The sequence below is a fragment of the Triticum urartu genome, chromosome 1 (assembly GCF_003073215.2).
Source record: "Triticum urartu cultivar G1812 chromosome 1, Tu2.1, whole genome shotgun sequence".
In the NCBI taxonomy this organism is placed as follows: domain Eukaryota; kingdom Viridiplantae; phylum Streptophyta; class Magnoliopsida; order Poales; family Poaceae; genus Triticum; species Triticum urartu.
The window spans coordinates 460,081,785-460,153,696 of NC_053022.1; the positions used below are offsets into that span (position 1 = coordinate 460,081,785).

The following is a 71,912-nucleotide window of genomic DNA, read 5'->3' on the forward strand; positions in this document are numbered from 1 at the left end:
ATATATGCATAACGTGTACAATATGTAGTATCGTAAAATATTAGCAAACGAAAAAGAATTAAATGGAAAACAAAAAATTAAATAAAAAAGAAATCATAAACCCAACCCCCCCAACCTTTTAATACCGGTTGGTGACACCAACCGGTACTAAAGGGCTCCCTGCCACCGAAGCTGGCTCGTGCCACGTGGTTGCCCTTTAGCACCGGTTCATGCTGAATCGGTACTAAAGGGGAGGGGGCCTTTAGTGCCTACACTTTAGCGCCGGTTACCAAACCGGCACTAAAGGGTCTTACGAACCGGTGCTATTGCCCGGTTCTGCACTAGTGAATGTAGACTGCACACTAATGCAATTTGTACTTTCTTGCAGAGAGATTGGGATTGAAGATTAGCCTACCTTCTTCTCTATTCATTTGATGTAGCAAACAACTTCTGGCAGTTATATGGTGATTTCCTGCCTAGTGGAGAAGAATGCACCAGCTTGCTTCTGGCACCGAAGGTACTCTATAGCTAACTAAAACATAATTCCTGCTTTGCCTTTCTTTTTAGATGAAAGCTTCTAACAACTAATTCTAAGTCTGAAAGAATTTGCATATTTACCTGTCTGGCTTGTAGGGGAGTCTAATGGGACTAGAAGATGAAGATATGTCCTCAGACATGTTAAAACACCAACATGGAGCAGTTGATTTTTGGCAGAAACATCGGGTACAATTTTGTGTTAGTTTATCCACTTTGCTGGCTTGGATACCTGTAACACTAGCTTGATGGGTAATGTCCCAGCACAAAGCAATCCCTCAAAAACTAAAGCGGTTTGCCCCCTGATCACGAGATATTTCTCTCAGGATTGAGCATTGTTCAGTCTTGCTCTTTCAACAATATGAGAACAGGAGCTTTCATTCAAGATGCAAATGTCCTAGCTCCTTACGCCGGTACTTGTTTTCATGTTTGTTCTTATTTTTAGTCGGAAAAACAACAGAATGAACTGTTTTTGTAAATACTTAGACTATTTTGTTTGTATCAGTGATACTATATGTTTGTTCAGTATTTTAGAATTCTAGTATATGAGTTGGTATGAGATCATGATCGCAAAATTCTAAACTACAAGCCCCTTCCGATTTCTCTTTTTGCTCTAGATATGTTGAATCACTCACCTGATGCTAATTGTTTCCTGCATTGGCGTTTCAAAGATCGAATGCTTGAATTTACGATCAAGGCGGGGCATGCTATCAGAAAAGGAGATGAGGTATTGTTTAAAGAGTAGATTGTACACAAGCTGTAGATGCACCTTGGTTGCAGAACCTTATTTTTCTTTCCAGAGAGCCAATCCTTATGCCTTGATAGAAAAGAAAATGTTTTATAGCACTTGATAGGGGCAATCCTTGTACTTCAAGGTCAATCGTTGGTACATTCACTTGATAGGTTGTAAGCGTGTGTCATTGCCAGAAAGATCAAGGGGCTTTTCGCAGCGGGAATTTTTTGTTTTTGCCACTTTAGATTTTGCCAATTTTCCTTATGCCACTCTAGATTTTGACATTTCACTTTTGTCACCCTTAGTTTTTGACAATTATCACAATTGGCATTCCTGTGGCAAAAGAAAAATTTTCAGAGTGGCAATTGTGATACATTTCAAAAGCTAAGGGTGGCAAAAATAAAATAAAATTATTTTGCTTTTGCCACGGAATGACAATATTGATAACTCTCAAAAGCTAAAAGTGACAAAAGTTAAATGTCAAAATCTAGAATGGCATAAGAAAAAGTGGCAAAATCTAGAGTGGCAAAAACAAAATTTCCCCTTTCGCAGAAGTGCCGGGGTGAGCGGCTGCGCCACGATGCAGCCAGCGAGGCACCATTTGTCCACTCGTGAATGGTTGTGGACTAAATCATCCTACGCGGTGCAAGTTTAAGGATGGGATGGTCACCTTTTGCAAGTTGATGGACTAAATCATCACATACATTGCAAGTTTGTGGATCCCTGTTGGAAATATGCCCTAGAGGCAATGATAAATTGGTTATTATTATATTTCCTTGTTCATGATAATCGTTTATTATCCATGCTAGAATTGTATTGATAGGAAACTCAGATACATGTGTGGATACATAGACAACACCATGTCCCTAGTAAGCCTCTAGTTAACTAGCTCGTTGATCAATAGATGGTTACGGTTTCTTGACCATGGACATTGGATGTCGTTGATAACGGGATCACATCATTGGGAGAATGATGTGATGGACAAGACCCAATCCTAAGCCTAGCACGAAGATCGTGTAGTTCGTATGCTAAAGCTTTTCTAATGTCAAGTATCATTTCCTTAGACCATGAGATTGTGCAACTCCCGGATACCGTAGGAATACTTTGGGTGTGCCAAACGTCACAACGTAACTGGGTGGCTATAAAGGCACACTACAGGTATCTCCGAAAGTGTCTGTTGGGTTGGCACGAATCGAGACTGGGATTTGTCACTCCGTGTAAACGGAGAGGTATCTCTGGGCCCACTCGGTAGGACATCATCATAATGTGCACAAAGTGACCAAGGAGTTTATCACGGGATGATGTGTTACGGAATGAGTAAAGAGACTTGCCAGTAACGAGATTGAACAAGGTATCGGGATACCGACGATCGAATCTCGGGCAAGTACAATACCGCTAGACAAAGGGAATTGAATACGGGATTTATCGAATCCTCGACATCGTGGTTCATCCGATGAGATCATCGTGGAACATGTGGGAACCAACATGGGTATCCAGATCCCGCTGTTGGTTATTGACCAGAGAACGTCTCGGTCATGTCTGCATGGTTCCCGAACCCGTAGGGTCTACACACTTAAGGTTCGATGACGCTAGGGTTATAAAGGAAGTTTGTATGTGGTTACCGAATGTTTTTCGGAGTCCCAGATGAGATCCCGGACGTCACGAGGAGTTCCGGAATGGTCCGGAGGTAAAGATTTATATATGGGAAGTCCTGTTTTGGTCACCGGAAAAGTTCCGGGTTTTATTAGTAACATATCGGGACCACCAGGAGGGTCCCGGGGGTCCACCAAGTGGGGCCACCAGCCCCGGAGGCTTGCATGGGCCAAGAGTGGGAAGGGACCAGCCCCTGAGTGGGCTGGTGCGCCTCCCACAAGGCCCAAGGCGCAGCTAGGAGGAGAAGGGGGAAACCCTAGGCGCAGATGGGCCTAAGGCCCACCCTAGGGCGCGCCCCCCTCTCCCCCTCTTGGCCGCCCCCCCTCCATCCCATCTAGGGCTGCCGCCCCCCTAGGGGTGGGAACCCTAGAGGGGGCGCACCCTCCTCCCCTTCTCCTATAAATAGTGGGGGTTTTGGGCTGCCCAAGACACACGATTTTGATCTCTCCCTGGCGCAGCCCTACCTCTCTCCTCCTCGTCTCTTGCGGTGCTTGGCGAAGCCCTGCTGGAGTACCACGCTCCTCCACCATCACCACGCCGTTGTGCTGCTACTGGATGGAGTCTTCCTCAACCTCTCCCTCTCTCCTTGCTGGATCAAGGCATGGGAGACGTCACCGGGTTGTACGTGTGTTGAACACGGAGGTGCCGTCCGTTCGGCACTAGGATCTCCGGTGATTTGGATCACGACGAGTACGACTCCTTCAACCCCGTTCTCTTGAACGCTTCCGCATAGCGATCTACAAGGGTATGTAGATGCACTCTCCTTCCCCTCGTTGCTGGTTTCTCCATAGATAGATCTTGGTGACACGTAAGAAAATTTTGAATTTCTGCTACGTTACCCAACAATCCCTAGTGCTCTTGCCTCTTTGATATAAGTGTCACATGTGTGGCACAAACACATGGTAACTTCGAACATTTTTATGATAAATTTAGTGATGCAAGGATGTCAACTTTAGTTGTCAAGTATGGCAACCTTCCTTTTGGATGTCAAGTTTTAGTTTTTCTTCTGGGTTTGTTTGTTTTAATGAAACCTTTAGTTGCAAAAAATGTTATGACCGGATCACTTTGTGCCACACAGGTTGCACTTATCATTTGGGTTTTCTTTTGCGAGGTGATCGTGCTAACCATATACCGCTTCATTGAAATCCGGATGGACATGACCCCCCTCCCCGTGTCGCCTCCTCTAGCGACTCGGGGGGCAACCCTAATCCCGCCGTCGCCGGGCCACCTCACTTTCCCTCCCTCCCGCTTCGCCGCCGCCGGAGAGGACACCGGCGAAGCCGTGCGCGCCCCAGGGATGGTGGCGGCGGGGCTCTTTGCGACGGTGCTCGCGAGCTGGCCGAGGTTTCTCACGGCGGCGCTGCGATTTGGCGCGGCAGGGACCTTCGGCGACGTCAGGGAGTGGATCCGGGGCTGGCCAGCCCGAATCTGGTGCCTAGTGTGGCGGCGGTGCCGGGCGCGGGGGGGCCTCCATGCTGGCCACGTTTGTTGGGGAACGTTGCAGAAAACAAAAATTTTCCTACGGTTTCACCAAGATCCATCTATGAGTTCATCTAGCAACGAGTGATCGGATTGCATCTACATACCTTTGTAGATCACGCGCGGAAGCGTTCAAAGAACGGGGATGAGGAAGTCGTACTCGACGTGATCCAAATCACCAGAGATCCTAGCGCCGAACGGACGGCACCTCCGCATTAAACACACGTACGGTTAGCGTGACGTCTCCTCCTTCTTGATCCAGCAAGGGGGAAGGAGAGGTTGAGGAAGATGGCTCCAGCAGCAGCACGACGGCGTGGTGGTGGTGGAGCAGCAGTACTCCGGCAGGGCTTCGCCAAGCTCGTGACGGAGGAGGAGATGTGTTGGGGAGGGGAGGGGCCGCGCCTTGGATGTCCTTTGCAAACCTCCCCTCACCCCCTCTATTTATAGGGGAAGGGGGAAGGGAGCCGGCCCCCTCTAGATGAGATCTAGAGGGGGGGCGGCGGCCAAGGGGAGGGGGGCTTGCCCCCCAAGCAAGGGGGCGCCCCCCCTTAGGGTTTCCCCAACCCTAGGCGCATGGGCCCTAGGGGAGTGGCGCCCAGCCCACTTTGGGCTGGATCCCTTCCTCATACAGCCCATAAGGCCCTCCGGGAGAGGTGGCCCCTCCCGGTGGACCCCCGGAACCCCTCCGGTGGCCCCGGTACAATACCGATATGCCCCCGAACCTTTCCGGTGACCGTATGACAACTTCTCATATATAATTCTTTACCTCCGGATTATTCCGAAACTCCTCGTGACTCCAGGATCTCATCCGGGACTCCGAACAACTTTCGGATTACTGCATACTCATATCTATACAACCCTAGCGTCACCGAACCTTAAGTGTGTAGACCCTACGGGTTCGGGAGACAAGCAGACATGACCGAGACGACTCTCTGGTCAATAACCAACAGCGGGATCTGGATACCCATGTTGGCTCCCACATGCTCCTCGATGATCTCATCGGATGAACCACGATGTCGAGGACCTAATCAATCCCGTACTCAATTCCCTTTGTCAATCGGTACGTTACTTGCCCGAGACTCGATCGTCGTATCCCAATACCTTGTTCAATCTCGTTACCGGCAAGTCACTTTACTCGTACCGTAATGCATGATCCCGTGATCAACCACTTGATCACATTGAGCTCATTATGATGATGCATTACCGAGTGGGCCCAGAGATACCTCTCCGTCATACGGAGTGACAAATCCCAGTCTCGATTCGTGCCAACCCAACAGACACTTTCGGAGATACCTATAATGTACCTTTATAGTCACCCAGTTACGTTGTGACGTTTGGCACACCCAAGGCACTCCTACGGTATCCGGGAGTTGCACAATCTCATGGTATAAGGAAATGATACTTGACATCCAGAAAAGCTACAGCAAACGAACTACACGATCTTTGTGCTATGCTTAGGTTTGGGTCTTGTCCATCACATCATTCTCCTAATGATGTGATCCCATTATCAATGACATCCCCATGTCCATAGCCAGAAAATCATGACTATCTGTTGATCAACGAGCTAGTCAACTAGAGGCTCACTAGGGACACATTATGGTCTATGTATTCACACATGTATTACGATTTCCGGACAATACAATTATAGCATGAATAATAGACAATTATCATGAACAAGGAAATATAATAATCATTTTATTATTGCCTCTAGGGCATATTTCCAATAGTCTCCCACTTGCACTAGAGTCAATCATCTAGTTATATTGTGATGAATCGAACACCCATGGAATTCTGGTGTTGATCATGTTTTGCTCTAGGGAGAGGTTTAGTCAATGGATCTGCTACATTCAGGTCCGTATGTACTTTACAAATCTCTATGTCTCCATTTTGAACACTTTCACGAATGGAGTTGAAGCGACGCTTGATATGCCTGGTCTTCCTGTGAAACCTGGGCTCCTTGGCAAGGGCAATAGCTCCAGTGTTGTCACAGAAGAGAGTCATCGGGCCCGACGCATTGGGTATGACTCCTAGGTCGGTAATGAACTCCTTCACCCAGACTGCTTCGTGTGCTGCCTCCGAGGCTGCCATGTACTGCGCTTCACATGTAGATCCCGCCACAACGCTTTGCTTGCAACTGCACCAGCTTACTGCCCCACCATTCAAAATATACACGTATCCGGTTTGTGACTTAGAGTCATCCAGATCTGTGTCGAAGCTAGCATCGACGTAACCCTTTATGACAAGCTCTTCGTCACCTCCATAAACGAGAAACATTTCCTTAGTCCTTTTCAGGTACTTTAGGATATTTTAGACCGCTGTCCAGTGTTCCATGCCGGGATTACTTTGGTACCTTCTACCAAACTCATGGCAAGGTTTACATCAGGTCTGGTACACAGCATAGCATACATGATAGACCCTATGGCCGAGGCATAGGGAACGACACTCATCTTTTGTCTACCTTCTGCCGTGGTCGGGCATTGAGCCAAGCTCAATCTCGTACCTTGCAATACAGGCAAGAACCCCTTCTTTGACTGATCCATTTTGAACTTCTTCAATATCTTGTAAAGGTACGTACTCTGTGAAAGACCAATGAGGCATCTCGATCTATCTCTATAGATCTTGATGCCTAATATATAAGCAGCTTCTCCAAGGTCCTTCACTGAAAAACACTTGTTCAAATAGGCCTTTATGCTTTCCAAGAATTCTATATCATTTCCCATCAACAGTATGTCATCCACATACAATATGAGAAATGCTACAGAGCTCCCACTCACTTTCTTGTAAATGCAGGCTTCTCCATAAGTCTGCATAAACCCAAACGCTTTGATCATCTCATCAAAGCGAATGTTCCAACTCCGAGATGCTTGCACCAGCCCATAAATCGAGCGTTGGAGCTTGCACACCTTGTCAGCATTCTTAGGATCGACAAAACCTTCCGGTTGCATCATATACAATTCTTCCTTAAGGAAACCATTAAGGAATGCCGTTTTGACGTCCATTTGCCATATTTCATAATCATAGACTGCGGCAATTGCTAACATGATTCGGACGGACTTCAGCTTCGCTACGGGTGAGAAAGTCTCATCGTAGTCAACCCCTTGAACTTGTCGATAACCCTTAGCGACAAGCCGTGCTTTATAGATGGTCACATTACCATCTGCGTCTGTCTTCTTCTTAAAGATCCATTTATTTTCTAGGGCTCGCCGATCAACCGGCAAGTCAGCCAAAGTCCATACTTCATTTTCATACATGGATCCTATCTCGGATTTCATGGCTTCCAGCCATTTGTCGGAATCCGGGCCCGCCATCGCTTCTTCATAGTTCGAAGGTTCACCGTTATCTAACAACATGATTTCCAAGACAGGGTTGCCGAACCACTCTGGTGCGGAACGTGTCCTTGTGGACCTTCGTATTTCAGTAGGAGCTTGATCAGAAGTATCTTGATCATCATCATTAACTTCCTCTCTAATTGGTGCAGGCACCACAGGAACATTTTCCTGAGTTGCGCCACTTTCCGGTTCAAGAGGCAATACTTCATCAAGTTCTACTTTCCTCCCACTTACTTCTTTCGAGAGAAACTCCTTCTCTAGAAAGGATCCATTCTTGGCAACAAAGATCTTGCCTTCGGATCTGAGGTAGAAGGTATACCCAATAGTTTCTTTAGGGTATCCTATGAAGATGCATTTTTTTGACTTGGGTTCGAGCTTTTCAGGTTGAAGTTTCTTGACATAAGTATCGCATCCCCAAACTTTTAGAAACGACAGCTTAGGCTTCTTCCCAAACCATAATTCATATGGTGTCGTCCCAACGGATTTCGACGGAGCCCTATTTAAAGTGAATGCAGCAGTCTCTAAAGCATAGCCCCAAAATGACAGCGGTAAATCGGTAAGAGACATCATAGATCGCACCATATCTAATAGAGTGCGATTACGACGTTCGAACACACCATTATGCTGAGGTGTTCCAGGCGGCGTGAGTTGTGAAACTATTTCACATTTTCTTAAGTGTGTACCAAATTCGTGACTCAAGTATTCTCCTCCACGATCTGATCGCAAAAACTTGATTTTTCTGTCATGTTGATTCTCAACCTCACTCTGAAATTCCTTGAACTTTTCAAAGGTTTCAGACTTGTGTTTCATTAAGTAGATATACCCATATCTACTCAAGTCATCAGTGAGGGTGAGAACATAACGATAGACACCACGAGCCTCAACACTCATTGGACCGCACACATCAGTATGTATGATTTCCAATAGGTTGGTTGCTCGCTCCATTGTTCCTGAGAACGGAGTCTTGGTCATCTTACCCATGAGGCATGGTTCGCACGTGTCAAATGATTCGTAATCAAGAGACTCTAAAAGTCCATCTGTATGGAGCTTCTTCATGCGTTTGACACCTATGTGACCAAGGCGGCAGTGCCACAAGTATGTGGGACTATCATTATCAACCTTACATCTTTTGGCATTCACACTATGAATATGTGTAGCATTACGTTCGAGATTCATTAAGAATAAACCATTCACCATAGGAGCATGACCATAAAACATATCTCTCATATAAATAGAACAACCATTATTCTCGGATTTAAATGAGTAGCCATCTTGTATTAAACGAGATCCTGATACAATGTTCATGCTCAAACTTGGCACTAAATAACAATTATTGAGGTTCAAAACTAATCCCGTAGGTAAATGTAGAGGTAGCGTGCCGACGGCGATCACATCAACCTTGGAACCATTCCCAACGCGCATCGTCACCTCGTCCTTCGCCAATCTCCGCTTATTCTGCAGCTCCTGTTTTGAGTTACAAATGTAAGCAACTGCACCGGTATCAAATACCCAGGAGCTACTACGAGTATTGGTAAGGTACACATCAATTGCATGTATATCACATATACCTTTCGTTTTGCCGGCCTTCTTGTCCGCTAAGTATTTGGGGCAGTTCCGCTTCCAGTGACTACTTCCCTTGCAATAAAAACACTCAGTCTCGGGCTTGGGTCCATTCTTTGGCTTCTTCCCGGCAGCTTGCTTACCGGGTGCCGCAACTCCCTTGCCGTCCTTCTTGAAGTTCTTCTTACCCTTGCCTTTCTTGAACTTAGTGGTTTTATTCACCATCAACACTTGATGTTCCTTATTGACTTCTACCTCTGCTGATTTCAGCATTGCAAATACTTCAGGAATGGTCTTTTCCATCCCCTGCATATTGAAGTTCATCACAAAGCTCTTGTAGCTTGGTGGAAGCGACTGAAGGATTCTGTCAATGACCGCGTCATCCGGGAGATTAACTCCCAGCTGAGTCAAGCGGTTAGGCAACCCAGACATTTTGAGTATGTGCTCACTGACAGAACTATTTTCCTCCATCTTACAGCTGAAGAACTTGTCGGAGACTTCATATCTCTCGACCCGGGCATGAGCTTGGAAAACCATTTTCAGCTCTTCGAATATCTCATATGCTCCGTGTCGCTCAAAACGCTTTTGGAGCCCCGGTTCTAAGCTGTAAAACATGCCGCACTGAACGAGGGAGTAATCATCAGCACGTGTCTGCCAAGCGTTCATAACGTCTTGGTTCTGTGGGACGGGTGCGTCACCTAGCGGTGCTTCTAGGACATAATCTTTCTTGGCAGCTATGAGGATGATCCTCAGGTTCCGGACCCAGTCCGTATAGTTGCTGCCATCGTCTTTCAGCTTGGTTTTCTCTAGGAACGCGTTGAAGTTGAGGACAACATTGGCCATTTGATCTACAAGACATATTGTAAAGATTTTAGACTAAGTTCATGATAATTAAGTTCATCTAATCAAATTATATAATGAACTCCCACTTAGATAGACATCCCTCCAGTCATCTAAGTATAACATGATCCGAGTTAACTAGGCCGTGTCCGATCATCACATGAGACGGACTAGTCAACATCGGTGAACATCTTCATGTTGATCGTATCTTCTATATGACTCATGCTCGACCTTTCGGTCTTCTGTGTTCCGAGGCCATGTCTGTACATGATAGGCTCGTCAAGTCAACCTAAGTGTTTCGCGTGTGTAAATCTGTCTTACACCCGTTGTATGTGAACGTTGGAATCTATCACACCCGATCATCACGTGGTGCTTCGAAACAACGAACTGTCGCAACGGTGCACAGTTAGGGGGAACACTTTCTTGAAATTATTATGAGGGATCATCTTATTTACTACCGCCGTTCTAAGTAAACAAGATGCAAAAACATTATAAACATCACATGAAATCAAATAATAATAGTGACATGATATGGCCAATATCACATAGCTCCTTTGATCTCCATCTTGGGGCTCCGTGATCATCTTGTCACCGGCATGACACCATGATCTCCATCATCATGATCTCCATCATCGTGTCTCCATGAAGTTGCTCGCCAACTATTACTTCTACTACTATGGCTAACGCGTTTAGCAATAAAGTAAAGTAATTTACATGGCGTTTCTCAATGACACGCAGGTCATACAAAAAATAAAGACAACTCCTATGGCTCCTGCCGGTTGTCATACTCATCGACATGCAAGTCGTGATTCCTATTACAAGAACATGATCTCATACAACACATATATATCATTCAACATTCATCACAACTTTGGCCATATCACATCACAAATCACTTGCTGCAAAAACAAGTTAGACGTCCTCTAATTGTTGTTGCAAGTTTTACGTGGCTGCAAAAGGGTTCTAGCAAGAACGTTTTCTTACCTACGTAATAGCCACAACGTGATTTGTCAACTTCTATTTACCCTTCATAAGGACCCTTTTCATCGAATCCGCTCCAACTAAAGTGGGAGAGACAGACACCCGCTAGCCACCTTATGCAACTAGTGCATGTCAGTCGGTGGAACCAGTCTCACGTAAGCGTACGTGTAAGGTCGGTACGGGCCGCTTCATCCCACAATACCGCTGAAGCAAGATAAGACTAGTAGCGGCAAGAAAGTTGACAACATCTACGCCCACAACAAATGTTCTACTCGTGCAAGAAGAGACTACGCATAGACCTAGCTCATGATGCCACTGTTGGGGAACGTTGCAGAAAACAAAAATTTTCCTACGTTTCACCAAGATCCATCTATGAGTTCATCTAGCAACGAGTGATCGGATTGCATCTACATACCTTTGTAGATCACGCGCGGAAGCGTTCAAAGAACGGGGATGAGGAAGTCGTACTCGACGTGATCCAAATCACGGAGATCCTAGTCGCCGAACGGACGGCACCTCCGCGTTCACACACGTACGGTCAGCGTGACGTCTCCTCCTTCTTGATCCAGCAAGGGGAAGAGGGTTGAGAAGAATGGCTCCAGCAGCAGCACGACGGCGTGGTGGTGGTGGAGCAGCAGTACTCCGGCAGGGCTTCGCCAGCCAAGCTCGTGACGGAGGAGGAGATGTGTTGGGGAGGGGAGGGGCTGCGCCTTGGATGTCCTTTGCAGCCCTCCCCTCACCCCTCTATTTATAGGGGAAGGGGGAAGGGAGCCAGCCCCCTCTAGATGAGATCTAGAGGGGGGACGGCGGCCAAGGGGAGGGGGCTTGCCCCCCAAGCAAGGGGGCGCCCCCCTTAGGGTTTCCCCCAACCCTAGGCGCATGGGCCCTAGGGGGAGTGACGCCCCAGCCCACTTTGGGCTGGATCCCTTCCTCATACAGCCCATAAGGCCCTCCGGGAGAGGTGGCACCTCCCGGTGGACCCCCGGAACCCCTCCGGTGGCCCCGGTACAATATCGATATGCCCCCGAACCTTTCCGGTGACCGTATGACAACTTCCCATATATAATTCTTTACCTCTGGATTATTCCGGAACTCCTCGTGACATCCAAGATCTCATCCGGGACTCCGAACAACTTTCGGATTACTGCATACTCATATCTATACAACCCTAGCGTCACCGAACCTTAAGTGTGTAGACCATACGGGTTCGGGAGACAAGAAGACATGACCGAGACGACTCTCTGGTCAATAACCAACAGCGGGGTATGGATACCCATGTTGGCTCCCACATGCTCCTCGATGATCTCATCGGATGAACCACGATGTCGAGGACCTAATCAATCCCGTACTCAATTCCCTTTGTCAATCGGTACGTTACTTGCCCGAGACTCGATCGTCGGTATCCCAATACCTTGTTCAGTCTCGTTACCGGCAAGTCACTTTACTCGTACCGTAATGCATGATCCCGTGATCAACCACTTGATCACATTGAGCTCATTATGATGATGCATTACCGAGTGGGCCCAAAGATACCTCTCCGTCATACGGAGTGACAAATCCCAGTCTCGATTCGTGCCAACCCAACAGACACTTTCGGAGATACCTGTAATGTACCTTTATAGTCACCCAGTTACGTTGTGACGTTTGGCACACCCAAGGCACTCCTACGGTATCCGGGAGTTGCACAATCTCATGGTATAAGGAAATGATACTTGACATCCAGAAAAGCTACAGCAAACGAACTACACGATCTTTGTGCTATGCTTAGGTTTGGGTCTTGTCCATCACATCATTCTCCTAATGATGTGATCCCGTTATCAATGACATCCCCATGTCCATAGCCAGAAAACCATGACTATATGTTGATCAACGAGCTAGTCAACTAGAGGCTCACTAGGGACACATTATGGTCTATGTATTCACACATGTATTACGATTTCCGGACAATACAATTATAGCATGAATAATAGACAATTATCATGAACAAGGAAATATAATAATCATTTTATTATTGCCTCTAGGGCATATTTCCAACAGCGTCGTGGGCGGGCGGCGCTCCTGCGTGGCTGGCTCGGGGCCTCGGTGGTCGACGCGTCGGGGCTCTGCAGTGCGCGTTGCGTGGAGGCGGAGAGGAGCGACGCAGACGGCTGGTGGTGGCGTGCCGCAGCGGAGCGCGCAGGACGGTGGCGGTTTGGTACTCCTTGTTGTGGCGGCTCAAGCCAGTTCGTCTGTGTTGTCCGGAGATGAGGGCTGAGGGCCGGCGCATGGCAGGTCGGTTGGTGGTGCGACGGCCTGGCGGGATCTGGCAGCGGAGATGAGGCGCGTTCTGGTGGCGGCGGCACCGGCTGGAGGCAGCGGCGGGTTCCCACGGCAGGTCGGTGGCGGCGCTGCGATGGCTTGGCCAAGTTGGAGTCTTGCGAGAAGCGAGTGGTCGTCATCTATGTGCGGCGTGGCGAGCGGCGGTGCTCTCCTGGTGGTGCTGGCCTGGGTTTGTCCTGGGGAGAGGCAGGTTCGGTTGTCGCAAGGCCATCCCTTGGAGTGGGCGACGGCCGTTGCGGGCGGTCTTGGACCGGGCTGGAGGTGTTGGTTGGCTGCAGTTCCTCGTGCAGGCTAGGAGTGGATGGTGTGGTTCCCTGTCAGGCGTTCGGTCCTTGGTGCTCGGCTTTGCAGCTACTTCGGCAAGTGTTGTGGTGGCGGCGGTGTGAGGATGGCAGCGTCCTTGACGCCGTTCCTTTGTTGGGAGCATGGTGTTTGGAGACAAGGTTGACTCCTCGTTGCTCTCCTCCGGTGTTCGCCGCGGTCCTTTTTTGATCCTCAGCGGCGCTATGCACGTCTGTCGTGGGTGTGTCCAAGACGGTGTCTTCCCGGTGCGGACCGGGTCCTGCCATTCATCTGCCACTTTCTCTTAGGCACGAAGGATGGATGGTGCGTCGACAAGAGATTCTCTGTGGAAGTTGTTGGTCTTCGGGTGAGTCCGGCGTCGGTTGAGACGCGGTGCTCTGTGTCCCTTTAGGATAGGCTCTTTTGTGTTGTAGTTTGCTCGGCGGTGTTGTTTGTCTTTGGTTTGGTTGGTTGTGGTGTTCGTGCTACGCTCGTTGTTCGTATCGAGTGATAGTTTTCTTGTAACTGAAAATTCTGCCTTGTATAAAGCTATGATATGCCTAGGCGTATTCTCGGAAAAAATCCGGATGGACATCGATCGTTATGCTGCGGTCGATTTCTAGCTAATTTACCGTGGCCACACACGCAACGCGACCTCTCTTTTCACCCACGTCATTTTCCTCCCGTTAACCACGGCATATTCGATCGACCTCGCCGGAAAACGCTACAGCACACGTGGTTGCACGGCGACGGCTGCTTTGAGATCCGTGGCGCAGGCTCGCACAGGTCGACCCTGCCCGGCGTGGTGGGGGTCGCCGGCCGGCGGTGGCCCGGCCTGGCCTAGCTACTGCTAGTAGTAGTAGCTTTTAGCCGGTACGGTGCGGTGTCAGCGGCGAGCGGTCGCATGCATCATGCATGTACCTCTTTCAATGATCGCGTGGGATGGATGGATGGATGGATGGATGGATGGATGTGTACGTGCCCCTCCGGACAGCAACGCGCGCTCGGGCTCCATAGCTGTCCGAGACGTACGTCTAACCGACCCCGCCCGAAAGTACAAGATCGACCGCCCGGCGCACCGACCTGGCGCCATCCGCCACGTCGGGACGAGCGGCACGTAGGCATCGCGTGTACTGTACACCGGTAGCCACTCGCTGGGCTTGTCGCCGTACGTCTCTCCTCTCGTCGATCTCCTTTTTTTTTGGTGAAAGGGGCACGAGCTATCAGTATCTAAGTAGTAGCTTGTAGAATAATAATGATGCGTTAGAAGGGACCCGGTGGCTAAGCATGCATCTTAATGGAGCACTCAATGATTCGAGCATATGCTTAGCGGTGATCGGCATTCAAAAGCGTATACTCCCTCCGTTCAGAATTACTTGTCTTGAAAATGGATTTATCTAGAACTAAAATACGTCTAGATGCATTCATTTTTGTGACGAGTAATTCTGAACAGAGGGAGCGGATGTGTACCATGTAGAATAGTGAACTCATCCCGTTGATGAAAATCTAAAATCTTCTATTAATTGATTGCGCCTACAAGGTAGATACACGGGCGCCATCACGCGAGGGGAGGAAGGCGCGGGCAGGCAGGTCGCTGTTGCGAGCCAAAGCGCGGGAAGCGTCGCTCGCTCCGGGCAACGTGGCCGGGGCCCGTTCGCGTCTCGGCGTCAAGCAAAAGCGGAGAAAGCAACGGGGGAGAGAGATAGGTGCGGATGGAGGAGAAAGGGACCGGGCAAAACAACAAGAAAAGATACTGGAGATATTGCTACGATGGCCGGCCCATGATCGTGTACCGAGTGCTGATGAGTGTCCTGACTCATACCTGCAATCTGCCCATCAATCTGTCCTGCATTTTATTTGCATCTCCTGCCTGCCTGCCTGCCTGCCTGCCACGTACGTATGCCATCGCGAAGCAGATTACCGGACTAATCGAGCCAAAATCATGCAGATCGATCGTACGACACGATCGGTTGCTCAGTTTGGCCGGGGAAAGATAATCAATTGCTTAATGCAGACGCTGAGGGTGATGGGATGCCACTGCCCACTGCGTACATGCAATCTCAACTGTCTCTTGATCCGGGCTGACGGCAGGCATACTTCCGGAAGCTTGGAGTGCGTACTGACCTAAACTAGGGCTAGAAATCTGCGGAGCTAGTGCTATTATTATTATTTTTGTAATGGAAGTGGCTGCCTGGCTACCTTCTTGACGATGCCATGTCGGCCGGTTGGTATGGCCGAACAGAAAATATGAACCAGCTGTTGTTCTGACTAATAAAATACGTCAGGTCATCTATCATTACAGGATTATAATCAATCATTGTGTGAGTTTTCCACGCGCTGAAGGGTTTTCCCGCTTTATATTATAATAAAGCAATCATTGTGTGAGTTTTCTGACCAATTTGGTTGCATAATAGCCCGGAAGTGTGCCAGTGGACATTCCGTCCTTATATTTAGCTCCAAGCGGATTAGAGGTCAGCTTCACACAGGTGTCCTGCTACGTGGATGCCAGGAGTTGTATAAATCAGAGCAGAGCAGATCTGGGTTTAGCTTTTCAATTAGACAATTTTTAGATCAAGCGGAAGAAGAAAAAGAAATGTTTTGTAAACTCAATAATTGTTGGGTTTTTTAGTAACCAATAATCAGCAGTGACACCAAGCGCTGCTATATGAAGTTCATGGCGTGCAATCACACCGCACCGCGCACGCCTCAGCTAAATGGTGGCAATCATGCGGCCCATAACGCATAGTACAACTTTTTTCTTGAAACTCAAAAAATATGTATGTTATTAATTTATGTATGATCAATTTTAAAATAAATGATGAAAAAATTATGTGTTAAAAAAATATTTGCACACTTTAAAAAAGTGTTCTTATTCTAAAAAATGTTCGCATAACTAAAATATTTCCTTGTAATTTTGAAAAGTTCTTGCTCATTTCGAAAAATAGTCATGTAATTGTAAAAGTGTCCATCCAATCAGAAAAATGCTTGAAAATAAAAATGCACATATTTTGGAAAAACTTAATTTAAAAATGTTCATGGAATTAAAAATATTATATATATGTTTGCATATTTGTAAAAAACTTCACCTATTTAGAATATATTCATGTATTTTTTGTGAAAAAAAGAATTGTTGGGTTTTTTAGTAATCAATAATCAGCGGTGACGCGAAGAGCTGCTATATGAAGTTCATGGTGTGCAATTGCACCGCACCAAGCACGCCTCAGCTAAATGCAGCAATGGTGCGGCCCATAACACATAGTACAACTTTTTTCTTGAAAACTCACAAAATATGTATCTCATTATTTTATATATAATCAACTTTAAAATAAATTATGCAAAATTATGTGTTAGAGAGATATTTGCACATTTTCAAAAAGTGTTCTGTATTATAAAAAATGTTCGCATAATTAAAATATTTTCCATGTAATTTTGGAAAGTTCTTGCTCATTTTGAAAAAATAGTCATGTGATTGTAAAAGTGTTCATCCAATCAGAAAAATTCTTGAAACTAAAAATGTTCACATGTTTTAGAAAGAAAAAATATTAAAAAATATGGTCATGCATTTCAAAATGTTATATTTGTTTGCATAATTGAAAAAAACTTCACCTATTTAGAACGTATTCATGTAATTTTTAAAACTCTTCATGTATTTTCAAATGTGCGTGTGTTTAGAGAAAAATGTATATATTTCTTTATTGAAATAAATAAATAATAGGCAAACGGAAATAAGATTTTAATAAAAAAACATTAGAAAAAAGTAACAAGAAACACAAACGCAAAAAAATGTGAAACAGAAAATGGAAAAAAGAAAACCAAGAGAATACAAAAGGAAAGAAATAATGATAGAATTGCGGAAAAAGGTATTCATCAGGAGCGAAACTTCAACACTATATCTCATAATAAGGGTTAGGAAATCACCAACCAAACGGCATCCCCAAATGCCCGTAGCCATGCCCGGACATGTTTGTGGACATCCGGTCGAGCGCCGGCCATCTAGCACTATCCCTTATAATTTCCCCATTTCAAAGTTTTCAAACGTAAAGTTTTGACGAAATTTAACCAACGCTATATTACATCCAGGCTAGGGTGAAACTTAACCTATTTTAGGACAAGGTTAAAATAAGTCTAGATACTTGTCCAAAAAATGGATATATAATACTTGTCCAAAAAATAAATAAAATAGATGTATCTATAGCTAAAATAAGTCTAGATACAACTATTTTTAGGACAAGTATTTTCGAACGGAGGGAGTATAAAGGAGGACGTTTGGTGAGTCGCGTTGGAGATGCTCTTATATCGCATTTGGATGATGACGATGGTTGTACATGTTAGGCAGGGATAAACCTTTATTGATTTTATTTTTTTGAGGTAAAGATAAGCCTTCATTGGGCACACGGACATAGTCACTTAAAATTTCAACCCATATAGCATCCAAGCTCAGACTTAATCACTTAAAATTCAACCCATATAGCATTCAGGTTCAGCCCAAAATCTTTAGCAATTTTAGAAAGTAGCACACCCAAACACTATGCCCTGCCTATAGCGGATTATAACAGATAATTATGCCTATAGTGGCTAATTGTTTAAGTTACAAATACCTAATCTAGCTTGCATTTCCCTTCAAACTTTTACCATACAGGTGTATCATAGTTCATCAGAATGGTGATAAGTTATGTTTCCATGTGTATTTCTTCATCACGCTCGCTGTAGAGTGAGCTATTCACAATATATATAGGGCCATGGAGTAACAAATGGTAAGCGACTCCTGATTTGGTCTAAGAACCCTTGTCGTAAACCTGATGAAATATGAAAAGCAGCAGCTTTTAGTTGTTTATAAGCTTTAAAGTGTACCAGAATGCTCGTTCCATTTATGTACCATGAAATTATAAACAGAGAGAAGTACAATATCAAGCATGCACTGATCATTCATTTCTAGAAACCGAACTCTGGGTTTTGTATTTGACATGGAAGTTGATGAGAAGTTATTGTTTCCCTAGAGGAAAAGTTAGTGGCTAGCATTGTGCAAGTAATAAGTGTTGTGGATTGGCCTGTACAAAGTAACAATGTAAAATAAGTGATGCAACAAACATTAAAGTTTACACATGTAAAATGGCTCCTAGCATGTGCTGTTGGGATGACCAGTAAATTCATACATGTCAGACAATTTCAAAAGCAATTACAGATGTAAATGTTTGCATAATTTACTTGGGGAAAACTAGCATTTTCGCACTCTAGACGAAGACCAAATTTCAGGGCTCTACAGTGCAGTTCGTTAACACTAAACCTTTTCTTACACAAGAATCAAGATGCAAAACTGAAACTTCTTCCAAGAAATTGCACAATCACATAAAGGACTCAAAAAATTATACTCCCTCCATTCCAAAATATAGTGCGCCCGCGCTTCCCGAGGTCCAACTTTGACCATAAATTTAACCAATGAGACCAACTGCGGCGGGAGAAAAAATTATATAATTGAAAACTTCATTCGAATACGAATTCACTGATATAATTTTTGCTCCCGCCGCAATCGGTCTTGGCAGTTAAATTCACGGTCAAAGTTGAAGCACGTGGATAGAGGAAGCACTACATTGTGGAATGGAGGGAGTATGTAACTTTAAAGAAAAAATATAACAAGTGGAACATAAGCATTTTTTCACCAGGGAGCACGTTCTCTTGAGTGCACCTTTAAATTACTCTAGAACAAGAAGCTAGAATAAAATGCAAAGGAAATGATGTATGAATGTATAACAAAGGGGAATCATATATACCTTAATTTCCCTGTTAGAGAGTCCTACTATCAGCTTTTCATTCCAGTACAATATTGAAGTTACAATTGAATCACAAGAGATGGAAGCGACATCTCTGATTTCCAACTCTGACTCGTCTTCTAATAACTCCTATAGAAGAATTGACCAAAAATAAAAATGCAAGGCAACAAATAATATGTTAGCAATGGAGAAGCTTCAAGGCCATTTCTGAAAAGCTCTAAGGGCACCAAATATGTGTCAGAAATACAGACCTGAATATTTATGGCTTTATTCAATCCACCGGTATATAGCCATTTACCGTTCAATTTAACAGCGTAAATAGAAGCATTTTGAAGTTTCTCTGACTTAACGAGGACATCATCCTTCCAAATCTGATTTATAAAATAACCATAATTTAGCATGTGATTATTCCAAAAAAAAATATGTGTTACAAACGACTGTAAGCAAACATTATAACACAACATGCAGTTAATCTATAACACGATTCATGATTGAGATATAGTGAAACCTTCAAACAGCCATTTTCATATGATGAAACAACAAAATTAGCTTCTGTTGAAATTGACAACACAGGGGCTATGCTTCCCGGTGCATCATCTTCAAGTACAGACAACGGGCTGTGATCAGTAAGCCACCATGATCGGATACTACCATCCCAACTTCCACTGTACAGAATACCGCTAGCAACTGCAAGGCAAGACACGGTTGACTTGTGGCCTGTCATAGTGCATCCAAGTGAATAATCCTGCCAAAGAGAGATTGTGAATTAATTCCTAACATTCTTAAATTGCCAAAATGGTTTGGCAGATTAAACAGCTTTATGAATGCCAGAAGATACAGGCTCATTATTCAGACAAAGACTAGATGATCCAATAGAAAAGGAAACCATTTTGCAGTCTAAATGCAGAACAAACCTTAGTCCCATTGTCTATACTTTTAATACAGCCCAACTAACCACCCTGTTTCAACATGGCACTGAAAAAGCAAGTCAGCTTAGCATCTTTACCTCCAGAGACCAAGCTTTAATAGATTTGTCTCTACTGCCAGTATAAAGATAACCAGTTCCAGACACAGCCAAGCAGTGGACACCCCGGTAGATCCAATCATTAGTTTCATACCATTTATTTAATGGTTCTTGCTTGAGAGAGGTACCAACACGCCAGACAAAAATTCCACTGCCACTGTCTCCACTTATACAAAGAGACTGGTTATCATTGTCAACAACAACAATTGCTGTGATTTTGTGCTCATGACCCTTTAAAGTCTGCACATGAGAGAAGTCCTGTAGAAGCAAGTCAAGTCAGAAAAGATGGGCCACGGAAAGGTTATGTGTTTTATGGTAATGGATGTGTTTGCTGTATGCCACTGTGATTTCTCATTCCGGGAAAAGCGTGTTATTTGTTTCAAGAATGAAACTCACACAATTAACAGCTCATCAAGAGAAAAGGGTACACCGACAGTTTCATACCTGCAGTGACCATACATTGATTGTTTTGTCGTAGGAAGAACTAAACAAAAATCCCCCTGCAATACAGTAAAGATTCATCAACACCAATTACTTGAGTCATAATTCTGGTCAAAGGCATTAGGAAGATCCACTAGTATGGTAAGGCGAGCGATGGCCATGGAGAGAAACCAAATAACATAGCACAACATAAAACACTAGTAAGTAAGACATCAAACTATGAAGTGAGATATCTAGCAGAACCGCAAAATACTCCCTCCGTTCACAAATATAAGATGTTTTGGATATTTCAGTATGGACTACATACAGACTGAAATGAGTGAACAAACACACTAAAACATGTCTATATACATCCAATTCACAAAAAAGTTAGAATGTCTTATATTTGTAAACGGAGGGAGTAATAGAAAGGTCAAATTATGCATTTCATTTTGGTTTTGGCATAAAATGAACATAAAAAACTCAGCAAAAAAATTTATTAGATGTATTTCTCAACACTACACTATGGAATTTCAAGTTATAATCTATGTCCAAAGAAATGAAAATGATAAAATAAATCTGAAAAATGACATAATAACAGAGAACAGAAACAGACCAAAATGGAGGTTTCATTCAAAGAATTATACACTGTTTTCTTCTAACACATTTTGAGTTTCAAGTTGAAATTTTGAAGGGTACTATAACACTCCATAGACCTAATTATCATTTCTTTCCAGAATTTTTCATATTGCATCGGTCCCCAGATCAAAATGTTTTGCATGATTGTACTAAATTATGGCATGACAGGATATGCCTCCAATAATGAAACAGTGTATTATGTACACAGCACACTGGCCATGTTTATACCTCCAATGGCTAATCCTGTGACGCAGTCACGGTGAGCAAGCAGAGTTGAAGATTTAAACACTCCATTACGCTGTGGCTCATCTGTTCCTGCTGTGCAAACAGACTCATCGTTTGAGCAACCACAATTGCTTTCATCATCTGGAGTTGAATTTTTGTCATCAGAATCTTGAGAGGGCTGCACTATTTCATCTGACTCAACAGCTTGGGCGGAGCACATTGAGGACAACTCCCCGAGGAGCAAACACCTAAAACTTTTCTGAGCTACAATATCATCAGCAGGAGCCAAAGCATCAGCACCAGGTTTCATCTGTGAGCCTCTGATACATTTCCAAACATCAGCAATCTCTGGGCGGCATTCTGGTTCATAGCTCAGGCATAACGCTGTAGTTGCAGCCAATGGTTCTAACTGTGTACCAACCAATGCAGCGTCAAGCCTCGCAAGCACTTCCTTCTGCCAATCATCATATGATCCATCAGTATTCCACCCCGCCGCAAGCCGCTCCTCTCCAGTAACAAGCGCCGCCAATATACAACCCAGCAACCAAACATCTGAATTACGCCCTATCAAGCCATTGAAATCATGACTCCTCGTCCTTGTGGCGTCCCTCAGAATTGCTGTCATCTCGGGAGCAACCAAAGCACCGTCCATGGACAAGCAAACCCCTGCCCGGACTCCACGGCACAAGGCCAATACCTCATTCAAGTCGAGCAGGCAGCGCCCAAAGTGATCAAGGCGGAAGCAGTCCAGCCGGAGGCAACCCAGCACCAGCCCCTCGCCGTGCAATCCCATGAGCGCTTCACACACCTCCATTCCAAGAGCTCCAACCCGAGCCACAGTTTCCAGCTCGTCGCTCCTGTCATTCAGCAAGGGGGGAACTCCCGGCGTGTGCCGTTCAGAGACCAGCCACAGCGTTGCCGCATCGGGGCCCATCCAGGCGCCGTAAACCCTGCACACCCGCCGCGCCAGTCGCGTGGAGGCGGCCACCAAATCGACCATCTCCTCCCTGGCGGCGCTGCTCAGCGCGTCGATCGCGGCGATGACCCGCGCGGCGTGGCTGGGCCGGTAGAACGCGGCCTCCTGCGTCGGCGCCCCGCCGGCGGGAGCGTCGATCGGGAGGAGGCTTACGGGGTGACCCCGCGAGCAGAACCAGGGGGCTCCCAGGTCGCAGGCGATCGACCCGAGCGCGAGGCCGGCGGGAGGGTGGCCGGGCGGCGAGGAGTGTAGCGGGGAGGCGGACTCGGGGAGGATGGCGTGTCGGAAGCGGGCGAGGAGGCGCGAGTGGGCGGCGTGGAGCGGGAGAGGGAGGGGTCGAGCCGCGGAGGCGGCGCCGGCGGTGCGGGGCGGGGAAGGGTTGGGGAGGGAGGGGAGGAGTGAGAGGAGGGCGAGGTTCTTGGGGAGGGAGGAGGGGCCGAGGGCCCGGGAGAAGGGGACGCACTGGGAGCAGAGCGGGCAGCGGAGGGACGAGGCCGCGGCCGACGCGGAGGCCGGCGGGAGGGAGGAGATGCAGGAGCCGCAGAGGGAGTGGCCGCACGGGAGGACGCGCGGCACGACGGAGGAGTCGTCGAAGGGGGAGAGGCACACCGGGCACTCGGGCGGCTCCGCGTCTGGCGGCGGCGGCGCGGCGCTCGCCATGGCCGTCGCTTCGGCTCGGCTTCGGCTTCCGCTGGGGCAGAGGGTGCCTCGAGGGAGGAGGCGGGGCCGGCCGGCGACTCGGAGTAGTTCGTTTATCGACCGTGCCCGAGGATGACGTGTCGCGCCATAGTGTGGACCGTGCGGCTGCACAACAACGCGACGAATTTCGTAGGAGTCGCCAAAGCCTGAAGAGTTCAGTTCCGGCGGGCTGGAATTTTCTGAACATCGGTAAATGTTAACGCCCACCGCGTCCGTTCGTGAGCGCATAAATCTTGACATGTTTTTAATGCCACGTAGGACTGGTCTGGTGTGTGGGCGTTTAACCGGTCGCCCACACGGCCGTTTCACCACACAGGAGGGGCTGGTGTGTGGGCGTACAGCAGTTCGCCCACACGTCACTTTGCACGCACACACAAGGACTAGTGTGTGGACATTTGCCATCTCGCCCGCACGCCCGTCTTCTCTCCCACACCCAAACTGCTAGTTGCCATGTGTTTTGCAGCGCACATGACAACTGCCCCTAGTGTGCTTTATGAGCAGGTGGCAACTCTTTTTTTACCCGAGTTTGCCATGTGTTTTGCAGGGTACACGGCAACTGCCTAGTGCGCACGTAAGCAAATGGCAACTCTCTTTTACCGAGTTGCCATATGTTTTTACATGGTACATGGCAACTGCCCTAACGTGCATGTACATGGCAACTGCCCTAACGTGCACGTAAGCAGATGACAACTCTTCCTTCTTACATGGCAACTGCTCTAGCATGCTTGTGAGCACATGGCAACTCTCTCAACTGCCTAGCGTTAGTATGTGGTAACTTCTAAAGTTATGAAATCATGACAACTATATTAGATCAGAGCATACATGGCAACCGCAGTTGAGCAACCATGGCAACTGCAGTTGTCCGACATGGCAACCGTAGTTCAGCGACATGGCAATTGCAGTTAAACGAACATGGACGAGGGTCTGGACCATGGCAACTGCGGGCGCGCGGTGACCGTCACGCGTGGCGTGCGGGACCAGGAGGTACGAGGCCTGACATACGGGCGTGTGGGCGCCCACACGCACGCGTGTGAGAGGGATCAGGAGGGGAAAAAAAGGCATGTGAGCGGTAGTTATTTTGCCCACACGTAAATATGTGGGTTGTTCCTTTTATACACCACACAAAATGTGTGGACGGACTCTTTAACGCCCACATGTGTGACACTTATCGGTGTTCAAAATGTATGGCTAGGCAATCCCCATGATCTTGTAATGATCCCTTTAAAAGTCATGATTAAATAAAGTTGAGTGGGGTTTTAAAAAAGAACTTATGAAACATTTTCTTAGGCCGCAACGAGGCTACATCGCAAGGGGTACTACTGACATGTCTACAGCCTCTTTGACTCAAAGTATTTTCATAGGATTTTCTATGGAGTCTGAATTCGTAGGAATTTTCATTCGGTGATTGTTTGATTTGTATAATTTAACCCTATAGAAAATTTTCCCAATGAATCATTTCATAGGAAATCAAGCGTTCACTCCGACCTCTTAGAAATAATTTTTTGTTTTACCTCTACACAATCGAACAAACTCAAATCATATAGAATTGGAATGGATATGACATTCCAGTTCTATGTTTTTCTTATTCTCGTGTTTGTATAGTTCTGCGAATCAATGAGGTCCATAGTATTAAAAGGCGTTGAATAGCTCTATACATATTTTCATTGTTCCTTGTGTTTACCGAACATCTTGTCTATGAAGAACAGTGATGATAACAACATAAAATACAACATAGTCACAATCGCCCTCTATAAGACTATGGTGTGCATGTCATAGATTGTTAGTATTTTTGCTTTTAAATGTTTAGCAGAATAAAAGGGTGGACCCCTACTATACTGAGACTAGGTGGTTGAATTTTTGCGAAGATGCTTGCAGAGGAGCTTATAATGGCTGGATAGATGCTAGATGTTTGTCCTCTTACAAATAATGATGTGATATATGAAAGTGGGTTAATGATTTTGTTGGAGTGTGATGGTATTGTGGGGTGCCTGTAAGGATACCGTGGAACCATTCTATTGAGTGGTCCATTAATTTAAGTATTACCAGTTTCATGGACATATGAAATTGGGAGAAACCCCCTTAATTCATTAAAAAAACTTTTAAGTTGTGATTTCGAGTGTGCTTTTTGGTGGAAAGTATAAGTTCCTGAAGCTTCCATTTGTTACCAAAAAAGTGGCCACATAGGGGAGGAGGCGGCAGAGTCGGGATGGAGTGAGGGACGACAACTACGAGGCCATCAGCAGGATAGGGGGGAGGGGGCGATGCTGGGTGCAACGCGGTATGACCATGGGGCCGGAGGTAGAGGAGGAGGCGGGGCTGCTCGTGAGAGCTGGAGGTGAGCAGATGGGATCGGGGGTGGGAGGAAGGCGGTGCAGATGAAATCAGGAGGACGGTTTAGTGTTATATAACGAAGATGCACGATTTGATCTTCCGCCCATATTCTATTATTAGTTTGACACATTAACTTGTACTCGGGGATTCGCAAATGGCCGACTTGCAATGAAGATCACATGTCATATGTATGGGCCGCCTGGTTCGGGGGCGCAACACTACTAACGGTTCCATGGAAGTACAACACTCATGATCGACATAACTACTCTATTGGTGACTTTACCCTCGGCTTGCGTGGCCTGAAGATTAGCTAACTATTTCTCCACTCGACATCATTGTTGTTAGGCTGTTAGTGAAATGGGTTGAGGAGAGAATCAATCTGCAACACTGAGTCATCAATTGATCAATAATAATGTTGTCACCATTACATATGTATTGTATCTGCATCCGCGACTGGTTTTGATGATGCCACGAAATATACGATGTTTAGGTTGAGTATTGTAGGCTTGTTGACTGAATGATAATTTTTTTACTTAATTATGGATTTTGATGCTATAATGTTCGTGTGCTAGATTGTTGGTGTTAATTGCTTTAAAACTGGGCTTTTGGATGTGTGTGTTTTTGCGGCAGATAGAAGTGACTAAAATTTCACATTTTCAATCAATTTGTCCCCTCATTTAGCACAAATCCAAAAGAATAGGCACATGGGCATGTCATTGGAACTTGCACAATTTTAGTCGTTTTCTCCTTGATTTTAGCACAAACTCAAAATAACAGACACATGCAAGAGATTGATTTCTACTCAGCATTGATTAATTTTTAGTCGGTTTCTACCCGCCATCTACTCGGATTCAAAAGAATAGTTTCGCAAAAGAAAGATTCAAAAGAATAAGCACATGGGACAAAATGTCTAAACCTCGCACAATTTCCACTCGATTTTCTCCTCGCCTCTAACACAAATTCAGATCATTAACCGTATGCAACAGATCAACTAAAACTTATACAAATTTTGGTCAAGTTCTTCCCGCTGCAAATTTGAAAAGGTAGCAACAAAGGACAGATTGACTAAAACTTGCATTATTTCAGTTACTTCTGTCCAACAGAAGACAAAACCAGGTGCAAGATTGTAATCGGACGAACAAGAAAAATGTGACTAAAATGTCATTCTACCACCCATAAGTTACTCCCTCCATCCGGAAATACTTGTCCTAAATATGAATAAAATTGATGTATCTATAACTAAAACAAATCTAAATACAACCATTTTTAGGACAAGTATTTCCGGATGGAGGGAGTATATAAAGTTGGAATCTGTCAATTCTACACGTAAGAATTGAAAGACTCATGAGTTAAAGCATTTGCCTCCGAGGTATATATTCTTTGAACTTTATTCTCTGTATATATCTAGCTATTTCAATATATATTTCTTGCGCATGTTGTAATGTCTGGTGCACTGAGTCAGATGATGGATCAGTTGAGCCCGACGGTGAAGGGCACGCCGGTTTGCGGCAGCCAGAAATCCCCGAGCACCATGTTGGCGACGGTGAAGTTGCCGGCGTCGACGGTGCTGTTGAGCACGTGGTACCCCGGCCAGTTCACCCTCCTGCTCGTGTCCGACCCAGCGCCGGAGTTGTCGTACTCGGCGTAGTAGAGCGTGGCGAGCGCGAAGTCGCCGCTCCACGGCATCCAGCCCGCCGGGTCGACGAGCCCGGCCACGTCCGACTGCATGATCACCGTGCGCGAGTACATCTTCCACGGCCGCCCCAGGTAGGTGGTGGTGGCGAAGGCCGTGTTGGCGGCGAGCTCCGGCGCGGCCACGATGGAGCAGCCCTGGATGGTGGTGCCCGTGTTCTGGTTCGGGTCGGAGCGGCCCTGCGCCGTGACGGTGTTGCTCTGGCCGGCCATGGGGAGGCGGTTGTAGAGCGTGCAGTCCTGGAACACGACGGCGGCGTTGCCGAAGACGTAGTCGACGGTGCCGTAGACGTCGCACGCGCGGTAGAACTGGCGGAGGGAGTGGGTGTAGAGCGTGTCCTGGTACCCCTCGAAGCTGCACTGGTAGAACGTCGAGAGGTCGGCCCCGCTCCGGAGCGCCACCGCCTGGTGCTTCGCCGGCCCCGCCGTGTTGCGGAACGTCATGTTCACCGCCACGAACCCTTGCCCGAGCACGGCTGCATGGTCGAATCTTCAAAGTTAGGACGCGCCCAGCACGTTCATCATGCAAGGCAGTAACGTAAGTGTAGTCAAGCTCACAACAGAAGCTCTAGAACATGTTGGGCAGTCGTGTCATGGGATCATGTCAATGGTAGGTACATTTCAACCGGCACTATAGAAATAGCACGGCCAAACTTTCAAACGAAGCCAAGCCAAAAGCGGAGTAAAGATAAAGGAAGCTAAATTGAGCAACGCACCGAACGTGGCGGAGTTGAAGGTGGTCCAGCCGTCGACCACGCTCCGGTTGCCGGTGATCACCGTCTGGCCGATGCCGTCGCCGACCATCATGACATACTTCTTGCTCTTGGGCACCACCACATTCTCCTCGTACACGCCCGCGGCCACGCGTATCACGAAGTACCCGCTGCTGGCGCCAAGGTTGCTCGGCGCCGCCGCCACGGCGTCCCCGACGGTCGTGTAGTTCCCCGCGCCGCTCTGGTCCACGGTCACCGCGCCGGCCACCGACACCGCCGCCACGGCCCCCTCGAGCGCCATCCTGCGCACCATCTCGTCGTCCGTGGCGTCGAACAGGCCCCTCCCGCGCTGCCGAGGCGGCTTCGCGGACGACGACGGCGCCGGCCTCGGCTTCCTGCCCTTGCCGCGGGGCACCCACGCCCGGGTGAAGAGCGAGAGCGAGATGCTGTAGAGCTTGGTGCTGTTGGCCATGGGCACGGCGAGGCCGCTGCGCACGGACCACGCCGACGCGGCGGCCTGCAGGCCGTCGGCGCACGTCTGCTGGTTGGTCAGGATGGCCGACAGCAGCGTCTGCACGTCCTCGGCCTGCGGGTTGAGGAGCGCCGACTTGGTGGTGTTCAGCGTGGCGCCGGCCGCGGAGAGGAAGTCGATGTTGAGCCCGGAGAGGAGCTGGCAGTCCTGCAGCGCGGCGACCGCGGCGCCGGAGAGGCCGCCGCGGGCGAGGTACCGGTTGACGAGGCCGAGGAACCGGTTGGCGTTGGAGAGGGACCTGGCGGCGGAGAAGCGGCCGTAGGCGTAGAGGTTGCCGGTGCCGTTGGCCGGGAGCACGGAGCGGCAGAATGCGGGGTCCGTCGTGTCGTCGCACGCCGTGGAGGGCGGCACCGGCGTGGCCGGCGGCGGGTCGGCGCGGGCCAGGAGGAAGAGCGAGAGCACGAGGAGGAAGGAGAGCGCCGCGGCAGGGTGGTACGCCGCCATGTTTGAGATGGCGATCGAGGTTGTCAAGTGCAGTGTCCCTGCTTGAGATGGCGATTGCACGAGCTGCGCCGGCCTTTTATAAGCAGATTCAGTGTGGGTGTGTGCAAGATAGGAGTCGTGGTGTTTTTGGAAGGTTGGCTGGTCTTTGGGGTCCCTGATTAAGAAACGCGTTTGGACGATGGTCGATCGGTTGGATGGCGGTGACGCCAAGGAAAAAAGAAGGAAGCACTGCTCAAGGGACAAGTCAAACCCTCGAGCTGGAGATGCATGTGATGCATTACACGGGGGAGGCGACGTTTGCATGGGTTGGTTTGGTAGGATTCAATCAAATGACACTTCTTCTTCCATGGGTTAACAAATTACAGCAACATGTATTGTGATTCATTGGACATGTGCAATGTGTGTGTTTAGGGGAATATGTAATGCGTGTTTTTTTTGGGTTTTTTTGCGAGTAATATGTAATGCGTGTTAATCCTATATGTGGTTGGGTTATATATCCCTGTCGGGGATTGCCAAAATAAAAACCAATAAACCAGGACAAAAATGTAAAGCGGATATGGGGCCAAAACTCAGTTGATATGTGCCAAAGCACAAAAACCATACACCATTCGTGAATGCTTCTTTTCGTGTACTATCATCTTTATCTTGCTTCTCTTAGATTTGGAGAAAACTTAATACTAACTCGGATCCATATTACTTGTCGTACTAAAGCTGCGACAAGTAACATGGATCGGAGGGGAGTAGTGCTTTCTCTACATAAAAATGTTTAATCTTTCGGGATTGCTAAATCCCAGTCGACTGAATCTAACCAAGTCTAAGTCGAAGCTATATTCATCGGATCTTACATTAACATCCGTGCAAAATTTTCATTTTTCTTTTTCTTTTTTCTTTCTTACATGTTATGTCACTTGATTTAGACTTGGTTAAGTCTTAGTCTACTGAGACCTAACCATAACCTTAATCTCCTAGTAGAAATAATTTTTTTACAAAATGTTTCATCCAATTAATTTAAATATAGTTTTTTGCTGAAAATATTTGTTTTTTTAGTGAACATGTAGTTAAACATAGACATACATACATGATAGTCAGACACTCACACATCATGCACTAAAATCTAGAGTCTCCGTGTTTCAGTATTAATGAAGTCATTTTCTACTAAAAGAATAGCATGCCTTAAATGAGGCATGTAGAGGATCAAACCTTCTTTTTGCATGGTAATACATGTCTCATCAAAAAATAAAGATTCTGTTACAAGCCACGTAAACACCGAGATTACAGGGCTGAAAAGATAGGATAATCCTACGCAAAAATCCAACGCATATACCTCTCAACCATGGAAAAGGAGACAAATCACCTCTTCGCCCGAGCTCGACGTGCCCCATCGCTGATCTGCAACTTTACGAACCTCCGAAGCAGTGGTGGAGCCACCTCCCGGGGACCCTGGGCAGCTGCCCGGGCTCTGCCCAGAAATTCCCACTTGATTATAAAAGGAGATGGGGAATTAATCATCAGTTTTAGTAGGCAAATGCCCATAACCACATCTCCTTGTATTTTGCCCCGGCTCCATGTACTGGCTAGCTCCGCCACTGCTCCGAAGTAGTTTGCCTGAAGTAAAATCATTGTCGTTGAAAGAATCAGACCAGGGCAACGTGTCTCCGGACACGCCATCAAACTCCAGAACTGACACCCTTGCACGACTACGATGTCGGAGGAGAAAACCAGAACTGTCAGCCCAAGGTTTAACCATGGTGGATTAGGAGTACAACCACAATTTTATTTTTTTTGGAACCATGCAGAAGAATTGTATGCAGATTACATTTAGATTAGAAAAGAGGAGCCCAAAGGGCTCATACAAGGTTCAGCAACCATAGAAGTACATGGATCAACCCAAACAGAGACAGAGACAAGAACAAGAGAACACTCTCCTAAGTACAAAAAACAAACAACATGCCCTAGAGCCTCAGTTATCCGAAACATTTTATCTAGCCAGACTTAGCGTATATTTCATGCCTTATTTGAATCTTTAGTGTTCCTCCAATTTCGAAAACATTGCATACATGGGGCCATAGACTCCCTCCCTTCCTTGACTCAGCAGGTCAGCATCCTTGAATGAATCCTTGGTGGCTCTCTCCTAGTAGGAAAACACCTTGCTTGAAGATTTGGTGGCGCCGTCAAAAAGCACTAAACCCATTTGCCCGGTGCAAAGCTGAACCTAACGAACTCCACTGTGTTTGCTGCTGATCAAGGCACAACTAACGAGATCCACACGTCCGATTACGCCAGAGTGTTGAGATTTTACAGCCACAAGAATCACATTGTATTTCTGTGGTCTCGTGCGTTCCACGCAGTTAGGCAACCACTAAGCAGATCGAATGAATGAATAGGGTCACCGCCCTAGCTAGTGCTAGTGGATTTAGTGGACGTGTTGGCGTCCGGCCGGTGGCTAAGTAACTCGTGCTACTAGCTAATTACTCTTAAACTAGTGTAGTAGCGTGCATGCATTGATCCTACTGGAACTTTAGCTTAGCGTCGACCGTGTGTTTAACTAGACCGAATTGAATCGTGCGCGCCACGGATTCGGTGGCCTCGAGTGAGCGATCCACAGCCTCTGATCGCGCGAAAAGTGAAGAATGGAGTGGTGCGGTCTACAATTCGACTGTAGTTTAACGAATCAAGATTTAGCTACCTATATACTTCCTCTGTTTCAAATTACTTATCACAGGTATGGATGTATCTAGATGTATTTTAGTTCTAGATACATTTATTTCTGTGACGAGTAATTTGAAACGGAGGGAGTAGATTGCCAACATTTATATCAAACCCCAGCGGCACTCAACAGTCGACGGCGTGCGGGCTCGGAAATCTACTGGTGGAACGAGGGGAACGTGCGTACCAGAGCACGGACAACTTCAACTCTGAAATTCTTCTTCAACGTTGAGCTTCTACCTCTATTGTGTACTAGTACGAAAGTACTAGACTATTAGAGCTTTTCACTTGTTTCTACGGCTGCCCTTGCGGTTTTACTCGGGGTTTCGACGAAATGGCAGCTGCCATGCCAAGCATAAAGCATTTCTAGCTAGCTACCCGTCGCCGATCAGCTTATTAGTCCATGGAAACAGCAACGAACTGAAGCTACTCAGACTCTGAGCAAAAGGAAATGCATGCTAGTACTAGTAGTGGAGGAGGAACTTTCAATGCTATGTGCCCGATATGGTCTGTCGGCCAAGCCTAGTGGAGGACGGTGACCCTTTGACGGCTGGCCGCATTCCAGTCTGAATCAAGTTCGGCAGATCCGGAAAACACACATCTTTTTTTGTCTCTACGTAAGAAGATGCAAACCTGCTGTGTGTCTGGACTCTGGACTCTGGAATGGAAGAGGAGAAGCGACCAAAGTCTGACCGAACGATCACATACATGAGGTCCCAGCTTGCTGAGCGCACCCTATATGCGCCAAATAATTTAGTAGTAATTCCAAAGAAAGTCAACAAACTCCATGTCTTTTTTGGAATCAAATATGATGAAGTACTAGTATTCATCCCTGCAAAAAAAAAGTATTTGTATTCATGTAAAAGTTTGGCCAACGAATGATTTCCCATCGACTTCACGCTGAAAAAATAACAAATCTATGACGACAATGTAGCACGATATAGTGTCTTTTGGGGAATCTTTAACCCAGGATACAATAAAAGTCATTCCCTGGTAAATGAGGCTGTCATCGTTACGTAATATGATTGGATAACATTCCGATTAACCAACATGTAGGAGTATTGCCAACCGACTAATGCATTGTCCCAAAACGAAAAACTCATGATCTGCAAAGTCTAGACGATCCATTCACCGAAGATGAGATTAAAGAGGCAATCAATCAAATGCCTGGCAACAAGGCTCTGGACCCGAACAGCTTCACGAGCGCCTTCTTCGAACGCTGTTGGGACATCATCAAATATGATGTGATGAGGGCGATAAATTACTTCTCGGGCCTTCATTCTTCACAACTGGAGTGGCTAAATTCCGCCAACATTGTGCCCCTGTCCAAGAAAGTGGGGCGAAAGGCATCACCGACTATAGGCCAATTAGCCTCATTCACATCACCACAAAATCATTGTCAAGGTGCCTGCAAACTGGCTTGCTCCTCACATATGGACAACCTTGTCTCCAATGCCCAAAGCGCCTTCATAAGGAAAAGGAATATTCATAACAACTTCATGTCCGTGCGCAGCTTTGCGAGACGACTGCACAAAGCAAAAAAAAGAAAAAAGAAAAAGAAACATCCCTCCTTTTCAAGATAGACATCCGCAAGGTTTTTGACTCTATAAAATGGGAATACATCCTCGATCTCCTGCAACGGCAAGAGTTCCCAAACAAGTTCCGAGAATGGATCACCACTCTTTTCTACTTCATCATTGAGAATGTTGCTAAACGGCATCCCCGACCCTCCTATCAAGCATTGTCGGGGACTACGATAAGGCGACTCCCTACCCCCGTTGTTGTTTGTCATTGCCATTGACCCTCTTCAACGGATTCTTAACTTGGCCACCCGTCATGGCCTGCTGCATAGGATAAGAGGGCGGAAAACTATATTTCATACATCCGTTTTCACGGACGATGCTGCAATTTTATGGCCCCAATTAGAGAAGACATCGACAACCTATCATGCGTCCTCTAGGGTTTCGACGACCGACTGAGTTTGGAGGGCTTTGTATCCTAAACCTTACAAAATTTCTCACCTTCTTAGACTCCGATGACCATGGTACCACTGGAAGGACCCTACCAAGCTTTGGGTGGGAATGGAAAACCCTTGCGATGAAGCGGACCTCGAGGTCTTCTAAGCCTCCACGAATATCATCATGGGCAATAGAGCACGAACACCATTCTGGGACTCGCCATGGGAGCAAGCCAAAAGAGATTGCACCGATCATCTTTGAGGCCTTGAAGGGGAAGCGATGGAAGGCTAGGGAGGCAATGAAAGACGATGCTTGGGTGGAGAAAATTAAGCCGCCTCATACTTGGGACTTTGGGCTTCATCATGTTATTTGTTACCCTTTGGGCGTGCCTACATAACACCCCTTTGAAACAAGGGTCTTCCAGCACAAATCTTCCCCTCCATTTATCATCTTCAACATGATCAAGAACGATGCAGCCCTTCGGAAGTCACACACGCAAAGCATTTGGAAAACTAATGACAGGAGAGTAACAATTTTGTAACAAGGGGGACACTGTAATATCACTCTAACTTATTATTTAATGGATGAGACTAAGCTTTTGCCTCCGTTTCCAAAAAAAAGCGTCAGTTGCATAACACTGAATTATAATATCAAGTAGGAGGATGGCATCAGTCGCATAACACTGAATTATGGTATCAAGAAGGTACAGACACTCTAAATGCCACTGGAGGCACAAGGGTTTCAGATAGCAAACAGTACACCAATATCAGAATTCCCATAAAACAGACAAAAGCAGTCATTTTGCCAACTTACACTACATGTGGACATTTCTAGCTCCATCACTAGCTCTTGAACAAAGAGGTAGCTGTTCATCACACAAGGGTCATCGGCTGAGGTCGATTGAGTTGTTATGCCGCAACTGGATGCCTGATGATCCCACGCCCTTCGTCAAGGACAAAGCTGTTGTCACTGAAGTGAGAGCTGGAGAAGAACGGCCTCAGGTCGTAGATCTCATATTCTTGGGCCTGGATTCATAGACAAGAACATCAGCACACTGACAGACAGCGGAGGGACATGCAGCAGTATTGCTTGGGCAACGAAGAATCATGGACACAGGTGTTCATAGCTCTTACCTTGTTCTTCAGGTCATCCACTTTAACCTCAACGTGAGTCAGGCGTGTGGTTGATCCAGACACGATTTCTTCAAAGTGCAGCGCCTCCTTGACCAGGGTGCGCAGAAGGAGCAGAAGCAGTTCATTGTAATCCTTCTTGTACGTCATGTACTTCCGGAAATTCTGCAGAGACAACAGAAGTTTGTTAAAAACTACCAACTAGGCAAAAAGAGAAGCAAGATTTTTACTCTGAATATAAGATCATTGAGTATCAAGACATATCATGCAAATGAATGACATATTTGCTAACAGAACTGCATTAGGTAGTCCACTTCAGTTCAAACCAACATATATATATATATATACTTTGGCACTAGTGGGAAACACAACAGCAGTTAAGTTCAACTGTTCAAAAGTTACCTTCTGAAGTGCTTTCTGGACACCAAATTTCTGGGTTGAGATGAACGAGTCAAGCAGCACACGAATGGCCATGTCCACATCTTCCTGAGACACATAGCTTCGCAGATGCATCTTTGCATGTGCCTCAGACATTCGAATGATTGATTCAATATGCCTTACTGCAATGGGGACTCCTTGACCGTGCTGCAAAAAAGAGTTGCAAACAATTACTTCCTGGTTTTCAAGAATATTAATTTTCAAATATTTGACCTAATCATTCAACAAGGCTAGGAAAAGTGGTGGCTTACAGATGATTCACGTCGAAGTTCAGCATAGACATGGCTGATCTTGTCAAGGTCAGCATCATGTATTTTGGGGAATACATTCAACTTAGCATATGTGATATACTTCTTCAGCATGTCTTGAGAAAGGATCTGGCAAAGGAGGATTTTGTTAGAGGTGCAAATTTGAGTAAAATGTTAGCTTCTTACAGACAAGTGCAAGGGATAAGTACATCTGGGTCAGCATTCCGGGCAACAGTCAATGGATCATCCTCCTCATCAGCTACAACTCTATCTTCAAGATTACCACCCTTGGGCTGAGATCTGGCATGGCTATCTACAACAAACCTTGCAAGCATTTCATCCATAAATGGGTCAACAATATCCTGCATTGCAGTAAGAAAACTCAGTATTGACAGACAACCAAGCACTGGACAAAATATATTACATGGAGAACTACAAACCTTAACAACACAGAGGACATCAAAACGTGAAATGATTGGATCTGTTAGTTCAACATTTTGAGTGAATGTCTTCGAAGAATCATATCTGCAAAGTCAACATGTTGAGGATCAAGATGTTGCCTAATAAGAGTGCAAGTATAACTAGCATTGCAAGTAATTCAGCTTACCTTCCTCCAACTGGGTTTGCTGCAGCAATAACACTGCATCGAGCTTGAAGGGATGTGACAATCCCTGCCTTTGATATGCTGATACTTTGTTGCTCCATGGCTTCATGAATACTTACCCTGGAACAATCAGCAGGAAATAAATTAATATTCAGCACACTGAAACATTAAATGCTAATCATGCAACATCAAAAGGGTATTTCATACCTATCTTGATCATTCATCTTATCAAATTCATCAATAAGGCATATGCCTCTATCAGCAAGAACCAGTGCACCTCCCTCAAGGGTCCACTCCCGTGTTACTGGATCCTTGTGAACTGCTGCTGTGAGTCCAACAGCAGAAGCTCCTTTCCCAGTTGTGTATACAGCCCTGTGTCCTGTTTTCTCAACATACCTACAGAACAACAGTTAGTGGAGAATTATCTTACAAGGAACTGATGAAAAAGATTTATTCCACTTTATCCTTACTTGAGAAATTGGGATTTCGCAGTGCCTGGGTCACCCAAGAGGAGACAGTTAATATCACCTCTTAGGCGATGCTTTCCCTTCACGTTCTTTTCTTGCCCGCCAAACATAGCTAGTGCAATGGCAGTCTTGATATCTTCATGACCATAAATGGATGGTGCAATTGATTTGACAATCTGTAAACCCAAAGTTCTGGTTGTTAACAAGGCTAGTTATCTATCATAGTCACTGGAAGAGATTTACAGATTCAGGGACAAACCCTTTCACTGATACGAGGATCCTTTGACAACTTCTCAATCTCAGCCTTGTCCTCATCTGTTAATTTGTATGCAGAGAACAGATCCTGCTTCTTTGATACATAGTTTGCCTCCACCACTGTGGCAAAAACTGGGAAACCATTCTTTGTATTTAAAGACAGGTCGAAATTGTTTGTGTATATCCCTGTAACCTCCTGAAATGGATAATAAGTATTAATCAACATGTTCTTTCTAGAGTAATATATAAGAACCAATAAGAGGAGTCTGGAGAGCATTACAATTTCCTCTCCTGGACGAGCACAGTCAATCAGATCATTCAGAAGTATTACTTCCTTGTACCTGGGAAGCCTGCCAGCAGGAACAATCCCTGGGCTTTCCTGAAGAGTGAGTTTCTGATAGTTCCTGTATATAGTCTTCCAAAGGAAAATACTTCAGTCATGCATACCAAATGAAGAAAAATCAATATCATGCAAGGAGAAAAATAGTAGTACTAAGCTTAACTGTTTAATGTTACTTACTTGCTCAACGTTGACAGTAAATGGACCTTTGGATTGGCATTCAGGGCAAGACCCAACCCTTACTTCAGTGTAAGAGTTCTGGAAGAAAGGACCCAGGACAGTTCCACATTTGCTACAGTCATACTTGACCTGCTGCAGCTGAGGGAACACACCTGACCTTCGAGTAACAACACCCCCGATTCGAATCATTGTGTTCAGATGAATTTGCCTGAACAATGACAACTAGGATTAAGGACATAAATTTAATTTGGGGGCTAAGAGATAACATGGTAAAAAGGTGTGTTCTCCACCTGATATTGCGTATTTGATCATAGACAGGAAGGTTGGTGATTCGCACATATATTTTCTGATGGATGTTTCTGTAATTCTTGTGGAGATCAAAAACAACATTTTTGCCCACTTCCTCCATAACCTCCAGCACTGATTGAGGTGCATCAGCCAACCAGATGGCAATGTTTGGGTGTATATAAATAAATTGCTTGTAGTCTATCTCCAAACTACACTTGTTAGCTGCAAAACATGGAAGTAAAGGTTACAAGATGCCAATTGTTATAACCAGTATAGTGCAGCCTCTTTCATGTAAACTGGGGAAGTGGAGAAAAACAGTACCTAAAACCATCTCATTAATTAGTCTGACATATTCGAACTCTCCTTGTTCATTCTTAGGGTTTACATATGTAAGAAGAAATTCTTTAAATTTCTTTGCAATGAAGCGCCGGACTTCATCTCTTGTGACCCACTCTCTAAGTGTTCCTTGCACACGATACATGTTCATCTCATCTTCTTCATCAAATTCATCCTGCAGAAAATATAACCATTTGAAAACTGGACAACCATATAGGCCCTTCAAACATGAGTTGCCTACTTCAACTGAAATATCTAGAAAATAGGAACAAAATTAATTGCAAATGCTAAACAACAGCATGACTAATTTCCACTCAAACTGAAAATACCTCATATCCATCATCATCAGTCTGATCAGTCATAGGCACATCACCACCAGAATATGGCTGAGATCTTCCAGGTGAACTAGGAGTGAGACCATCACCATCATCATCACTTCTGGGTGTTCTTGGTCCTCCACTTGGTTGTCTAAAATTAGCCCTGTGCCTTTTAGGACGCCTAAAGTTAATATCCTCATCTGTATCTGCACAATTAAAAAATGTTGTCTTTAATTTACAATGACTGACATCCAAGCATTTGCTTTTTATGTTATTGATCAAGGATACCCACTACAGAGGAAAACTCACAAGTCATAACCATCCATATGAGGATACTATTACTAAGATCTTCAAGCAAATCCAAGCTTGCTTATTTTTGTATACATAGTGACCCTGATTTTTGAAGATACATCACATCTTTTGATAAATGGATGACGGTCAGAAAAATACACAATGTAAATATGATACTACTTATTGATATTTTCAGAAAAAATCAGCATTATTATATGGGCTTCAAAGTTCCTACCCATGACACTTCTATCAAACTTGAAACCACAAAGGAAAAAATATGCTCATTTCAACCATACTAAAAAGGGAACATTTCACCACAACAATATGAAAATAAACATAACCCAAATACTCAAGCAGCAATTCAAACAAACAGAATATAAGTGCAAAGGAAAAAAGGTAAGGTTTGTCCTAATACACCATAGAAAATAAGAACTGTGTGTGATGCCATTACCCTGATCATGAAGCATACGAGGCAATTTTCGATCAGCTGTTGCACCAGTCCTCACATCCCTTGCATGAAGTTCCGCTTCTGCAGCCCTTCGATCAGCCATGATCTCATCCAGGTTCCTCTCATCCTCTATTGAGTCATCTAACCCAACTGACTCATACTGGTCCTGCTCATCCATTCTTCGGTAATCACTGCAAAAGGTGGGAAAAAATAAGAGGACTAGCAAGAACTTCACAATTTCGAACATGTTTGTGTTTGTTTGAGGTATGGCTTATTTCATACACACTAAAACATGCAATCCTATAGTTAACTTAACTATCTTGAAACCAAACTGTATGGCAAAATGAATTATTACTCAACAATGCAGTTTCCAAGATATCAACAAATCCACAAAGTAAAAAAAACACTAGCAAAACTGGACAGCAGAAACTGATCAACAAATCCTATTCAGACAACCATTTTCATCAAAAAGGGATAGGACATGACAGGCACCAGTTCATATAGGCAACTGAAATTGGTAAACTGAAATATAACCGAACAAATTACTGAGCACAAACACAAGGTTTTAATATTCAATACTGGAAAGCAGGTTAGCAGACATTTCTACATTGTAAAGTTCAAGGAACTAACAAAACATTAAAGGTAGCAAAAAAGACACAATCAGGTGAAGTGTTTGACTATTCCCTTGTCTGTGCCACAAATCTGCCTATTTATGAAGTAAATCTAGGCCGCAATCCCTAGATTCTCAACCACCAAAAGTCGCTGAATAATCAATTTATTGCCAGATCTAACGGACTAAACCTGTCAACTACTAGTAGAAACACCTAAACGCTGTCCCAAATAACACTAGATCCGGAAAATCTCCGGCTCAGACGTTTCTGTCTTACTTGAGGTAGTCGTCGTTGAAGAGGTCCTCCCCGTCGTCTTCCTCCTCGTCGCGGATAACGGTGGCGCCGTCGTCCTCGGGGAGCACGTTGGGGTCGACCTCCGCCTCGCCATCGTCGTCCGAGTAGGAGGACGGGTCGGTGGCGCCGCGGCTGGTGGTGGTGTTGGGCGGCAGCCGGTCGGTGCTGAAGCCCGGCGAGCCCGGGGTCGACGGCGCGTTGTTCTCCGAGTCGTCCTGGGAAAAGCAAATCAGCCGGCGAGAAGGTTAGATCCGGAGGCGGCGGCGGCCGCGCGGGGCGGCGGCGTGGGTCGGGGAGAGAGGGGAAGCTGGGGGAGACGGGCCGCTTACCATCCGCGGGGTCGGAGGAGGATCCGGTGGAGGACGCGTGCGGCTGTGCGCCGAGGCTAGGGTTTCGGCGGGAAGGGGGGAATGGTGGGGAGAGACTGTGTTTCGGCGGGAAGGGGATATATTGGGGGAGAGGGAGAGAGGGTTTCGGCGGGAAGGTGGGGTGGGTGATGGCGGGAACGGCAGGCGGTACCGGCGTCGTTGTGATGCAACAAATGGGCCGAAAGCCTTGTGCCATCGTGGGCTGAGAGTTGGGAGAAGCCTAAGGTGACCCACCCAACACCTCTGCGTTGCCTCCGTAAGCCCAGGACCATACTGAGCCTTTGCACAGGTGCGGTACATAGTCCTCTAAGCTATATAACGCCTACTGCGACGCTACCTTCCATCTCGCCGGAAGTTTTTTCGCGCCTGCTAGGCCGGCCCGGACCAATAGGATAGAGGTTTTACGCGCGTTTTTTTCTCTACTGTGTGTTTTCTGTGTTGGTTTTTATTTGGTTTTCTTGCGGGTTCTGGTTTTTTATGTTTATTTCGGTTTTCTGTGTCAGTTTTCAATGGTTTTCTTTTGGGTTTTGGTTTGAAGTGTTTTTTTACATATTTCTTGGGGTCTTTTTCAACATAAATTCTAGATCGTGTGCGCACACAATTTGATGAAAATGAGTGGCCGAGCTACGCGACAAAACAAACTGAAACAAGATTGCAACACTCTGCATGCATGCGTGAAGGCTTAGTGGGTTTTTTTTGCAGACGTACGAGGCCATCATACATGAGTTGCATGCAACTTTACGTGTATTTTCACATAAAATCAAAAGGTCATGTCTTTTAACCCCGTATCAGAATTAATATCCTTCGTTGTTAGGATCCTCTTGACGTTAATGGACAAAAAAAATCAATGTCAACTTTGGTGTGATATGGTGCGACCTTATTACTACATGCTGCAATTTTAGTACTACATGGTGCATTTTTTTTCAAAATCAATTTTGAAGTGGCATGCTCCAACCTCCTATGAGGTTGCAACGTGACAAACATGGCAACCAACTTTTTGTGACATGCAAATAGTCTGATGCCCGGCTAACTACCTAGTAGTAGATGTGCAACTCATGTCCCTACTTGTAGATGTGATGTGTAGTTTTCACTATTGGCACACCCTATCCCACCAATGCTACCAATGATAGGGGCAACTTAGTCTCTTTTTTGAGCCGATTGCCTAGTAGTTCATGTGCAACTCCTTCCCTTCCCTATTTGTGGATGTATAGTTTCAGTTGATGGGGCCAACATATGAAAAGTTGCACATAGTTTGTTAGGCAATTGGTGGGGCAACAAATTAAGTTGCTTATCTCACTGGCAGAGATAGTTGGATGGTGAAAACTGCACATTCATGAGGGCAGTGAAAAAATTCATATAGGCAGGGCACAAAAGTTGCACATATCAATAGCGGCGGTGGTTTGGACGGGGCGCTAGCAGATAAAACTACATGTCCACAGAGTGTGGGGGGAAGTTGCGCATCACTGTTAGGCATTTGGTTGGGGCAGCATCTAAAGTTGCACATCTACTGCTAAGTAGTTGGCCAATGCAGCAAACAATAAAAACTGCGCATCCACGAGCAGGAGAAAGTTGCACATCGACTACTAGGCAGTTGATCTAGGCAACAGACGAAGTTGGGCATCTCACTGCTAGGGGTTGTTTGGGATGAAGATGTCATACGTGCATTTTGCAACATTATTTCTTACTGTAGTTTATCCTACTAATGATGTATTTCACAACATGGTGCAAGCTTTCTCTCTTAAAATGCAAGTTATAAAAAGAGAGAGGGGTTAATAGCAGCTGAAATTCTGAGCCTGAAATAGCAACATAAGATAAAGCAATTATTTGAAGCTCAAAACGGTGGATTCTTAGAGAATTATTTTGGAATGTATTTTGTAAGAGACTGTTTTGAGTCCAATTGTTCAATGACATGGTTATATTTATCTTAATTATTTCTCTTGTAGTTGTGGGGGCTTGCATGGAGAGTATAATCATGAATAGGTATTAGTTCAAGTTGGGACAATACCTTAGCTCTGGTCCATCTAGGCCAGTGTAAGTCGATGAATGATGGTAAAAGTAACTTGGCGATATTTCCATGTGTCCTCAAGATCATTTTGATCACTATAAAAAGTACAACTGGCTCGTCCTTATCACAATTAAGGATCGAGTCACTTGCCACGCCTTACTATGTCTGTTACTTGTTACCTTGTTGCAAATTATCTTGCTATCAAAATATATATCAAACTTTTTTACAACACTTGCGGTGAAAAACTTACTACAAACTGCCTATCAAATTCATCTGCTCATCGTTGGGTTCAACACTCTTACTTGTTGAAAGGACTATGATTGATCTCCTATACTCGTGGCCATCAAGGTACCATCGGTGAATACTGCATGTCCACGGGTATGGGGAAATTGCAAGGCGACTGTCAGGCAGTTGCACATCAAACGCTACATAGCTGCACCTCGCGAAACATACTATACATAATCTAGTTTCAAAAGGCACATCACGGTGATTCAAACAGTGAAAACAGATCTTAATTTTGATGCACACTTTGGAGTTATGCCTTTTTTAATTTTCAAAACCGTGAATTGAATGAAAAACATCACAAAACACATGCATCGTAGGGTGATCGTGGGAGCATCCAACAAGTTGGGAAAAAAGGGAAACAGATGAAAAAGCTTTTCTAGCTAAGGAAGGGGACAAAAAAGTTTCCTAAAATGACCAGCTGCCGGGGAGCACTAGGGGACAACCATTTGCCCGCTAGATGTGTCTTCTTCTCAACACATGATTACTTTTTCACACACGCTGTACATTTTTGTATACACCAGAAATAATTTTAATACCTGTTTATCTTTTTTTAATCTGTTTTTTCAAACATATGTTGCAATGTGCATTTTTCATACACATTGTATATTTTCGTATATATTTGAAAAAATATACACGTTTAATATTTTTAAAATAAAATGATTTTTAAGTACACATTTATAATATATTTTAAAAAAATACGTGTTAAAAATATTTCAAATGCGCCTTGATTTTTTTAGTGACGGTAATTTTTTTAGTTGTGCGAACATTCCTTTACATTTGAATATTTTTTTAGGATGTCATGAATATATTTTTGAAACACATGAATATTTTTTAATTATATAGGAAATTACTTTTGAATTACAAGAACATTTTATATGTACATTGTATACACATTTTTGAAAAATGTCAAGTATATTTTTTAAAGCGTGTTGTCAGTCCTAACCGAGGGGGTCTTTGCCACTTGAGTTCCCGGTCTAGTGGGCCGAGTTGTGACCCCCCCCCCCCCCCCCCCCCCCCGCGTATGTCGGTGCCATCCCGGGCCACATCAGGTGACCCATGACGGATTATACTAAGACTTTGAAAGACTTGGCGTACAAGACAAAAAGGCGGAGCCGTGGAGAGGTCTACCTACACCTACGTAGCCGACTAGAATTTGTAACCCTAGGACCCTAGTGTGCTATATAATCTAGGGACTGGGCATGTAGATAGATAACTTACAATCTTTTGGCACTTTGCATGTACTTTGTACACATTATGCAATAAAACACAAATAGGAAAAAAGGTATTGTCTTCTCCAAAGAGCCTGAACGTGAGTAAAAACCTTGCTCATGTTACCATCATGCCAGGTCACCTACCTACCATACCCTACCAAGGATTTTGCCGGACTTACCTTCGACACCCATGAACATTTTTAAACATTTTTAATACAATCAACACTATTAAAAAATTACCCTAACAGATTTTTTACATAGCATTAACATTTTTCAAAATGCTTTTATATTGTTTAAGTATATTTATATTTTGGAATATTTAGAGGGAGAGAGAGAATATTTTTGAAAACATGAACAATAGAACAAATATACAAACAAAAAAAGTGAACTAAGATGCAGGAAGCTAATTGGGCCGGCCCAATAGGATGCCTGATCCCGTCAGTTATCCGCAAACCGGCGCATACCCTCCCTCCGCGCTGGCCCGGCCCATTTATCATTTTCTTCTTCTTTTTTCTTTTAACCTGCACAAAAAAGGTGCCCGCGACATGAATCAAACTCGCGACCTCCTCATTAAGTATGAACTGTAGCAACCAACCAGGACACCTGAAATGTCGTGAGTACTTCCTTTTTTCCCCATCTTTCTTTTGTTCACGGAAACCGACGAGTATGGAGGATGTGATTTTCTTTTCTTTCTCTTTCTTCTTTTCTCAAATGTGTGGAACTTTTTTTAATTTGAAACTTTTTTAAAATTCATGAACCTTTTACAAAACCTGTGAACTTTTTTCAAATACGTGAACTCTTTTCAATTTTTAAGAACATTATTCCAAACTTTGTGAACTTTTTTCAAATTGAAGAATTTTTTTAAATTCTTGAATTGCTTTTTGGAAATTGATGAAAATTTTGACTTTTTTTCATATTCATGATTTTTTAAAAATAAAAAGTCCATTTTACTATCCTGAATAAAGTGGGTGGTTCACTTTACCCCCGATCTATTTTTCTGCTTCTTTTACCCCCAAAACAAATCCAAACCGGACAAAACACCCCCCCGGCTGGTTTTTCTCCACCAACTGCTGATGTGGCACTAGTCAACGACGGTTTTGACCTAGGTGGGGCCCCCTTGTCAGGTTTCTCGGACCTCTCTCTCTCATCTGTAGCGAAAGGAGCACACGGAAAGAAGCAGAGAGACTATGAGAAAGCCATTTTTCTTTAAGCTCACCTTCGTGCTTTATCCATCTTCCCTTACAGCAGCCAAGCACGTTTGCATCTGCATATGGCCCTATTTGGTTCAACTTTTATTGACGGACTCCGTTGCCGCGCAGCAAGAATCTGATTCAAAGGGCGAACCCAGCAGAATCCGATTCCAGAAATCCGCTGCCAAAATCTAAACCAAAAGTGGAAGCAGCCAAGGACGTGCTTTCCAAAATCTAATTTCACTGCGGGCCAAATTCTGAAAAAGCTGTATCAGCTTATTTGCCAAATAACCTACATTTTTTTCACATCAGATTTTCCACAGCTGTTTTTCCACATCAGATTTTTCACAGCTGCTTTTAAAAATGCACAACCGAACCAAACAGGGCCACCGCTGCCCCTCCTCTCGGCAACGCTCGATCAACGAAACACAACGCGAACCTACCTCAGGAACTAGCACACAGGACACCTAGTGTGAAGCACAGTCGAGTGACCATGGCTGCAGCAGCCAGCGATAGCCTCGCCGACGAGAAAGCGCCAGGGACGATCGGCGTAGGCCTGTACGAGGAGATGGAGCAAGACAGCAGCCAGGGAAAAATGAATACAGTACACAAAATGGGGATGCACAGTCACATGACATGTCAAGTTTTGGACACTGGACTGCTGGCCTGTGTGTGCACCAGGACACGGCCAGGTCCGCCAATATTTCGTGTATTCACCAGCTAGGCTGCACACTTGTGTCACCACTCACCAGTCACCACAAGCGCACACGCTTAGTCCATTTCTTGCGTGCTGGGTATGAGCAAGACAGCATTGGCCCACGGCACCCTGAAGCTCGTGTAGGTAGTACAAGTAACTAGTGAGCGAGCTGACGACGCTACACACATGCACTCTTCAGTCTTGGCAGCAAACTCGTATGGTTTCCTTTGCAGCTAAGGGCATCTCCAGCTGCGCCCCAGAAAGGCCTTTCCAGGCGTTTTTTTTTATGCCGGTGCCGAAAAATCAGCCCAGCCGCGTCCCCAGAAGTCCGATTTTCGCCGGCTTGGACCGAAAACAGTGTCGGCGGACCCAGGCCGAACCCGGCGCGCTGGGGGGCGCTCGGGGACGCCGAGGCAAACTCTTTTGGCGCGAAACAGCCGCGGGCCCGCCGCGTTAGCGACTCTACCCTCTTCTCGGCCCTTCGTCGTCCTCATCGCCTCGTTTCCCGCGGCGAATCAATGCCAAAGCTGCCGCGCCGGTCAGCCTGCGCCATTGATGCCTCACGGACGGTGCAGTGAAGACCGGATGACGCGCGTCCCTCGCCCTCCCTCGCCCGCCACGCGTATTCATGGCGGCTCGCGCACGGGCGGCGCCTCGGCCTATATAAGACGCGCCCCAGAGCACTCGGCGACTCGTACTCTCTCGCCGTCGTCGTTCCTCCCTCGCCTCTCTCCCGCCGCCGTCGTTCCTCCTTCTCCTCTCTCGCCGTCTCCAGCACCCATGGCCGAGCGCTTCCCAGGCGACGGCGCGGCGGCGAACGGCTTCGGCCGCCGCCATCTTCACGAGAGCGAGACTCGCCTCCTTTTCGAGGCCGAGTACCCGGTCCCGCCGGACATGCGGGTACCCGGGGCGTGGAGGATCAGCGCCGGCGGCGTGCCGGTGCCCCCGATACCCACCGGCGCGGTGTGCGGAGATCGCATGCATCCGCTCATCCCTGCCGCGTGCGGCGAGGGAGGGGCCACGGTACGTCCCTGACAGCCCGCTCTGGGAGCCCTACTTCCGCCGCCGTCACGCCGAGCAGCTCGAGGCCACCAACGGCGTCGAGCCCTCCGGCAGGCTCAACGCCGTCGGCCGGCGTCGGTGGTGGGGCGTGCCCGAGCGCACGTTGGAGGCCGTCCTCGAGTATATCGAGGGCGGCAACACGCCGCGCCTCGAGTACCCCGCTCCCCCGTCCTTCACGCGCCGCCGGGGGCTCCTGGACCCCGAGGCGCATGGAGACCAGGGGGTCCTCCTCCTCGTCCGGCGGCTCCCCCTGCCTCCACCTCCGCCCCGTCAAGTCGGAGCCCCAGGGCGCGCCTGTCAGCGCGCGCACCCGCAGCTCCGGCGTCCGCATTGGCGACAACGCCTCCCCCACCGGCCGCTTCGTCCTGGTCGAGCCCAAGCCGGAGCCCAAGCCGGAGCCCGGCCTCCCCGTGGAGTACGAGGAGATAGCCCGGCGTGGCTTCTCCGACGAGGACGCCCTGCGGTGGGCGCGGGACGACTACCTCCGCGACGAGATGGTCCGACAGCGCCGGGCCCTAGAGGAGATCGCCGCCAGCAAGCGTGGGCGCGAGGACGAGCACGGCGTCGTGGTCCTCAGCGACGACGACGACGACGCCCCTGGACCGTCCAACCCGCCGCGCCAACCGGGGGAGGGATGCAGCAGGGACGGCGGAGGCGTCGGCGGGGGCGACGACGACGACGACGACGGCGGTGACTACACGCGGTTCTACCGGCAAGGCGGGCGGCGAGGGAGATGGCGGGGGTAGCCCGGGGTAGTTTTTCTTTTTTTTGCAAAGTATGTTTAAATTTGAACGAACTCGCCGAAGTTTGCGTTAAATTTAAGTCGTGTTTGCGCCGTATTTGACTTTTTTAAAATCCTGTGGGGGGGACGCGACTGAGGGGCATCACACCCCCAGTGCGCGGTTTAGCGCCGGTGCGCTTCTAAAGGCGATTTTTTGCCCCTCCTGAAGGGCCAACGGCTGAAGATGCCCTAATGGCTGTGACCTGTAGATAGTCTTTGCTGATCATTCTCGCCCTCATCCACGCCTCAGCTCGGTCAGAGCAGAGTCCGCTCCTCTCGCTCGCTGCATGCAGGGTTGCAGTGAAAGCATCGGCCGTCTGTCTAATGCTAACTCAGCTGTGCATGCAGGCGATTAACTATCGATTAATATACGGTATGGTGCAGGGAGGTGATGCACGCGATGTGGCGGCCGCAGGAGTTCAAGGCGGTCTACCTGATGGCGACGGCGTACGTGCTGACGCTGACGCTGCCGTCGGCGGCGAGCGTGTACTGGGCGATTGGGGACGAGCTGCTCACGCACTCTAACGCGCTCTCACTGCTGCCGCGCACGCCGTTCCGGGACGCCGCCGTGGTGCTCATGCTCTTCCACCACTTCATCACCTTCGGCTTCGCCTGCACGCCGCTCTACTTCGGGTGGGAGAAGCTCATCGGCCTCCACGTACGACTGCCGCAGCCTCTGCAAGTGCCGGCCACGCCATCCCCGCGCCGCGCGAGCCCGCCCCGAGTACGCACCGCCAGTGGTTGCCACCACCGCCTCGACCACGCACGCCACCGCTTCTTGCCGACCCCACAGCTCTACTCGCCGGCGGGTGCAGAGAGAAAAACCACCTAGAGAGAGGTGAGAGAAACCTGACAAGGGCCCCCACCCAGGTCAAAACCGTCGTTGATTAGTGCCACATAAGCAGCGGGTGAAGAAAAACCAGGCCGGAGGTGTTTTGTCCGATTTGGGTTTGTTTATGGGGTAAAAGAAGCAGAAAAATAGATTAGGAGGTGAAGTGAACCACCCACTTTATTCAGAATAGTAAAATGGACTTTTTCTTAAATATACGAACTTCTTTTAAAACTTGTAAACTATTTTTAAAATAGACAAATGACTTTTCAAAGTTGATGAAGTTTTTTCAAGTGCGTAAACATTTCCTTTGAATCTTTTCTGAACACTACCAGAAACGGGACTAAGCGTGTGGGCTAGTAGCCGTCAGGAAAAGAAATAGGGCCGTCAGGAATATAATTCCTGTCGGCCAACCGACAGGAACAACCTGTTAGCTGTTCAGTGAGGTTGCTACAGACGCTACAACATACATCTAAGAACAACAAAAACTAATCTGTTCAAATCAACCGTATACTAATCAGACGTGCCTAAAATAGTTTCAACTAAGCTTAAACGCTATACAAGAAATAGAGCAAGCAAATCTTAGATCCAGGAAAAGGAGGTGATATATTACCAGAGATATGAAGACAGAGGGCTTGTGATGCAGCAAGCAGAGGAGTACGGACAGCCAGAGGTGAAGATGTGTAAAGTCGAATGGGGGGACTAGTACGGGAGCTCGGTGGGGAGGCGGGTGCTGGTGCTCCGGCGGGTGGCGAGGTGGAGACCGGCGCTACGCCGGTGGTGAGGCAGATGCGGGCGGAAGAACGGCCTTCCGCGGGAAGGGGAGGCAGCAGCGGCGGTGGACCGGAGGATGGTGTGGCGGCGGCTGCGGCGGTGGACCGGACGATGGTGGCGTTGGACAGGGCGATGGTGGCGGCGGCGGTGGAGTGGCAGGAGACTGAATTGGGGATCGAGGGTTCTGGAGACTGAACTAGGATCGAGAGGGTTCTGTAGGCCCTCTCATTTTGTACTGGGCCTAATTCTGTGAGCCCAAACACACAGGAAAATAGAAAAAATGGATGGGCCTCGGCTAAAAATGCACGCGCAATGAAATCCGGTGGCGCAAAGTGAGAGCCCGAGGGCGCGAAGGGCCGAAAGCTATTTCTGTGGGCCGTGACCCACAGGGATATATTCTTCCTGTGCGTTTACTCAAAGCCTACAGGAATATAGTGCAAAAACCTGTCGGCTACAGCCTGACCTACAGTAAAACGATACTTTCCTGTGAGCTTATGTGGGGCTGACAGGAATATAAGTTGGCTCACAGACTTAGTCGCGATTCTGGTAGTGGAAGTTCATGATTTTTTTCGTTCTTGATGAACTTTTGTTCGAATTTACGTATTTTGTTGTTTTTTCCTTTGTTAAAAATTGAACGGTTGACCATGCAGTTGTCGACTGTCAACCTTGAATGAGCAAAGGATAATGAGGAGCGAGCAAGAAGCCAGAGGAGCTATGTGCATAGTTGAGGGGGCTGTGCCCCCCCCCCCCCCACCCAAGCCCAACACAAATTCCTGAAGGAAATTTCTTTAGGGGGGCATAATTACAACACAGTATTCTCATTAGCCCATATAAACATGTATACTTTGCTTTGGCCCCCCCTGACATTGCAGTCAAGCTCCGCAACTGAAGGAAGCGACAGCACCCGTCGCGTTTTATTGGACTAACCCAAATGAAGCAGCCGCATGAGCGCCAGTTGAGCGATCGGGCGCCTAAAGCGCCGATTAGGAGCTCTCACAGGTGCTCATGTACATAGTTAGCACGGGATCGTCGACGCTTGGACATATTAGGCCGAGGTCAAAGGCACGGGGCGGCGATATTCCTCATTTCCTCTCTTTGTTTTGTGTTTTTTCGTGGTTCTTCTAGTTTGGCTTCCAGTATTTTTTATGTTCTTGTTTTTTCTCTGTTTAGTTTTTTTTCTTTTTCTTTTTGATTTATTCTTCTTTCTTTTTCTTTTTCTCTAGTCTTCTTTTTTTCTAGATCTTTTCATGTATCTTTCTCTGTTTCTATTTTTATGCAAATACGTTTAATTATTTTGAAACATGTGAACAATTTATAAACATGTGTGAACACTTTTTAAAGACCACACGAGCATTCTTTTAAGAGAAATTAACAAACATTTTAGAAAACTAAAACAATGTCCCTGCGTTACAACAGGATATAAATATTCTAGTGTGTTAACTTGTGATTTATCTGTCAATAATAATGCGATTGTGTAAATAAATGTTCATCAAATTCTGATCATGAATTACCTTATATTTTGATTAGAAATTTGGTAAGTAATTAAAATGAAATTGGTTCAGAAGATAAATAAATTAAAATGGTTGATTATCATATACATGGAAGGTTCGACGAAGGGGTGGTGGGAAGGAAGGTGGAATGAGAACTTGATGTCTACTATGCAATTTTATTCTTGTAGACTTGTGTTGGGCCTTCAAGCGTAGAGTTTTGTAGGACAATAGCAATTTCCCTTAAGTGGATGACCCAATGTTTATCACTCCGTGAGAGGCGTATGATGAAGATTGTCTCTCTCAAACAACCCTGTAATCAAATAACAAAAAGTCTCTTGGGTTCCCAACACACCAAAACAATGGTAAATTGTATAGGTGCACTAGTTCGACGAAAAGATGATGATACAAGTGTAGTAATTATAGTAGATATTGATTTTTGTAATAGTAACAATAAAAAACAGCAATGTGACAAGTAAAAAAAGTGAACACAAATGGTATTGCAATGCCTGAAAATAAGACCTATGGTTCATACTTTCACTAGTGCAATCTCTCAACAGTGATAACATACTTAGATCATATGGCAATCTCTCAATGTGCAATAAAGAATCACTCCAAAGTTCTTATCTAGCGGAGAATATACGACGAAATTATTTGTAGGGTATGAAACCACCTCAAAATTATCCTTTACGATCAATCTATCGAGCTATTCCTACAAGTGCCACAAATAGCCCAAGAGTTCGTAGTAAAATAACACCAGAGTTCGTATTAAAATAACACCATATGATACACATCAACCCACTCTAATGTCACCTAGATACTCCAATGTCATCTTTAGTACCCGTGAGTTGATTATACGATATGTATCAAATAATTTCAGATTTGTAATATTCAATCCAAAACAAAGAACCTCAAAAAGTGCCTCAAGATTTCTACCAGAGAAATAAGGACGAAAGCGTGCTTGCATAGATTATCCCAATGTCACCTCGGGAATCCACGAGTTGAGTGCCAAAACATACATCAAGCGAACAATATAATACCCCATTATCACCACGGGTATTCATATGCAATACATACATCAAGTGTTCTCAAAGGCATAAAGTATTCAATCCGATAAAAGTGAAACCTCAAAGGTAAAAACTCAATTCATCGCAACAAGATAGAGAGAGAGAAACACTATATGATCCAACTATATTAACAAAGCTCACGGTACATTAAGATCGTGCCAAATCAAGAAAACGAGAGAGAGAGAGATCGAACACATAACTACTAATACAAACCCTCAACCCCGAGGGTGAACTACTCTCTCCTCATCAAGGAGATTGCCGGGATGACGAAGATGGCCTCCGGTGATGATTTTCCCCTCTGGCAGAGTGTCGAAAAAGGACTCTAGACTGGATCGTGGAGGTACAGAGGCTTGCGGCGGCAAAGTCGAAGTTCTAGGGTTATTTTTGGGGGTTTCTGTATTTATGAGAATTTTTGGCGCACCCTGATGGGTAGTGGCCACGTCGTGGCTCTTCTGGCCCTCATACAAAGCTTAGGGGGTCTCTTTTGTTCCAAAAAAAATTCAAAAAGTTTCGCTACGTCTGGACTTCATTTGACATGGATTTTCCGAAAAACCAAAAACAAGCAGAAAATAATAACTGTCACTGGGCACTAGGTCAATATGTTAGTCCATAAAAGCCATATAGAAGTGCACCAAAATCATACAAAACTATAATAAACATGATATGAATACTTTATAAATTATAGATACGTTGGAGACGTATTAGAACCTTATATTCTTTTTAAGTGGTAGAGAAAAGCCATTAGATATTGCCTTCTAGTTGCCCTTTCATAATCTTGTGGTTTTTGAATTTTTTTCTGCTGGCCCTTGGAGGCCCATCTTGTTCCTGGGCTGTCTTAAGGATAGTGCTTAGAACATCTACAGTCGGGCACCCCAAACCCTCCTCATACGCCTGGGCAGCCCACCCGATCAATGACTGGTCACGAAAATCTGACCTAGACAACCACCTCAAATGGGCCTCAAACGCCTGGACTGACTGGCACCCCTCATATCCAGCCGAAATATGGGGGCGCCCGGGCATGCCCGCCACGTCGGAGCCGGCCCATGCTGGCCCACCTGACCCCACATATATTCGTCCCCATCCGCTCGCCGGACCAAACCCTAGCCACCTCACTCCACTCCCTCCGCCACCAGAGCTCACCTCCGTCGGTTTTCGGCTATCTCCGGCATGGCAGGCAGCGGATCTGACTCCGACCAGTCTGGATACGTTGATTGGGATGTCATCCCGTGCGGGTTGGAGGAGGCAATGGCGGTCCGCGTTGCACTCCTCCGCTCCCAGGAGGACAGCACCCGGCCGACGGACGGATATTTTTGTCGCGACTCCGTAGATTTGGCTCAACGGCCATAACCAAACATGTCAAATTCTGGTAGACCGATGACATGTTTAATTAGTAGTGATGGAGTAGCCAAACGATGTGTGTTCACTGACGTAGTTGCATGAGTTTGTATGAATTTTGAAATATGATAACTGAGATGTCCGGATGTGGATTAGCGCGTCTGCGGGCGTTTGAGGGGCCAGATTTGCCCATCGCGACTGTAGATGCTCTTAGTCTTTTGCACCTTGGGTCGGGGGGGGGGGGGGGGGGGGGGCATGAGTATTGACTGTACTGTACCATGTCCCAAACATCGTATGTGTGAAGGTGAAGGTAGCATTTGGCGAGAGTGACACATGGACCCTTCTCACCACGCATCATATGCTTATCAAGTCATGACTCTTTACATTACTCAATTGATGTGTTTATTCATATTTTTATGTGATGTGCATTGATGGGTATTTATGAGAGATGTTATCGTTAATCTATGAACCTGATCCAATTTTCTCTATAAGAAATCCTTCAGAACCAAATTAAGTGTAGCTTTATTTGCACTTACTATTTATTTCAATATAATAAAATATGTAATTCTGGCCTATGTATATTACTTGTAGTGAACCCTCTAAGCTCGACATTTGGGATGGTAACCAATGAAAGCTCACGTTTAGGAGAAAATTTGGTGACTGACTTATGGTGCTCTGGTTCCAATTGGTAGAAATAGCTAAAAGCATAGTTTTGACTAGTGATATGTTTTTTTAGTACTTCAACTAGAGAACATTGGCCAATATTCAACTAGCTCTTTATACCATGTAATTAACTTCAGAGGAGTCCAACCTGTTTTCATTCGTGTTGTGCGGAAACTTAGGGTGCCTCCTAAGATCCATATCTTCCTATGGTTGTTCTCTCATAACAAGCTTATGATCACAGCCAACCTTAGAAAAAAAAGGCACATCATTAAACCATTGGAATGTGTTTTTTGTAGTGAACATGAATCCATCCAACATCTTCTCTTCGACTGTGTAATTGTTAGAAATGTCTAGACAATCATTAGGGACTTTTACGAAACCCAAGTTGGTTTTTATTTATTTTAGTTGCTAGATTTGGGTAATAGCTAGCAATACTAACTCTGCTTTTAAATACAGTTTGTTCTACTGTTATGTGGAATATATGGAAATTTAGAAACTCTATGATACTTAACAATGTACAATGAATTTCTATCAAACAGGTTTGGTGGAACATTCTGAAGACGGTCACGTATTGGATGATTATGTCATAGATCAATACAAACAGAGGTTTGAGGGGTTATCCACATTCCTGACAAGGTACATAAGGTAGCCCCTGATAATTTGTCTGGGCTGAACTTGCTTTCACATGGCCACTTCTCCTCCTCTTTAGCATTTGGGCAACATTTCTCGAGGGGCGTTGAAGGTTTTTGGTCGCCGGTAAAGCCACCCAAAGAGGCAATGCTACCTCTTGAGCACCGCGTTGGTTTTCCCTTGAAGAGGAAAGGGTGATGCAGCAAAGTAGCGTAAGTATTTCCCTCAGTTTTTGAGAATCAAGGTATCAATCCAGTAGGAGGCCACACGCAAGTCCCTCGTACCTACACAAACAAATAAGAACCTCGCAACCAACGCGATAAAGGAGTTGTCAATCCCTTCATGGTCACTTACGAGAGTAAGATCTGATAGAGATGATAAAATAATATTTTTGGTATTTTTATAATAAAGATTAAAAGTAAAGATTGTAAAATAAAAGGTAATAGAAATAGCTTGTTGACGAAAGATTAATATGATGGAGAATAGACCCGGGGGCCATAGGTTTCACTAGTGGCTTCTCTCAAGATAGCATAAGTATTACGGTGGGTGAACAAATTATTATCGAGCAATTGATAGAAAAGCGAATAATTATGAGAATATTTAGGCATGATCATGTATATAGGCATCACGTCCGTGACAAGTAGACCGACTCCTGCCTGCATCTACTACTATTACTCCACACATCGACCGCTATCCAACATGCATCTAGAGTATTAAGTTCATAAGAACAGAGTAACACATTAGGTAAGATGACATGATGTAGAGGGATAAACTCAAACAATATGATATAAATCCCATCTTTTTATCCTCGATGGCAACAATACAATACGTGTCATTTCCCTTTCTGTCACTGGGATTGAGCACCGCAAGATTGAACCCAAAGCTAAGCACTTCTCCCATTGCAAGAAAGATCAATCTAGTAGGCCAAACCAAACTGATAATTTGAAGAGACTTGCAAAGATAACCAATCATACATAAAAGATTTTAGAGAAGAATCAAATATTTTTCATAGATAGACTTGATCATAAACCCACAATTCATCAGATCTCGACAAACACACCGCAAAAAGAGTTACATCGAATAGATCTCCAAGAAGATCGAGAAGAACATTGTATTGAGATTCAAAGAGAGAGAAGAAGCCATCTAGCTAATAACTATGGACCTGAAGGTCTGAAGTAAACTACTCACACATCATCGGAGGGACCATGGAGTTGATGTAGAGGCCCTCCGTGATCGATGCCCCCTCCGGCGGAGCTCCGGAAAAGGGCACAAGATGGGATCTCTTGGGTACAAAAGGTTGCGGCGGTGGGAATAGGGTTTTGTGGTGCTCCTGGATATTTTCAGGGTATATGAGTATATATAGGAGGAAGAAGTAGGTCGGTTGAGCCACGAGGGGCCCACGAGGGGGAGGGCGCGCCCAGGGGGGTAGGCACGCCCCCCTGCCTCGTGGACTCCTCGTTCGTTTTCTTGACGTCCACTCCAAATTCTCTGGATCACGTTTGTTCCAAAAATCACGTTCCTGAAGGTTTCATTCCGTTTGATATTCCTTTTCTGCGGAACACTGAAATAGGCAAAAAAAAACAGCAATTTGCACTGGGCCTTGGGTTAATAGGTTAGTCCCAAAAAATAATATCAAAGTGTAAAATAAAGCCCATTAACATTCAAAACAGATAATATAATAGTATGGAACAATAAAAAATTATAGATACGCTGAAGACGTATCAGGCTACGCTGATCCAAAGCCCGGTGTCGCACCTGGAGATATGCTGGTCCGCACAGCCAGCCTTAGCCCCATCTCTAAAGGCCAGATGAGCATCCTTTGAAGACCATCAAGCTCGTGCCTACTTCTGGATCACAAGTCCCTTCTCACCCCTTCACGCCAGGCAGCAGGCGGGGCTGCGGTCGGGGAGGCGATGGGGGCGAATCGAGCTACGGGCACGGCGACCGTGCGGCGGTGGCCGGACGTCGAAAGGCGACGGAACCCGCGGCGGGGGTGCTGGAAGGGCGGACCTGGCGTGGGGTGACAGCGGCGGGGTGTGGCGGGCGGCGGCAATGCATCGTGGCGGCGGGAGGAAGAAGATGGGGTTGGGGGAAGGAAAGGGAACGGCGGTTGACGCGCGGCTGGCGTTTTTACATCTCTAATGGGTGGAGATGCAAATTTGCATCTTAAGATGTTATATTTCACATCTCTGGAAAAATATGTATATTTTTTTATCTACATCATCTGTTGAAGATAAGGTTTCGGGCTTCAGAGAGGCAAAAGTTAGTTATTTTTATATCTACATTTTTTATTAGAGATGCTCTAAAAATGTAATCTTGGGCTGCTGGTTGCTGCTTCGCTATTTTCCTCTGCTCACACTAACTTTGTTTCTCTGTAGTTTTTATGTTTCAGTTCCCGTGGTCCTGACAACTTTTGTAAACAATTGCTTTGTTCTTGTATAGTTTGGTTTCATCTATACAATGGAGCCAGGGAGCTCCTCCATCTTTGTCTAAAAAATACTGTATCAGTAGGTCTCTCTTCCGGCTCTAATTATAGGTTGTGACGCGCGGACGCGGAGGGCCCGATACAGACATGTTGTCGCTGTCCCGTACTTAACCACGCAAAAGATCTTGTACATGTGCAATGTCCCTTGGATCAGATGAATTACCCATTCGGGATAAAAACACGTCTCACAGTGTCATCATCGTCCTTTAGGCTCTCCCGGTGTTTCCCACTTCCCAGGTTCTCCAAGTCAAAGGTCTCACTGATTCGCAGGATTTGTAAATGGAGGAATAGGTAAATTAGAGGAATAGAGTGGCATGTCATCCTCAACCCTACATGATTAGCACGAGCGTTTGATTGTGCGCAGAAAAAACATACTCCCTCTGTAAATTAATATAAGAGCGTTTAGATCACTATTTTAGTGATCTAAACACTCTTATATTAGTTTACAGAGGGAGTAGAATTTTTCACATAAGGTTGGAGTGGATGTAAATTTTCTTTGAAAACTAGTGCAGGTGAATCTTATAAAAAGTTTCCTACAGACTGCAATCCTATGATCAAACAACACATGAAGAAAAAAATACTAAGAATTAGAATCCTCTAAAATTACTTTAAATCAAAGAGGGCCTAAGAGCAAGAACACTAAGGTGATGTAAGCAGACTATAAGACTTTAAATATTATATTATTGAGTTGAAGAAGAGAGAAAAGAAGCGGATTGTAGATTAACATGCAGGTGCAACACGGTGTCCAAAAAACTTTGTGAGGAAGTCAGGTAGGTCAAACACTAATAAAGTGTTATTACTCCCTTCGTCTAGTGCATAAAGTCATCTTAGTCGTGCACTGCGACCAAGGTGAAGGAAAAATCGAGAGAACTTAATGTTTATTTGTTAATTAATAACATTGCATCCAATGAATTAACCACTGCATGTCGTGTTTGATAGTCTCAAGTCATTGTACGCCACACATCTCTTATTAGTTAATATGTTAAGAAACAAAAAAACGAAATGAAAGTTAATGCACCGCATCTAAGTGTTTTGAAATTATTTGATTTTCGTAAAATAACTTATACATTTAGACGGAGAAAGTATTTACAACTAACTATTATACGCAATGACTACATGGCTGGCTCTATACATGACTTGACAACAACATATTCGGCACCAGCTGACTATACTATTAACCTTGCTCTAGCAAAAATCTATCTACATAAAACAGAGTTCAGAGCAAATGCCTGGCCTTTTTCATCACTTGGAAAACGCCCGGCAGCAAAAAAATTCCAAAGCACTCCCCGTGCAACCGAACCGAGACGTCCAGCAGGCGATAGTACATGTGTCCACATCGTCGCTTCGGTAAATCTCCAGACCTGCGTCGCGTCACGCAAGGAAGACCAGCGCCAGCGACCAGGCAAAGAAACGGCAGTCAGATACGTTTCCTTTTTTGCGCGAACTGATCGCTATCAGCTAGTAGTAGTACTATAGTTGTAGCCCAGCGATTGATTCAGGGGTGGCAAATTTTCGTGTTTTGATCCTTTTCTGAAACTTATTCAAAATTTGATTCTAGTTTGAATTTTTTTTGAGATCTGACCCTTTTGCTACCGTCAGAATACATGGCGGTAGAGTTTAACAGACTACCGCCAGTGACTTTGGCGGTAGGAAACATCGCTACCGCCAACCGGGCTGGCGGTAGCCTGCACAACCCTGCTGCCAGGGTGCTTGGCGTTAGGCACGAGCACGCACTATATTCAATACTTAGAAGGTTTTTGGCGGTAGGGCATGCAACCCTACCGCCAGGGACCTTGGCGGTAGGCTGTTATACTCCATCGTCATGATCCCTGGCGGTAGCAAAAAGGTCAGATCTCGATTTTTTTTCAAACTAGGATCAAATCTCGAAGAGATTTCAGAAAAGGGTCAAAACACCAAATTTAGCCTTCAGGGGTAGCTTCGCGTTGTATACCTTCTCCGCGTTCACAAGCATTTAGCAGTTCGTGCAGTTTCGTGCATGGGCTTGTAGAGCGTCAGCAACGATCCTATATATACTCCTGTCTTCCCGTCGTCAAGTGTCGCCGTCAACGTAATGTTATTGATCATTTTCACCGGGACCATGTAACGCCATCATTTCTACGTATAGTATACAAAACTATGTACGCACTGCAACGCGTAGCCCGTTCACGCAAGGTTTTCTTCTCCCGTTCTCTAAAAAATGGGTTTTCTTATATGTATCAAAATAGAAATTGGCACTTGGGTTCAGATACGCAATTCAACCTGCAACTAAGAGATGTATTTTTTTTCTTAAACAAGTTAGCATTTTAGTTTTCATCCGATGACATGAAATACATGTAGCGAGTGAAGAAATGTCCCACGTACATGCTTAAGATGTTTTTCCGGAATAATAGAGTTACAGACGGTTATTACATGATTATCTATGAAAGATAGATCTGGTGTAGCCAATACTTGGTGATTACCTTGGAGGGGCCGTAACATGCATGCCAAGCAACTATATTTTGCAAGTGCAAGATTTTCGAGAAAAGAGATTCCTCCGTGCATGTTTCAGCCGTTTATTTGGTTGGAGATTCACATGCATGCATGCTTATCTTCTTTGTGTGCATGGCTTAGCTATTAATTATTTTTAGAGGGCCCCATGCATGCATTTGTTTGTCACATAGTTGCATCTGTCATCCATCCCACCTTTTATGTTTTATTGTTTCATTTTTTACTTTCAATCTACTACATCCAATGAACCAAAAAACCAAATTAAGTTTCATTTGAATATTTATGTTCGTTACGATGACAACTTTTGAACAAGAACAATCTTGAATACATTTCAACAACTTAAAACAAAATCCAATTAAAACCTGATAATCATAACATAATTTTTAACCAAATTTCATATGCTTTTAGGGGTTTAGGGTTTTGGGCTTACGGCTCAACTTGCTAAATTTATCATCTTTCCTATAAGGTTTTAGTAGTTCAAACTTGCCTGCTTGCCTGATTTGCCTCCCGATCTGGAAAGCCGTTGGATTCCGCACAAGAGAAGACCAAGTTTTGAGTTTGAGTTTTTGAAACTTGCAATTTTGTCTTTCGCTCGTACCAAGTTTCAATAGTTGAAACTTAGTGAAGATTTAAAACCTCATCAAAACACGTTCAAAATGGATCTTATTTGAAAGCCCTCGACACAAGCCACGCGAATCTGAAAATGAAAATTACATTGTACTTATCGTTCAAAATATATAGAAGGTTCAAAATTAAAAGTCAAAAGAAAAATGATGAGAGCTGGGATGGGCGGAGCTGTCAAAAGTTGCTTGCAGGGAACCATCGAAGTAATCAATGGACTAATCCATGCATGGGACCTCCCGTGCACAGGAGAAAATCCACTCTCTGAGATTTTCACTGGAATAAACTCTCGGTCCTCTATAAGCTTCTTAACTTTCATGACCAAATGTCCATACGCCGATCATGCCAGATAATTATATATGAGTGATGAGACGGCGCCTGTTGAGTCTTATTGCACCTGGACAGGGGTATCAAACCATTGTAAAACTCTTGCCATCCCTCGAACGATCACATGAAGCTCAGCCTCTAATGGATCATTGCAGCCGAAGATATGTCAGACATGCCGCAAAAATGATGCTGCCCTCCGCGTTCCTTAGTACCATACCAGCTCCAGCCATGCCTCAGCCGCTATGAGTGATCTAAAGCAACCCAGTTCGCCGGCGAAGGGGGCCAAGGTGGAGCCTCATGGATATTTTTCATAATACTATAGTACTTCCTCCGTTTCAAATTACTCGTTACAGAAATGAATGTATCTAGAACTAAAATATATCTAGATACATCTATTTCTGCGACGAGTAATTCAGAACGGAGGGAGTATATAATTTATGAAAGCATGAGCGGTCAAAGTTGCAGTCTTCAAAGAAGAGACCATGTAAAAAAACACTAAAACATCATGCATAGTAGTAATGCAACAATACAAATGTATGGGTCACAATGCTACTGTAGGAAACCCGCATGTTTGAGAGATGACTAGATTTTCTTTATTTTCTTATGAATATTCCTTTATGGCATAAGAATCCATAAAATTTATAGAAGGAAGCAAGTATGGTTCGAGCAATGTGGTCTTGTCAATGCCACGCAAATGTCCAAGGATGCCAAATTGCCAATGTCCTAAAGGCAGTAGATGTCAAGCAGCATGGGCGCACATAATAAACACGACAAGTTATGAAGAGAGGGTTTCCATAATAAAAAATGGTCGCTACTCCCAATGAGGCGGACAAAGAAAGACACCGCAAGATTTTATCAAATGGGAAATGTAGATATCAATGAAAAGGTACAAATCGAGCAATGAGGAGTACGTGTGAGAGAAAAATGTCCAAAGTAGTACAAATGTCTGAATTTTTTAGGGTGACGTGCCACAAATTGTTGACCTTTGATTGTAACACATGAAATAATTGACTATCAACAACGTACACATTAAGGAATTGTTACTAAAGTTTAATCATGTAGCGTAGTGAGCTTAAATTCTACTAATTAATATGCAAAATTACAAATATAAAAATGCATGCCAAATCCAATTGCACTATCACGCGGGTCACCATGCTAGTTCCTAATAAAACTGCTGCTACAATATTATAGTGGTTGCTCGTTAGTACCTCAATTAGAAAACTACCATCATCGGGGTTGTTGCCGGTTGCTGCCTGCCAATCTTGTACATGTGGCAAGATTCTTAGTCACAGACATAGATAGTTGGATCTGCACCAAGACATTTTGATTTCGTTATCATTCAGTCCCTACCCCCCCCCCCCCCCCCCCCCACACACACACACACACACGCACGCACGCACGCACGCACGCACACACACAAATGTATATACCCTAAGATTCGACTTCGTCATCGCATTTCAACCTAAGATTCTAGCAACTATCAATTCTAAAAAACCCAGGACATTCAACTACTCAAAGCGAAAATAGAGGGGGGCGGGGCTGGAGTTAGCTACTACTACTAGCTAAAACCAGGCAGCCAACGGTTTTCAAAAGACACACACACACACTAGCTGGAATGTATGGAATCCATGTGCTAGCCAGTAGTGGCACACGCATGAACAAATACCACCCTAGACCAGAAGGTCAACTTCTCCGCGAGAGAGCTTCTCCTTATCCTTTACAAAACTCCAACTTTAGATGCTAAGGAGTGCTTCCGTACGTACCAATAATGTTCTTGTTCTCTTAGCTAATTATATTAGACCTACGTACATGCCTTGCTGTAGTCGCAGGTCCAGACTGAGAGCCCCATTTCCATCTCCGGTCTACTACGTGTTCGTAATAGAGAGAAAAACCTGTCGAACGAAATCGCCGCTGCTGCAAGGAAGCGCCATCCCGGCGCCTGCTCCACAAGCGGAAGCAACTCGAGTTTTGCACCAGCGTGCCATGCATGCTTCGAGTAGTGGTCATCGTACCTAAGCGGTGGAGGACAGACCGCCGGCGGGGAGGTCAAGCTGGGCAACAAGTCGCAGTAGTATGACGATCTGACTTGTCGCTCTTCCAGATCTGTCTCCGTCGATCTTCCGCCGGAGAGCCACCTCCGCGCTGCCTGCTAAAAAAGTCGCATGCATGCCTCAATCACTTTGTGTACGGGGCTACGGGCGCATAGGATAGTTGACAGTTTAACCAATCACTTTTGGTGACCTTGATCCCGGGAGGAAAGAAAACTGCCGCCCCTATGGTACTCCTATGCTGGCTAGCACAACCAGACATGATTACATATGATAATGAGACCTTGATCGTTTTATCTTATGTGTTTGGTAAGCGCCAACAGATTTCAGGGAATGCAATACAAACATACGGCTGCGGGTTTGATCGTCTAGCTTCTGGTACGGTTTCCGATCTACCACCTTCCAAAAGGGGAAATTCGCAGAGGCACACAGCTACCGGGGTACGCATCTCCCAAGTCCTGCACGGCCACTCAATTGCCTCGTGATTTGTGAATTAGTTGGATCCACACGAGGGCATAATGAACATGATTGATTTGATGCCAAAAATTAGCATACCAACATTTGGCAAATGCCAAATATCGGCTAGTGCTTGGTTGGTTACCAAGTGTATTTGCCAACCTCACAACAAGTTGCCAATTTTTGGTAGTAACTTTTGATATTGTCAATTGTTGGCTTCCAAATGTTGGCAACAAATCAATTATACTAAATAATATTAAGTTTCAGACGTTGAAACGTATGATTTTTCATCTGAAACTTGCCATTTTCTCGCTCGCTCTTACCGAGTTTCATAGATAAAACTTTTAACACTTTTTTGGGTCATTTGTAGGTACAAATATTGTGATTTTATCGGTCGCTCATACTAACTTTCAAGAGTTAAAACTTAACATTTATTTTCAAAATTCGTCAAAACATATTAAAAATGATTCTTATTTGAAAGCCCTCACCGCGAGGAACACAAATATGGAAACATAACTTAATTTGAATTGTTTATTCAAAAGATATAAAAGTTGAAAAATCAAAAGCCAAAAATAAAAGTACGCACGAGGGACTCGGTGCCCTGAGACCCGCGTGCCACAAATCCTCTCCCCTAATCTTTGCGGATCTTTCGTATACAGTATCGTTGAATTCACATGCATGGGGGCCAGGAAGATTGGATGAAGATATCTTAGTATGGGGGCCAGGAAGATTGGGAGTTTTCTCTGTTAAAACAGCTTACTTTCTGGCTTTTGAGGAAGCACATCGAGGTAGTGCGGTCGCATCCAGTTCCAATCCTTTGGGAAGCAGGAGTTGCTGGAAGGACATTTGGTCCTGTGGGGTGCCGCCCACTGTAAGGAATTTTGCTTGGTGGCTAGCTACAGATTCCCTTCCAACCTGAAAGAACAAACATAAAATTGGTTTGGAGGTCTCAAGTCTTTGCCCTGTGTGTGCTCTACAACCGGAGGACAACTTTCATCTGATGCTAAACTGCCCGCTTGCTCGTCAGTTGTACACTGCTATGTCCAAGGTATGGAGTTTACCAGCTTGAGACTTTTTTGTGAACTCGGGGAAGGAGTGGTTATTTGCCATTGCACAGCTGGATTATATTTCTCGTTGCATGGTTCTGATGGTCTTCTCGAGGTGTTGGTTCATTCGGAACGAAGTTACGCATAACAAGCCGGCTCCGTCGGTTGATGCTTCTGTTAGATTCCTCCGGAGCTATATGGATTCGTTAATGGGTATTAAACTGAACTCATCAATGGACCAGGCCAAGGGGAAGGTGTCCATAACATACAAGGCCCCGGACTCACATGTTGCAAAAATACCACCACAACTACCCTGGGTGCAACCGAAGCCAGGCTGGGTCAAGCTGAATTCAGATGGGTCATGGGGCCAAGATGGTGATGCAGGAGCGGGCATGATTCTGCGTAATGAGCATGGGGAGGTTATTTTTTCTGCTTGCAAACACCTTCACATCTGTCGAGACGCGCTTGAGGCAGAGCTGTGTGCTTGTATGGAGGGTTTATCCCTCGCCCTCCAAAGAAGCGACTCCCCTATTGAAATTGAAATGGATTCAAGCATGGCGGTGTCTATGATTCAAGACCCTGAAGTTGATCGTTCTGTCTACTCCTCACTCATAAAGGAAATTAAGTACCTCAGAAGTTTGAGGATGAGTAGTATCTCACATGTTTTTCGTAGCCAAAATAAAGCTAGCGATGGTCTAGCGGGTTTTGCGAGATTAGAAGGTAGAACTGTTACGTGGTTAGGATCTGGGCCAGCTGCGGTCCGTGATCTGGTGATTGATGATTGTAAGAACTTATTGATTGAGTAATATAAGTCTTATGTCCGCAAAAAAAAGAATTCACATGCATGGGTGGATACTTACTGAGAAATTGTCGATTAACTTTTTGCCGAATCTACGATGTCAGAAGCTTAAGGTAATCACGATCTGTTGAGTGTTAGTAGGTCGAGAGTATCGAGGATTTATTTGTGGAATTGTTTCATTAATATTCAAAATAGTTTCGAGAGGAACCGAAAGCGTTTCGAGGTCACCGGAAGGGTTTCCGAGTTTATCTGGCAATACCGGGTACCACCGATAAATAATATATAGGTGGAAAATGTTTCCGGTGATGTTAAATTAATAATAAAAGGCTCTAGTAATTGTTAGAAGGATTTCATATTTAACTTAATATCAACGGGGTTTAAAAGGCCAAGCGATGGAGGAAGAATTGGGCCACAAGGGCCCATGTAGGGGAGGCGCCCCTTTCCCCCCTTGTGGGAGGCCGAATTGAGGTGGGCAAGGACTCCTCCTTCCCCTCTTTGGCCGGCGCAAGGAGGAGAGTCCTTCCCCTCCTTGTGGCGCCCCTTGTCGTGGGTGCAAGTATGACAGTAGTGTATGGGGGTACGAATTGGAGGGCAGAGCCCAGCTACGACACAGTTGTTACACCCGGATTTACGAGTTCAGGCCCCTTGCGGTGGAGGTAAAAGCCCTATGTCTCGGTGCTCTGGAGCTGTTGATTGAGTGTATGGATTACAAAGGATTGTGAACCCTTGCCACAGAGCAGGGGGGTGGGTTTATATACAGTGCGCCCTCGCCCCACGAATGCTGTCGTTACCAAGGGTTTAAGGACACTCATCACTGGTAACAGGTGTGTTAACTACACTTGATGAGGGTGGATGAACGTCCGAACCGTTGTGGTTCCAGGGAGACTCCTGGTCTTCATTGTCCGAGTGCTGACAGGTTTAGTCGAGTGAAGAAGGCCAGTCGAGTGGAGCACCATCCTTTGAGTGGTTAATATCTTCTGAGTAAATCTTCTAGCCGCGGAGCGGTCGAATGCTGGTCTGTCCCTGGGGCCCAGTATAAGGTGTATGGCGCCTTAGGGCAGGGTCCATAGGTTAGGCCTGTTACCCTACCCTCAGTACATGTCTCCATCATTAGCCCCCGAATCGGTCGAGTCAGAGCGAATTTCCAGGTGAGCTGAGTGATACGGAGGCGCTCAAGGGCTCCTGTTGGTCATTCGATGGTCTTGTCCTCACACAACATCTTGATGGATTCTGGATCACGTGACGCCCGAGTGAGGGTTCCACTTCGGACCCAAGCCAGATGAGGAGCGTCCTCGTCTGGGTGAAACAAGCATGCACGCGTCGGGTGGTCGACCAGGCCCGAGCATTTTTGGCAAGAATTTAAAGGGCAAGCAATCGGATTGCCGGATCCCGGCTGTCGCAGGATTCGAAATTGGGGATGTGCGCGCGCGAACGGTTGTGACGCGGTGAGTGGGGGAAGTGGGGCATGATGCCTCAATTTTTACCCCACTTTTCATCGCGTAATGCAAGATCTCCACCAGCGGGATTTGAGGAGATTTGCAGGCCCGTAATCCAGTAGCGAGGAACAGTGGGCAGAGAGGCCGGTGGTATAAGAGGGCCACCACGTCGGAGGGAGAGGGCTAGATCCCCTTTCTCCTCTCTTTCAGCCTTCCCATCTTCCTCCCCACCTTCACTCTGTGCGAGCCCATTCGACATCAGGGTGTGTCGGATTTCGGGTTCCGACAAAACCCTTGAGGTTCGAACACTGGGGTGCGCACGAAGATCTCTCCCCCTCTCTAGCTTACGCATATCATGATCTCACGGCCTAGCTCGACGAACCCAAAGAACAAGAGACACAAGAGTTTATACTAGTTCAGGCCACCGATGTGGTGTAATACCCTACTCAAGTGTGGTGTGGTGGATTGCCTCTTGGGTTGAGGGTGAACAGTTACAAGGGAAAAACAGCCTCCTGAGGAGAGGTGTTCTTGTGCTTGGTGAGTGTGGTCCAGGATTCTCTCTAGATGAGCCCATCCCCTTCTATGGTGGTGGCTAGTCCTATATATAGAGGCCCGTTTCCTCTTCCCAAATATTAGACGGGAAGGATCCCACAACGGCCAATTTGAAGGGGACAACTAGTACAAGCTATCCTGACAAAAGTAGTCTTCGCCTGCCAAAGGCTCTGGTGGTGACGCCGTCTTGGGCTCCACGGTGATCTCCGTCCTACTGTCCTGCTGGTCTTGGTCTTGTTGCGCCAATATGGAAACCTTTGTCAGATGCCTCGGGACTCCTCGCCTGCGCTTGCCTCTTTAGCACCAAAGAGGAAACGAGGACACTGCGCGCGCTGGCGCCCGCCTGACTCCAATCGTCATGGCTTGCGTCACACAAACCTCATGAGGTGTCCCTTGCCTTGATCTCTCTGCCCCTCATGAGCCAGCCTGGTGAGGCCGCCCCTGAGGAGGTCTTGTGTCGTCCGCCTCGCGATGCTTGGCCCCTCGCAAGGGTCTTGAGTGTTTGCTGGTGAAAATGGGCTGTACAGGGCTGCTAATGGAGCCACGCTGTGGGCCGCAGGCAGGCAAGTCTGGGGACCCCCGTTCCCAGGACGCCGATAGTAGCCCCCGGGCCCAAGGCGCGCTCAGACTTGGCTTCGAGGCGAAGCCAAAGGGCAAGTGCGGAGCACCGCAGGCCCCAACAGCCTGTGGCCCCGCTTTACGCGTGGCGATTGATTGGACGTGGGCGTCTCCGCTTCCCCATGCCGCCTCGGCAATTGCCCGACTTGACGAGTCCTTGCTGCATGCAGAAAAAGATCATTATTACCTTAGATCGTGGAGGCCGGCGGTTGGCCTCCCCTTGGCTATAAATGGGAAGAGGGGGCGGAGCCCCTGTCACCCATCTCTTTCTTTGCTTCTCCCGCTCCTTCTTCTTCCTCGCTTCACTGCCAGCAGCGACACCCATGGCGCCTGCGAAGAGGCTCTCGGCTGCGGAGAAGGGGAATGCTCGTCAAGAGGGGCCTGGCTCACCGCCGCCCAAGAGGGGGTGCGGCCGCCCCTGCAAGCACACCATGACCCCCGTCACGGCTCCTCGCGGTCGCGGTGGTGCCTCTTCGCGTGGTGGTGGTCGCCTGAGTCGTGGGAGCCCCGTCGATGAAGGGAGGCGCGCCATGGTCGCGCGGCCGCCCAGGCCGCGCTTCCACTCTGTGGAAGTGCTGCCGGAGTTCGTCGTGTGGTCAGAGAACCTGGCTGACACTTGGCTTCAGCTCCCGCGTTTCTTTGCCAGCGAGCTACCAGCCACTGGTCCAGGCGGTCTCTGGCTGCAGGCGGACGGCTGCTGCAGCAAGGCTTCATGGGTCGCGGTCGAGGTCTCTGCCACAGGCAATGCAGCCCTGGCCCACGGCTGGCAGACTGAAAGAACATGCGGTGCCCCCATGTTTGGTTTTGGTAATTGATGACAATCTCTATGGACTAATGGTTGCCTTGAGTTATATTTGAAGGTTTTGTCCATAGGCTTTTCTTGGAGTACATGTGTTGGTTTCAAGGAGAGTTTGTGTCGACCAAGGTGCTATTCAAGGAATTACGATTGGTCTTGTGAGAGGTTGATCAAGACTAAGTTAAAGAGTGAATCAAGATGATCAACCCACAAAGCGTAGAAGATGTACCGAGAGGGATCAAGTGATCCCATGGTATGGTAAGCATTGTCAATTACGCTTTGTGTACTAACCCATGGTCTTCATGAGGGTTCTTTGTGGGGTTAGGTTGCGGTGTGCAAGTTCAAGTGGAGCACCACGAAGAGATCAAATGCTTGAAGCTTGTTGTCCTTTATGGTGACAATGGACCTGTGAAGATGTGCGGAAGAGTATGGGGGAGCAATCAACTAGTCTTCATCGACTCAACACAATCAAGAAAGGTTGCGGTGCAAGTTCAAGTGGAGCATCACGAAGAGATCAAATTCTTGAAGCTTGCCGTCCATTGTGGTGACAATGGACTTGTGAAGATGTGCGGAAGAAAGGCTCACCCATAGTGGAGTATGGGGGAGCAATCAACTAGTCTTTATCGAGCCAACACAATCAAGAAAGGTGGTCCAACTTAAGGGAGTCAAGATCGTCATCATCTAGCTCAAGTGGACCATGTGCAAGGCAAAGGTTTGCCCTTGATAGGTTTTCTATTTTACCGGTCTCATGATGGTAGTTGGGAGACCGGGTTATAGGATCGATTGCCATACTATCAAGGGGGGCTCTCAATGAGTAGCTTGATCGTATCGTTCGTTGAGAGCTCAAACCATTGCATCCTTGCATCATCTTTCTTGGTTCTTGTTTGGTTCTCTTTGTGAGTCTTAGAGCTTACGGTCATCTTGTTGACAAGCTTGAGTTCATCGAAAACGGAGTTCGCTTGCATCTTCTATGATGTTTTCGATGTTGGAGGTTTTGCCGGTTCTTCTCGGTTGGAGGTTTCACTCCTCTTTTTGTTTTGATGCTACTCGTCGTCTTGTTTCCAACAAGCTTGAGTTTGCTCAATTCGGAGCTCATATGCAGAAGTTATGGCAGTTCTGGTTTTCTTGAGTGTGGTTTTTGTCAGGGTCCCAGCAGTAGTACCGTGGTACCCAGCAGTAGTACCGCTGAGGAGTCACAAGCGGCAGTACCGCTCCGCAGTGGTAGTACCAGCGGTGACTCCGCAACAGTACTACCGTTGGCTTACCAGGTCCCTACCGCATCGATTCGAGGGGTCTTTTTCTGTGTCGGATTGTGCCGTACCTCGCTGCGGCAGTAGTGCGGCAGTACCGCTCCTTAGCGGCAGTACCGCTCTTCCTCCGCGGTAGTACCGCCCGATTCCCTCTTTCCCTTTTCCATTCGTTCTGCGCGGCAGTACCGCCGAAGGGTGCGGTAGTACCGCCTAACCCAGTGGTAGTACCGCTGTCTCCTACGGTACTACCGCCCCAAGGTTCATGTTTTGTTGCTCCTTTTCCCTGTTTCTTCCGCCTGAGCGGTAGTACCGCTCGTGTGCGGTCTGAGCACATAACGGTTGGATTTCCCCCCTCCTATAAAAGGGGTCTTCTTCCCCATTGAACCTTATCCTTTGATCTCGTGTTCTTCCCCCATTGTTGACCTTCTTTGAGCTTGCTAACTCTCAATCCCTCCATGGATTCTTGCTAGTTTTTGAGGAAAAAGAGAGAGGAGATCTAGATCCACATTTCCACCAATCACTTTCTCCTCTATGTGAGGGGAACCCCTTGGATCTAGATCTTGGAGTTCTTGGTGTTCTCTTTCTTGTTCTTCCTCTCATTTTCCTCCTAGCATTAGTTGCTTCGGTGGGATTTGAGAGAGAAGGACTTGGGCACTCCGTGTGCCCTTGCCATTGCATTTGGTGCATCGGGTTGAGTTCTCCACGTGATACGTGGAAGTTACAAGTTGAGAAGCTTATTACTCTTGGGTGCTTGGTACCTTTGAGCTTGTTCCTCTTGGGTGCTTGGGCGCCCTAGACGGTTGTTGGTGTTCGGAGCTCAATCATTGTGGTGCAAAGCTCCGGGCAAGCGTCGGGGTCTCCAATTAGGTTGTGGAGATCGCCCCGAGCAATTTGACGGGTACCGGTGACCGCCCCCAAGGGTTGCCAAAGTGTACGGGTTCGGTGACCGCCCCCAAGGGTTGCCATTTGTATGGGTTCGGTGACCGCTGTCGGTGTCAAAACCGGCGGATCTCGGGTAGGGGGTCCCGAACTGTGCGTCTAGGCCGGATGGTAACAGGAGGCAAGGAACACGATGTTTTACCCAGGTTCGGGCCCTCTTGATGGAGGTAAAACCCTATGTCCTGCTTGATTAATATTGATGATATGGGTAGTACAAGAGTAGATCTACCACGAGATCAAGGAGGCTAAACCCTAGAAGCTAGCCTATGGTATGATTGTTGTATGATGAAGTTGTCCTACGGACTAAAGCCCTCCGGTTTATATAGACACCGGAGAGGGTTAGGGTTACACAAAGTCGGTTACAACAGTAGGAGATCTAAATATCCGCATCGCCAAGCTTGCCTTCCACGCCAAGGAAAGTCCCATACGGACACGGGACGAAGTCTTCAATCTTGTATCTTCATAGTCCTGGAGTCCGGCTGAAGGTATAGTCCGGCTACCCGGAGACCCCCTAATCCAGGACTCCCTCAGTAGCCCCTGAACCAGGCTTCAATGATGACGAGTCCGGCGCGCAGATTGTTTTCGGCATTGCAAGGCGGGTTCTTCTCCAAATTCGGTGTACCTGCTAAATAATGTCCGATTTTCGTAATGTAGCGCACCTTGGCTTCCACGCCCAATAATGGCCGTCTTCCACGTGTCAAACGAATTCGAAAAGTTGGGGTGTTTTTACATTCACACCCCTAGCCGCATAAACGAGCCGCCTATTTAATGGGATGGGGATTCAGATCCAAACCACACCTTCTCCTCTCCGCGAGTAATCATCAGAGCGCCTCCAGCAAAGGTCCATTCCAACATGGCCAGTCGTCGCAGCTCCTCCTCTCGCCCTTCCAGTCCTAAACCTGGAGACTGGGAGAGGTGCTCCATCCCGCACAGCGAGCTAGTGTCGCTTCAGGCCAAGGGATTTCTCCCTCAGGCCTATATGGTCCCGGTCCGAGCCGGACTCGCCACCTATAATGGCGGAGAGCAAGCGGAGAGCACCCCCAATCCTTCCAAAGGAGAGCGGGTGTGCCTCGTCCCTTATCTAATAAGAGGACTTGGATTTCCAATTCATCCATTTCTCTGTGGGCTTCTGGAGTTCTACGGCCTCCAGCTGAACAACCTCACGTCCGGCTCTATATTGCATATCGCGGGCTTCGTCGCCCTTTGCGAGCTATTCTTGGGTGTTGAGGCTCATTTCGCGCTGTGGAAGAGGTTATTCTGCCTGGTGCCCCGCTCTCAAGAGGGGTCTATATATCAAGTGGGCGGAGCCGAAGTGTGGCGTATCGCCGGGACCGGATATCTATCCGGAACCCCAAAGAAGGCGTCCGAGGACTGGCCTTCGGAATGGTTTTATATAGATGATGTCCCGCTGCCGGATCCTATCCGGGTCGGTCTCCCCGAATTCAACAGTGCTCCCTTAAAGAAACGCCTAAGCTGGCATCCGCGGAGCTCTTAGAAAGAAGGCGACACGGACGTCCTTCACCTGATGGGCCGGATAAGACTATTGGCTCATTCCGGACTAACCATGATTAGAGTCATGGCTGCATGCATTATGCGGGGGGTGCA

General features: G+C 46.3%; 3 protein-coding genes across 3 annotated transcripts; all 3 read right to left on the bottom strand.

Annotated features, from left to right (window-relative positions):
• Positions 1-18,066: 18,066 nt before the first annotated feature.
• On the bottom strand, positions 18,067-23,530 carry LOC125518928. Its single transcript, XM_048683818.1, has 7 exons — positions 21,769-23,530; positions 20,926-20,981; positions 20,464-20,739; positions 19,966-20,202; positions 19,709-19,828; positions 19,458-19,586; positions 18,067-18,485 (listed from the first exon to the last, which is right to left on the bottom strand). The coding sequence occupies exons 1-7, from the start codon at positions 23,399-23,401 to the stop codon at positions 18,465-18,467; spliced, it is 2,472 nt and encodes an 823-aa protein (XP_048539775.1). The 5' UTR covers positions 23,402-23,530; the 3' UTR covers positions 18,067-18,464.
• A 3,590-nt stretch (positions 23,531-27,120) lies between these two features.
• Positions 27,121-29,213, bottom strand: LOC125518939 (pectinesterase-like). The gene is made up of 2 exons (XM_048683826.1): positions 28,180-29,213; positions 27,121-27,939 (listed from the first exon to the last, which is right to left on the bottom strand). Exons 1-2 carry the CDS (start codon positions 29,150-29,152, stop codon positions 27,242-27,244), a joined length of 1,671 nt encoding a protein of 556 aa, XP_048539783.1. The 5' UTR covers positions 29,153-29,213; the 3' UTR covers positions 27,121-27,241.
• A 5,271-nt stretch (positions 29,214-34,484) lies between these two features.
• On the bottom strand, positions 34,485-40,534 carry LOC125518950 (DNA replication licensing factor MCM2). The gene is made up of 18 exons (XM_048683836.1): positions 40,393-40,534; positions 40,046-40,278; positions 39,162-39,349; positions 38,432-38,625; positions 38,088-38,277; positions 37,769-37,988; positions 37,479-37,686; positions 37,239-37,373; positions 36,963-37,154; positions 36,707-36,879; positions 36,444-36,632; positions 36,240-36,356; positions 36,073-36,157; positions 35,842-35,994; positions 35,636-35,761; positions 35,349-35,531; positions 34,950-35,111; positions 34,485-34,841 (listed from the first exon to the last, which is right to left on the bottom strand). The coding sequence occupies exons 1-18, from the start codon at positions 40,393-40,395 to the stop codon at positions 34,725-34,727; spliced, it is 2,868 nt and encodes a 955-aa protein (XP_048539793.1). The 5' UTR covers positions 40,396-40,534; the 3' UTR covers positions 34,485-34,724.
• Between the last annotated feature and the right edge of the window lie 31,378 nt (positions 40,535-71,912).

Bases quoted from the DNA above. Each gene is read 5' to 3' on its own strand.
- LOC125518939 (XM_048683826.1), bottom strand. From the start codon at position 29,152: ATGGCGGCGTACCACCCTGCCGCGGCGCTCTCCTTCCTCCTCGTGCTC. The intron at 27,940-28,179 runs GTGCGTTGCTCA...TCGACCATGCAG, and splicing joins CTTCAACTCCGCCACGTTCG to CCGTGCTCGGGCAAGGGTTC.
- LOC125518950 (XM_048683836.1), bottom strand. The intron at 39,350-40,045 runs GTAAGACAGAAA...CACCTTTTGCAG, and splicing joins TTCAACGACGACTACCTCAA to TGATTACCGAAGAATGGATG. The intron at 37,374-37,478 runs GTAAGTAACATT...TTCCTTTGGAAG, and splicing joins TTACTGTCAACGTTGAGCAA to ACTATATACAGGAACTATCA.
- LOC125518928 (XM_048683818.1), bottom strand. From the start codon at position 23,401: ATGGCGAGCGCCGCGCCGCCGCCGCCAGACGCGGAGCCGCCCGAGTGC. The intron at 20,982-21,768 runs GTATAAACATGG...ACTGTATTGCAG, and splicing joins CACAGGATTAGCCATTGGAG to GGGGATTTTTGTTTAGTTCT. The intron at 20,203-20,463 runs GTAAAGATGCTA...TCTCTTTGGCAG, and splicing joins TTAAAGCTTGGTCTCTGGAG to GATTATTCACTTGGATGCAC.